Source organism: Xenopus laevis, chromosome 7L, assembly GCF_017654675.1.
Source record: "Xenopus laevis strain J_2021 chromosome 7L, Xenopus_laevis_v10.1, whole genome shotgun sequence".
Classification (NCBI taxonomy): domain Eukaryota; kingdom Metazoa; phylum Chordata; class Amphibia; order Anura; family Pipidae; genus Xenopus; species Xenopus laevis.
Genome location: NC_054383.1, coordinates 122,390,794 through 122,462,882, shown reverse-complemented (window position 1 = coordinate 122,462,882; position 72,089 = coordinate 122,390,794). Strand labels below are relative to the sequence as shown.

The 72,089-nt window shown below is 40.4% G+C and overlaps 2 protein-coding genes across 2 annotated transcripts in view; both read right to left on the bottom strand.

Moving 5' to 3' along the window:
* The window catches only part of LOC108696779 (voltage-dependent calcium channel gamma-6 subunit), an 86,650-nt gene extending 85,123 nt beyond the window's left edge, over positions 1-1,527 (bottom strand). Inside the window, exon 1 of the mRNA XM_018226417.2 lies at positions 480-1,527. Coding sequence (XP_018081906.1) covers positions 480-798 — 319 coding nt within the window. The 5' untranslated portion in view covers positions 799-1,527. The remainder of the gene's footprint in view (positions 1-479) is intronic.
* Positions 1,528-23,675: 22,148 nt separating this feature from the next.
* Positions 23,676-71,566, bottom strand: cacng8.L (calcium channel, voltage-dependent, gamma subunit 8 L homeolog). The gene is made up of 5 exons (XM_018226416.2): positions 70,720-71,566; positions 40,908-41,472; positions 36,909-36,992; positions 27,180-27,320; positions 23,676-25,748 (listed from the first exon to the last, which is right to left on the bottom strand). Exons 2-5 carry the CDS (start codon positions 41,128-41,130, stop codon positions 25,168-25,170), a joined length of 1,029 nt encoding a protein of 342 aa, XP_018081905.1. The 5' UTR covers positions 41,131-41,472; positions 70,720-71,566; the 3' UTR covers positions 23,676-25,167.
* Between the last annotated feature and the right edge of the window lie 523 nt (positions 71,567-72,089).

Below are 72,089 nucleotides of genomic sequence, written 5' to 3'. Positions count from 1 at the left end.
TACCTCCTCCCATCCCAAAATCATTTAAATCAATATACATTTTACGTAGTTTTACACTGCGCATTGATTTCAGTTGCAAATATAATGTTTATTCTGTCTTCGGCGCCCCCTTAAATAAATATATTATAGTTTAAAAACAAAAGATAACGCATGGGGCAACTATACAGCTACGTTTCTTATGCTCTACAGCATCTACCAATGTGCTGCTTTAAAAATGTTTACGCTTTCATTAAAAAACTAAACCCAAGAGCAATTATTAGATTTGCTAACAATTCCAACCTCTGTTCTAAGAGCCTAAAAAGCTTTTTATCATTAAGGCTTAAATCCCATGTCCCTAAAGCATTTAATGGAAAGTCAAGCTGTTCAGTGTCCCCCAAGGCATCTGCACCTCTCATTTCTGAACTTAGCCATATCCTGTAGCAAATCTAGCGGCTTGTGCATAAACATCACACCTACAGCACATGAATCAATCCCCCTACCTCCAGGAAGCTCCGCGGGGCCACAGGTTGCTCGGTATTCATTCACATCCACTATCCACAATTTCTTTTGGCAGAACTTCCACAGCCCGAAATGGGCGGCTTCGCACGTCAAGCTGTGGTTTTGCTTGTATGTGTTGACCTCCACCCAAAACTCCGTCCCAACTGCCAGCACTGTAAGAGTCACCCCAACCAGGGCCACAAAAAATGCCAGCTTGATCTTGCCCTCCTGGGCATCAGTTAGACCCTTTCCACGTTGGCCTCTACCTCTTCCTGAGAAACGTTGCTCCTCCTCTTGCATGAAAAAATTAGGCCACATCATTTGTGTGATTACAGATTTTTTGCCCCTTAAAATAAGAGGGACGGCGAAAAAAAAAAGAAAAAAAAAAGATCAACAAAATCTGTTGGATCTCACAAGGTTTTTTTTCCTTCGGTGTCCGCTCTACCTTCCTTCTTTTCTCCCAGTATTAAGGTTGCTGAAAAGGCAATCTGCTGTAAGTTTCTCAGGCTACAGAGACGCAGCAGGGACATCAATGTGCTCTCCCTCTTTCTGCTTTTTCGCTCTCCCCCTGTTGCTGCTACACACAGACGCACACACATAGACTGGAAATAATCTCTGCACCTGTTACATCCATCAGATCTCCCAGGCAGTGCTGTTATTTTAAGGTTCCCTTAAAGGCACTTGCCTCATGTCCAGGCGACAGAGAGCAGAATCAGGCAGAAAGCAAGTTAACTTATTCCCAGTTCAGCCCTCGCTAATGGTGCACCTGCTTTGGCTTCTGCTACATCCTATCTGTATCTACACTGCATGTTCATAAGCTCTTGGATCTGGGCTGCTTTTTATCATGCACTGCTTTCAGCGACTCACTCTTCTCCTTCCCTCAAATCCCACAGCCACTTAAGCGTTTCTGCCAGACTGAAAGGAGCAGCTTCTGTAGGGTTCGGTTGGGCCTAATTGTGTCCAGATTTCCGCTCTGCTTGGGCCTGGCTATTAATTAGGCTTTCATCTACTTACGCTTTAAACTAATAAGCAACAGGCAATGAAAAAATCTACTAAAGCAGCCCTCCCCCTCTCCACTCAAAATAAAATGCACAAGGAATTATCTTGGTTCAGTGCTTCCAAGATGTCTCCCAGCAAATAATTTATTGATCTGGGAGAAAACACGTGCCAAATGCTTTACAGGAAAACAAATCTACAGGGAAATCCTTCGGCTGGAAGAAAGAAATGGATTTCAATGTGTTTGTGCTCGGCAGTGGTCTACTGTCTCAGGCACAAATGCCTCCAGCTCTGCCAAGACTAACTGATATGTATACAGCAAACTGCATTTTTATGAGGTTTTTTTCAGTTGATGTATAGATCTCTCTGTAATACATTATTTATTGGGACACGGAATCGTATGGTAGTAAGACTCTTCTCAACTTAGATAAATTATTTCACTTTATTTTCACTTAGGTAAGTGAAAATAAAGTGAAATAATTGATCTAAGTTGAGAAGAGTCTTACTGCCATACGATTCAGTGCGAATATTCAAATTACTGCTCCCTTGAAACTATCACTTAAAAGAGTTTTGCAGAGTTCGGAAGACGCTTACAGACTGGAACCGTTTGAGACAGGGATCCACAAGGATGGAATTCCAACCGGGAAAAAGAAACCCAGCAACCTTCAAACCAGTGCTGGTTGCAGAGAAAACCGCCGGACATGGAGACCATCATACGACCAGTATATGCGATCTTGAAGTACAATCCAGATGAGGGGCTTCCACAGTACTTCACCATATAAAGTTTTCGTTCGGCAGGTATAACCCTGAGGAGGATTCCGTCCCAACACATTTACATTAGGCATGCACCGAATCCACTATTTTGGAATCGGCCGAATCCCCAATCCTTCATGAAAGATTCGGCCGAATACCGAACCAAATCCGAACATTTTTTACTTCCTTGTTTTTTGACAAAAAGTCACATGATTTCCCTCCCCACCCCTAATTTACATATTCAAATTAGGATTCGGATTCGGTTCGGCTAGGCAGAAGGATTCGGCCGAGTCCGAATCCTGCTGAAAAAGGCCGAATCCCGAACCGAATCTTGGATTCGGCACATCCCTAATTTACATAAGCGCTAACTATCACTTGATACACCGGTCACTTATTAAAAAGATAACACACTATCAGTACACTGTTTTCTTTGTAGGCACCCACGAAGCCTTAGAAGTTCTCCGCTACCACTTACCATTTACTTTAACTTAGGGACAAGTGGATCCCGGAACATAAGCTGGTGCTGCTGCTAAGCTATTCCCTGCATTAAGCGTGGAGTTCACCTATACTGTACTAACATATTGCAATTAATGCAATGCTCGGACCTGGGGTTTTCCACATAACAGATCTTTATACTTTGGGGGTTATTTGAGTTTCGACAATTAGAGTTTTCGAGTTTTGAGTTTTTTCAATTTGGGTTATGAGTAGGGATGTAGCGAACTGCCGATTTGGTGTTCGCGAACACCGGCAAAAAATGCGAACGTTCGCGAACAGTTCGCGAACTTCGAACACCCGCTAAAATCGAACGATCGAAGGATTTTAATCGTTCGATCGAAGGATTTTCATTCGAATCGAACGATCGAAGCCAATGCTTTTCATTGGATCGAATGCTTACAATCGTTCGAACGAATGGAAATCGTTCGATTTTTAGCGGTCGAAGGAATTCGAATGGTCGAATGGTCGAACGATCGAACGCGAACTCAAACTGCGAACGTTCCCAAACGTTCGCGAACATTCGGCGGACGCGAACGGTCGAAGTTCGCGCGAACTAGTTCGCGGGCGAACAGTTCGCTACATCCCTAGTTATGAGCTTATTTGAGTTTATGCGAGCTATAAAAAAAACTCTAACATTCAACCTCTGATAAATAACCCCTCTTAAGTCTACTAGAAAAATCATGCAACTATTAAATGAACATAATAGGCTGGTTTTGCTTCCAATAAGGATTAATTATATCTTAGTTGGGCTCAAGTACAAGGGGCTGTTTTATTATTACAGAGAAAAAGGGAAATCATTTTTAAAAATTTGGATTATTTGGATAAAATGAATGAGTCTATGGGAGATGGCCTTTCTATAATTCGGAGCTTTCTGGATAACAGGTTTCTGGATAACAGATCCCATACCTGTATATTTCTATATACATGTACAGAAATTAAAAGATTTCATAGAGATATGTAACCCTAGGATATTTTGAATTTTACCCACACACTTCTAGGCTCAGTAACAAAGACAAGGTGCAAACATTTTGGGTCAAAGCAGCATATTGTTTGCCCTATGTAATTTGCCCCCATGGAATTTGCCAGTTAGTGCTCCTAGAGGGGTGTTGAGGCAGTAGGGCTGTAGATGGCATATGGTCAGTTCATGGAACTCCCCTATTTTTCATGTTGTTTAGAATCTGGGGAGAGATAGGGGATTGAAAGTTCTAGGGAACAAGTTCTTAAAGCCTCCTCATGACTTAAATAGAGGGCTCCCGTATGCCTGACAGTACTGTACAATGACTTTTGTGCCAGATGTTTTATAATGGTGAGGGTGTACGGTGCAGATGTAGCGATGGGCGAATTTGTCCCATTTCACTTTGGTGAAATCCTCGAAATGGTAGAAAGTTAGCAGAATGTGAATTTTGATTTTGTGATACTCACGTCAATTTTGCCAGCGGTTTTAAAGTCAATGGGGGTCCGAATAATGTTGACGTACTCCGGTTTTGACGCAAGCATCTTTTCCAACGTGCGTTCAAAACTTTTTGGTGCAGTAGACTTTTCGCTGTGAATTCGTGCCTGGCGAATTTATTCACCCAACACTATGCAGAAGCAGTGCTTAAATGCTAATAATGAGTCAATCAAGTGCAATCCTTAGCACTCCTATATTTATGCCAAGCTCTTTTTAAATGAGTCCGACACTGTACCCCACTTGTAGGCCCCCCATGACCAGTTTGAATGTTGAACTTACCATAGGATCTGAATACATGTTCCTCACAATAGGGGATCCAGGTTTCTAGATACACATTCATCAAAGAGGGCATCCAAGCTACAGATTCCACCCCAACCCGTAGTGCAGCAATTCACTGCCTAGAGCAATAGCTGGGGGGCCCAGACTGAAGGCCATCTAAAAGGTTATTTGATATGAGATTTGGGGTAAATGTTTATCTGATGCCTTAATTGTTCTTGAAATTATGGCTGAATGACAACAAAGTTCTTTTTAAAATGTATTTAACCTTGTTATACGCTAAGGGGAGCACTAAACAAATGATAGACCTCAAAGAGGGGCTTGAATGAAGAAAGACTGTAAATCTTTTCCCTAGCGGAAGTCAACTGTTATAGGACTATAACCCACCTACAGGACGTGACATACCACCTGATAGGGTTTCTTTGGGTATTTCCACCTGAAAACCAACATACAGGGAAGGAGGGTGAGACTTGTGTTTGGCGAGGCCATCAATAAAAGGTTTCCATTGGACAAATTATAATTACATACAGTAATTAGATATATTTGGTTTCTTTTTGGGCAGACAGATCCTCCCTATATTTTAAAGATTCACCTCGTATGCCTGAATTGTATTTGTAAGCTGTACAGATAGGTTCCTAGCCCCTGTGCAACCCTACAAAACACATTTTCACATCATCATGTATAGCCCAAGGTGGTTCAGAACATTTATGCAGGTATGCAGGCAAGCAGCATGAATGCCCCCTATGTATACAGATAATGTTCAGTAATGATTACTAAAAAATAGTTGTAAGTATCAAGATTAATTCTGGTGTTGCTGACACTGAGAGCTCTCGCTGGAGGCATGCAAACGGGGGAGTTGAGTTTCAAGTGTCACTGTGCAAATAAATAGCTCCGAGTGAGTGCCATTCTAAAAATCAGTACAGGGTGAGAGGTTATGAATTATCACAAGTTAGGGTATTCAAATGACATAATGACTTCATTAGAGAGAAAAAGTTGGCTCCTGGCCCCAGTCGTGAATACGGGAATAAGGGAATGGAGGGAGTGAAGAGTGTGAAGTTGAAGAACACCTCTATTATTCATCCAGACCCTATTGATATACCAGTCCCTATTTCTGTGGGGTAAATACATTAAGAGGAGGCAGTAAATCCTTTCAACACCGTCTCCTTGCCTCTGTCCCTATATATTTGGCACCTATCTGCAGCTACCAGCCTCTGTTCCTACAATGAAAAGAAAGCAAAGGAGCCAGTTACCCTTTGCCTTCTTTGTTTTTGGAAAAAAAATGTATTTCTCCTGTTCCCTGTTCTGTAGGGAAAATAAAAACAGAGGAGCCACAAAACCTTCCAACAAATTCCCCTTGTCTCAGTTGCTTTCACTTTGATATTTCCCATGTGCTACATACAGGAATGGGACCTGTTATCCAGAATTCCTGGGTTTTCTGGATAAGTGGTGTTTCCGTGATTTGGATCTCCATACCTTCTCTACTTAAGTCTACTTAAAAATCATTTAAACATTAATTATGCCCAATAGTATTACTTTACCTCCAGCAAAGATTAACCGTATGTTAGTTGGGATCAAGTAGAAGGCGCTGTTCTATTATTACAGAGAAAAAGGAAAAAGAAAAATTATAAGATTAAAATGGAGTCTATGGCAGATGACCATCCAGTAATTCTGAGCTTTCTGCTTAATGGGTTTCTGGATGACAGATCCCGTACCTGTATATTGTTCTTTCCCCTGTCACTATCATATCATGGCAAATGAGTCATATAAAATCTAAAACCATATCATGAATCTGTTCTGTTCAGTTATGGTATATGTGCATGCACGAAGGCTTTGTGGGATATACAGTATATTGCTGCTGTGGACAAATATTTTCAGCTATATTAACAGAGATCTGCACCCAATATACTTCCAATTTACAGCTAAATGCCTTCAGTTTAAAGCAATAGTAAAGTAAGGGTATGGATCTACTTATTAAACTGGTCCTATATTTTTATTATTGAAAATATGAGAACTAATTCCATGAGATGGACGCACTCCCCCCCCCCCCCCACACACACACATACAACAGGTGCCCCATTTATGGTGTTCCAGAAACTATAAACTGCAAAGCAGACAAGAAGTCTCTCCCGGCTTTGAGTGGTAAAACAGCAGGGAGCTGCCTGACAAGACACGAGAGATATTGAAACTACTTGTAATGATGGGGCACTTAGATATGGTTGACAAGCATCACCTACTTTCATTATAATGTGAAAAGTACTAACATGTCCTCTTTGTAAATCATACCGATATCTGTCATTCTACTTCTACACATTGTCCTCGTATTCAGGCTCAGCTCTCTTCATTATAGAAGAAGTGTTCTTCAAAGATTGATACTAGTGGAATGGGCTTTCAAGAGATTCCACCATTCATCAGTTAAGTTAAGTATCTAAACAGCTGTAGCCTTATCTCATTCATTTATATTGTATTGGTATTGTGTAGGTATGGGCTTATCGCTCTCATGTGGCTAATATGCTCTTGCTTATTCCAGTATCCATGTAGAAGAGTAGCAAGTATGTCTAGCAACTGGTTTAATAGTCATAGGTCCATCCTCCCTACGTCTCATAAGGCAGTACCCTGTCAAATTCTCCCCTTATATTGTAGTCTTTTGAAATGGTGCCAAGAGTAGACCTTAATCAGGAATGGGGAAGAAGAAGTGCTGCCTTAATGAGTACTAAGGGGAGTCCTCTTACATGTCTTCCCCTGGCTGTTGTAAATGACCAAATTAAAAATGGCAAGCATTCTCAGATCCCACAAATTGCAGGCAATTACGCAGAAAAAAGGAAAAGACTCCAGCGTTTTTTGAACTTTGATGCATTTTTGGCTCACAGGATATGATGTAAGTGACAGAAGATTGAGGAAGATCTAGCTGCTTTATAGCACTTTGCCTGGTCTGAGGTGGTGAAGGCAACTCTGGTGAAAGAGTTAAAATTCGAATTTTTGTGAATTTGCGGAGCAACGTCCATTCACCAGAGCAAAAATTCGCCTGGTGATGGAGTACGAATGACCCCTAGTGACGGTCTGTTTCACTAGCGAATTTGTGCCTGCGTCTGTTAGTAAATTGGTGATGTCCCAGCGGGTGGCAATGGTGGCGAAAAGTCGCTAGCGTTAGCCACTTTGCTCTTTAGTATATCTGCCCCTAGATGTATCAAAAAGGTGATAGATCTTCCCAAAACACTAGCATTCCAAGATTATCCTGTGGTTTGGAACCATTGAAGGCTGCAATAAATAACTGGGAGTCAGTAGTATGTCCCTAGTAAGTGGTAAGCTAGCAAAGGTAGTGACTCAGCTGCACTTTTACATATGCAAATATTTGACAGCTGGCTATATTTTGTAAGAGCAAAATACCCTGGACTAATTAGTAGTGCATAAAAATGAAAAAAAAAAAAAGGTTCTGCCACCTGTTACTATTCTATCAGATGCACAGATCTGCTTTGGCTCAATTAACTATTTTGTCAGCAGTTACAATTACCATGTTGACTTTCACCACTGGATACATTATCTGAGCTTGTAAATGAACTGCTGAGTAGGGCCAATTTGCATGTATTGCAAAACTGAAACTGGTATGTTATCTCATGCAATGCCTCCTACACAATGGCTAGTGACTGATTAGCAGTGGTGCAAATGAAGATGGCGACCTGGTGGCATAGAAGTTGATTTGCATTTATATTCATGCAAATTAGGGAATGTTACTGATGTTCTGATTGGTAGCAATACACATCTTTGGTTTGATTGCACTTCACATAATTGCCAGGCCAACGGTCATATCATAATTCCCATCAGTGGAGAACAGCATCAATGAGCTCTTCTCCTCATAGGTATCTGGCTGATCATTGGCCAGATAACTATCAGGAGAGGAGTTCATTGATAGGTATCTGGCCAAGGATCAGCCAGATAACTAACAGGAAGGAACTTATTGATAAGCATCTGGTCATGGTTTAGTCAGACACCTAACAGAAGATGAGCTTATTGATAAGTATCTGTCCAAGGATCAGTCAGATTACAAAATTTAGAAGAGTTTATTGACCATCTGTCCAAGGATTAGCCACACCCCTAACAGGAGATGAGTTCTTTAATAAGTATCTCGACAAGGATCAGCCAGGTACCTAACTGGAAAGAGCTCATTTGAAAGTATCTAGCCAAAGATCACCCAGATACCTAACTGGAGAGGAGCTTATTAACAAGTATCTAGCCAAAGATCAGCCAGATACCTAACTGGAAAGGAGCTCATTAATAAGTATCTAGCCAAAGATCAGCCGTATACCTAACCAGAGAGGAGCTTATTAAGAAGTATCTAGCCAAAGATCAGCCAGATACCTAACCGGAGAGAAGCTCATTAATAAGTATCTAGCCAAAGATCACCCAGATACCTAACCGGAGAGAAGCTCATTAATAAGTATCTAGCCAAAGATCAGCCAGATACCTAACTGGAGAGGATCTCATTAATAAGTATCTAGCCAAAGATCAGCCATATACCTAACCGGAGAGGATCTCATTAATAAGTATCTAGCCAAAGATCAGCCAGATACCTAACCGGAGAGGCTCTCATTAATAAGTATCTAGCCAAAGATCAGCCAGATACCTAACCGGAGAGAAGCTCATTAATAAGTATCTAGCCAAAGATCAGCCAGATACCTAACCAGAGAGGAGCTCATTGATAGATATCTGGCCAAGCTAGATCTGGATCTGGATCAGCCAGATACCTAACTGGAAAGCAGCTCATTGATAGATATCTAGCCAAGGATGAGCCACATACCTAACAAGAAAGGAGCTCATTAATAGGTATCTGGTCAAGGATCAGCCAAATACCTAACTGGAGAGGAAATCATTGATAGGTATCTGTCTAATCCTTGGACAGATATCCAGGCCACCAGTTCAGCCTAATGCACAGTCCAATAAGCTACTGAATCACCAGGGTGCCATGTCAGCAGCAACGTTTGTACCACAAGTGGCCAACATTAGACCTGTATAGGGATAAATTATATTGCAATCATCTAACAACAATTTACCCCTATATCTGAATTATTAAGTGGATCTGAACCTCCTGCAGAACTAAACTGTGAGAACTACTACATCCGTGCCAAATAAGTTAAGGACCTGTTGCCATGACAACCCAATTAGAAAGAGATCCTTTTTATGCTGTAGTTATTACAAGAACATTGTATAAATGGCTTCCTGTTTGTAACTGCCATGCTTTTATTTATTTATGTATATATATAATTATTTAGTAGGCTTTTTACTTGCTTTTAAATTGCCATTAACTTTAGTATATATTAGAATAAAGCTCTCGACTGAAGCAATATTACTCTGCTCGTTTGTGGCTTCCTATAAATATTTTCCCTGTATGTTCTTTCCCAGCCGGTACTGCAGTTCTGGAAATGCTACCCACTCCTCCTTCGTCTGCAGCTCTTTCCTTGCTAGATGTTCGTCATTACAGTATCTGCCTTTAAAATAGACTGGGATGGGATATGGCTAACTCATTGTAATAACATCTTCCCTTGCTTTTAATGGCATGGCTGTTTAGAACACCTAAAGCAACTTACAACACTGCAGTAAAGTGTGCAGACTGAATTACTGTATAAGGCAGGTGTGTTAAAGCAGTTTACCACAACATTCATTAAAACCAGAATTTTGTTCTCAATGGTTTAATCTGCAAATCTGAACAGAATAACATGAAAAGACAAACGTTAGAGCAAGAGAAACTCTGATTTACAGAAACTGGTCCCTGTCTACTGATTATGACACTGAAATTAAGACATTTTGGTATATTGCTCCATGGTGTGGTAGTGTTCATTTTATATGAAGAAATCAGCAAACTAATGCTTTTTTATTACAAGTATGGGGTCTATTATCCTGAAACTCATTATCAGTGCTCACAAAAACATCTCATTCCCCATAGAAGTTCCTCCCACGCAGTGCTGGATTTACTGTTCTAAAAGGCTAGGCCAATACAGGCAACAAGGTTGCCCAGCTGACAGTGTGACCAGTTGCTGGGGGAACCATTAGGAAACCAGTTCAGTGTGCATGATGCATATGATTAAGGGCAGAAGAGTCCAATATGAGCAAAGTCCTGTTTATTTCTGCTGAGCGAATAAATACTGATTTTATAGGAAGATCATACTGCTGTCCAACGTTCTATGATAAATATCTCCATCAATGCTAAATATCTAACAGTCCTTGGGTTGTGTGATGAAACAGTTGACTTTACTATAGCTCACACAGCTGCTGCCAGTCTAGACCAGTGATCCCCAACCATTGGCTCGTGAGCAGCATATTGCTCACCAACCCCTTGGATGTTGTTCCCAATGTCCTCAAAGCAAGTGCTTACTTTTGAATTCCAGGCTTGGAGACAAGTTCACTGCATGCAACTAGCTGTACTGCCAAGTATAGTCTTCTGTAGGCTGCGGGTCTACAAAGGGGCTACCAAATAGCCAATCACAACTCTTATTTGGCACCCCAGGGACTTTTTTTCATGCTTGTGTTGCTCCCCAACTATTTTTATGTTTTAATGTGTTCACAGGTAAAAAAAAAAAAGGCTGGGGAGCCCCGTAGACTGTCCCCAGGAACATCACAGGGGAAATAAAGATTAACTGAATGGAACAGAGTCAAACTGGGCTGACGGGGCACTGGGAAAAACCCTGTGTCACCCACCAGCCCAGACCCACTCCTTACGGCTGGCAGAGCTGCTTCTTATCTAAGCTCCTTCCTAGCCTCCACCTTGCCCGATCATATTTGAAGTACCCTGGTGTTCCATGACTAATGTAGAGCATGAGTTCTGCAGTAACATCTAATTGTACTAATTGTCACCAATGACATTACTTACCACCCACTATAAGAGTGTATATATAAGAATATACAGGATTTTCCAGGTTGTTTGTCTTGAGTATAATGCCAGTACACAGTCTATTCTTTGATAGTAGTCTCCTGTTATCCATGCAATGATTTCTTCTTGATTTTCCTCAAAACAGCGAGTCCATTCTGGCCATTAATGCAGTGTTAATACTACTAGAAATCAAATTACACTTTCTGGTGACGCAGTGATATTCAAAAAATAATAGATATATAATAGAAGACATCTTCTTACAGAAGAAATTGACACTATTATTCTTTTCATAATACTTTATTTTAAAGAAGGACTCCAGTAAAAATTCATGCATCGATTTTTTTTTCAATTGTTTCTCTTTTTTTTTGTCAACTATTCACCAGTAGTACAACAGGGGTACATCTGAAATGAGATTTATACAGAAAATGGAATGAACAGAGCTAGGGCATTATAACACCCATAGATTTGTGCACTTGAAGCTTAGAAATAAGAACAGCCTCTTTATAAAGAAGAATTGACAGTAGCAGCCAATGGGAACGCTGCAGAGATAAATTCCTGGAAGCCGGACTTTTGCCATCAAAGAACAGGAGTGTCCCCTGAGATACAACTTATCATCTTTATTCCATCTGGTTTATCATGATGTGCAAAACTTATTCTATTACAAAAAGAACACGTTCTCTCTTGTCATTCAGGGCTTGTTGTGTTTCTTTCAACTTGATCCAGTTTCCTCTGCCGGTGTGATTGGCCAGTAGAGTTTTCTTGGCATTATAAAACAATGTTGGCTTAAAACAAGCTATGCTTATGGTCAATGGAGTCATAGCTTTGTTATCAGTGTGTGAAAATATTTTTATGGACAGGTTTATATAGAACTTTCTTTAAAGGTGTAAACAGAGACTCTTCAGCAGCACATATATAGTAGCTATGGGACATCAGTTATAGTAGAGGGAGAAGTAGATTAAGAAGTTGACACAGTTTAGGGCTAATTTATCATGGGCAGGGGTACAAATTCTGGGGTACTAAGGGGCACCTATTAAATTCAGTAAGAACAGGTAGAAGGGAGCCCTGCATCTAAGAAGGCTGGGTTCTACAGTTGAATGAATATACTGTATGTTGGAAAGTTCTTCTCAGTCGACTACACGTTATAAAAGGAAAGGAAAGATCAGAGTGATTGCAATGGTTTATCTGCTTGATACGGCTCTGGAAATAGAACTTTGGAATAGGGTACTTCTCCAATGCAAGGGTTATTTAAATATGGTCTAGTTACATTGAATCAAACACGAAGGCATAAGGAGTTAAACATAAGCAGCATGGGTCAGCAGCAGGGACTGGCAACCAAGTGCAGAAATGAGTGTATCAGTCGGTGTTCATGTGAAAATCCCTATTGTGGGTGGTGTTTATGTAGACTATTAGAAGTAAAGTTGATGCTATAATGGTTGGTACCATTAATTCTTGTGTTTTTTAATTTCTATAAAACCACTGACAGCATTAATACTCAAAACTCAGCCAGATGCTTAGTCTGTGAAGCCTTTGAGAAGCTCGATACCTAAAAAAATATCTCCATGGCCTACTGATCTGATGCGTTTGATTGTTGTGTTTGATGGTAGTTACAAAATAAGGGTAATGTAACAACAAGCACAACGTTTGCTCCAGGTCTAGGGACCAATAGAAAGCAAGCTTTCTAATGCTGCGTTTTCATTTGTATAGGGTACTACAACTGGTGCAAAGTTTGCAATTGTTCACATTCCACCCTATTTCTGGTTTGATCACAGTGCAAGTTATTCTTCTACCATCCACAAATCCAAAGGATGATCAGGACAAATGTTCTCAAACATTTCATGAAAGTAACCTGTCCAACACCTTCAGGCGGTTGACCAAAGGCACCCAGTAGGTAATCAGAGAAAGATAGAGGTTGAAGTTTATGGGTAGTTTGGGCAATCAGTGGCTCGCTCATATGATAATTCCATCTGTGTTTAGACCTGAGGCACTGGCCTAACCATGCTCTGCTCATAAATCCATTGTATGTGTCATATGTAGTTTTGCAGCTCAAAACAGTAACAGGAGGCACCACCTATCAACCTCCTTATGATTGACAGAAAAAATCCTACATTACACTGTATGCCTGTGTTTGGTCATGTCTTTTCTCAAGCCTGTAGGAACTTTGTTAGGAATGTGATAGGCAGTTTGGGTTGGCATTTAGTAAATCTGACTCTGTAAAACAATAGCAAAGCACTAACCCTTGTCAAGGCACATAACGTGACCCAACATGATGATGGTTATAGTTGACGTGTCAGATTGCAGGGTTAGGTCATGAAAGATGATCCTAGTGCATAATTTCCAGAGATAGGCTAAAGGGTACACAAAGTACCACTCAAAAATAAAAAAAGTTTATATTTCTGCAGTAAATGCAAAATTCAAGCCATATTGCAGCAACTGCAGTGATGAAAACTACAGGAATAATTAGACTTCAAGATCCAGTGCAAATACTAGTACTTTTTGTCTATATGATTAGGCTGTGGTGTGGGCCAAAGTAGATCAGATGACATAGGCCAAAAGGTAAACTTTATTGCTTTATTTATTGCTTTATTTGTCTTACTCTGTAATGGAAACATAATAGATCCCTTCCAAAGTCCATGTTGCCTCTGTCAGGGGTGATGGAGAATTTGATTTTCCCTAGTTATAAATATCTGAATTTGCAAAATGGTTGAAGTTTCCAGATATCACTTATTACTCCATCTTTGCACATAGACTGAAATATGATGAGTTTGAAGAAACTTCTACTATAGCTGTCACACATCTCCAAAATTGATTTGTTAACCTAATGAGACTTCATTTCTTCTAACTGATGCTTGTTAATTATTGAATTTTTGAATTTGTTTGTTTGGTTTTGATCGAAACAATGGACTTTCAATACAATTTTATTGATTGCAGCAGTCTAAAAATATCATTAATTTCAAGGGCATCTTCTTTATTTTTGCATTGACACAAGCTCAGCACTTTGCATTTAGGATTAGGAATCGTGCAAGCACCAATCCAGATCTCTTTCAATAAGATATAGTTTTGTGTATATAGTGGAGACAGGGGATTCAAATTAAAACCCTTTTTTAAAAAATACGTTTAGGATCTGTTCAGTTATGAGGCAAGAAGAAGCAATGATGTGGTATGTATTGCTTGATATGCTAAATACTGCAGGGCTTTATAGATTGATCTTCAACATCCAACAAATCCAGAATTTGGTTTGGGATTCAGACAAAACATCAGCACTATGCATTCAATAGAACTGACACCCAAACCTCAGCAGAAGATGATACTTTTTGAAACCAAACCCTCAACAGAGGTTGACACTTTTTGGTCACAGTTGATGCCATTTGTTGGTTGTGCTTACGTTTGAATATCGAAAATTGGCAAATTAGCATGGTATTTTGTTGAATTTTTTGAGAATTTGGACTGTGGCTGAATTCAAATATTGCAAACCCAACCATGAAAATGTATGTATTAGAAGGTAAATATATCTTCAACAACTTAGCTCCTCAGGTCCAGCTTCATGCAATGTGAATAGAAAGCTTCTATGAACCTTTGTTTTCCAGAAATTTTTTGTGATATGTGCAAAGTGATGGTGCAAAGTCTACTGAATTCCAATATAATCATCATAAGCAGTATGCCCTGGATCATATAAATTAGCATATTTCTCCAACTTTTAGCAATGTAATACTTTTTTTAAAACATTCAAGAATTATGTCTTGCGTTTTCCAGATTTTTTAAACAATTATTAAAAATGAGTGTTACTGATCAAGAATTTCATGAAAACACATTTGTGACAATTTCCTTACTACGGTAAGCCAATAAAATGAAATTTTAATTCTCAATCATTTCCTTATTTTTGGCACATTTGCAGAAGATACATCATCTCATTTCACAACCTACTTTAAAATCTCTATTAGTTCTATAAAATTTATTTGAATAAAGATTGGCACAGTGAGTTTTTTTTTTTTAAATACTTGGTCCAACTCAATCCAGTATCAGCCGTGCTTCAGAATCATTTATTAATCTAAACACAATTGCAGTCTTAGAAATATCCAAGTGATTTTATATTCCTAGGTGTGGTGTGAAGGTTTCATTTATTAGAAGAGGGGGGAGGGAATGCAGCTGAATGGCAGACAATTACAAAAGGGGAAAGGATTAGGAGGGGACTTTATGACAACAGTGCAAAAGTGCTATATTATTTTAATGTATAAACCACTGATTTTGCAAGTTTTTTTGTTCATTTTTGCTCTTTTTATCCTCATAGACATTGTAAGATACATCACCTGTACCAGACATTATAAGATAATCAGCATATCATCTATACCGTTCAGTTTGTTTTTATATAGAAGGTAATGAATAGTGATGGACGAATTTGCCATATTTAGAAAAATTTGCCAATTTTCCCAAGAAATTCCAAAAAATTGCAGGCAACAATTTGACGCGCACCGATTTTATCCAATTGGAAATGGTCACCAGCGTCAAAAAAATATTAATTTGCAGCAATATCACAAGTTTATTCGTCGGCAGCGAAGCACTGAAATTCGTTGCAAAGTCGCGCCTGGCGAATAAATTCGCCCATCACTAGTAATGAACAATCAAGTTAAAATAAAAAAACAAAAAAAACAAAATGAACAGTTGAAATAAAAATAGCGAGCTCATGTGATGTAGAACATCTGATTTTCTAAATTTTCTCCCACTCATTCACACATCGGCATACACACTCACAGTACTCATTCAACCACCGAATCACATCAGACTGACCAATGGCAGTGCCCTAAGTAGGGATGCACCGAATCCAGGATTCGGTTCGGGATTCGGCCAGGATTCGGCCTTTTTCAGCAGGATTCTGCCCAACCGAACCGAATCCTAATTTGCATATGCAAATTAGGGGCGGGAGGGAAAACGAGCGACTTTTTGTCAGAAAACAAGGAAGTAAAAAATGTTTTCCCCTTCCCACCCCTAATTAACATATGCAAATTAGGGTTCGGGTTCGGTATTTGGGCGAATCTTTTACGAAGGATTCGGGGGTTCGGACGTATCCAAAATAGTGGATTCGGTGCATCCCTAGCCCTAAGTAACTTCACAGTTTGCCAGGACAAATTCCAAAAGGACTCTAAATCTCCTTCGCTCTCTGGGAGGTTACCCAACCCAATGCAGTGCAAAGACTGATAATGCCTACCATTCCTCCCCAAGGATAAAATAAACTCAATAGTCATAGATTACTTCCTCTGAGTCACGAAGCATGAATTGGCTCTGTAAATAATACATTCAGATTTTGCCATTGGAAAGCATGCCGTTCACCAGCTCTCCTTGCTTATTTGAGAAGGTCCTCAACAACCGCAATATATGTCAAAATGCCAAATTTCGAAACGAATAGAATAGAAAAAGATTCTTTTTTTATCCAGATTAAAACATGCTGTGCTGTGAGCATAATAAAAAGAAATGAGCACAGCTTTTACAAGGCCACTACTTACTGAACCTTTCCTTGAAATGATTTACTGAAAATGCCACTGGAGAAGAATTAAATTTTTTTTAAAAATAATAGTAGAATAGTAACAATGTTTATGGTGTTGTGATAGCATGAGGTCACTAAGGGAACAATGGCCATAATTCACCAGGATGGTATGCTAAAGTGCGTACTGTGTTGTTAAAACTGAAAAGGCACTGACTTGTCCCTGTATCACCGTCTTGTCGCTGGTCCCTTATTATTCTCCTATAATTTGGATGTTTTTGATTCCAGAGATTCCAGAGGTATATCAGTAACGTTAACAAATGAGACATTGTTCCTAGCGTAATAGCTTGCCCTTTGATGAGCACTTGGAGATCCCTGACATATTTCCAAGAAGTTGGCTCATTCATGCTGTCATAAAGATTTTATTTTTGATATTTTTGTTTTGAGTTATTTCAATATAATTTTATCATACTAGTGATGTCCGACTCTTGGCTTTCCTCACTGTCTGTTAATATCGTCTTTATACTGTACAGGATATCCTTCATTTTGGGAAAACAATAACATCAAAACTATAGAACACTTGAACTGTATTCCTTCCTGTTGTAAGGCAAGTTAAATACACAAAAGGTGGGCAAGAAGGAAAGATGATCATTTCTGGCTACCCAAGGTTAAATTGCAGGTCTTACTATCAGTAGTGTTGTAATGTATGTACAGAAGTGGGATTAGAGTAAATCTGATTGAACTATATCTACTGAAGAACAACTGTTTTGTTTTATACATTGAAATATCATTATTCCAACTCTCAGAATTGCGTTTAGGAAGTCTAAAGTCACCAGAAAAACAGTTTTTAGGTTGGGTGAGTCAGGGGTTTGAAATTATAATATAGAGACATTATAGATAGAGACATCTGTGTCTCCATGGAGATAAAATCCTATCCAACCAACAACCCTTCAGAAGAGGAATTATTGTTGCTGAAGGGCAAAAGGTTGAACAGTCCTAAAAAGCCATGTTTACTTTCACCCTATTATGTCCATGTAGGCTGTAAACCAAGCTTTTCCTTCAAACCGCTAGACTATATCCAACTATTTTCATCATAACTTCACATTTATAGGTGTCCAAACAATTTATAAAACCAAAAGGAAACGTTTCAAATCACATGCACTAAAAAAACAGATATTTCTGTATCCCAAAATAGTTTACAGAATTTTTCTAGAGTTCAATTGTAATTCACAATTTTTACAGTTCTTTTAATAAAGTCATGTTTCATGTTGTAATAACTCATCTTTGGCCATTTTATGTGTTATGTTCTCTTGCAAAATGATATGGGACAATGGTCTTTGCTCTAATGATGGTTCTCCCCTTATAATAAGGAATAAATTCCTTTCTAAAGACAAGAACTTCTATGGCCTGCGCTATTTAAGAAATGGACACTAGGCATATACAACTGGTTGCAACTAATTAAATGTTGATCTGTATGCAAGGCATAGATATAAAGGACACATGTTATAAGCTACAACATTGGGTACTTTACAACTAAAATTCTTCATTAGTTTATTAGTGCACTTGAAGGAACATCTTTAACTTCTGAGACAGGGGCTGCAGGTGGTCAAGGTTCTCATCAGTATTGAGTGTCTCTAGAACTTTCATTAATGATAATACCCCTCTCCACACTATAAGAAGCCAAACTCCGATCTCCTACTTTACTTACTGGTACTTCCCTTTTCATAAACTGAATCCAAGCCAAGGTTCGACATGCTCCACACAACAGTTTGTTTTATATACAACTCACCCTCTGGGGTGTAGGGTTCTTAAAACCCTACTAGTGATTTAGGATTGGGGTCTCAACAAAGGTTCTTGGAGATTTTAAAAGCTTTGCTGTAGAAACTCCTTCTCAAAAAAGATAGTGACCTAAAAATGGCATTCCAATGTCATGTTTTGTGAAAGCAATTAGATTTTGAAGTTACCACTCCTGTCTCCTGTGCTTTCTCTTTCCTTCAGTTCTTTCTTGGAATGGAGAGGAAAGGGGGTATAAGGCCGTAACCACTTCTAAATGTTTAAAAATCCCTATTTTGGAGCAGACTTTGCTTGGATTTGAGAGAGGAGTGCTGATTTTGGGCTATTTCAGATACTGAGACATTGGTTAATGGGGATGTGCTGTCCCCTGAATGTCACCATACTGTGCATTCCTTTTCTTTCCACTAGACAAAAGGGTCTAAATATATAATGTCCTTCAGCTGAATTCGGTAATGTTTAGGCTACTAGCTCCTACTCTGGACTATCCTAATGCAGATGAAGGCTGCCATGCATATTTTTGAGTCTGCAATAGTGATGCGCGAATAAATTTGGCAGGTGCGAATTCACATCGAATTTCCACATTTCGCCACTGGCGAATAAGTTTGCGAAACTGCAAAAAAAATTTGGGCACGCGTGTGAAGTTGCACATATTGTCTTGCGTCAAAATTATTCAGATGCCCATTGACTTTAATGCATTTGGCCAAAATAGGTGCACGTATAATTGTCGCAAGCGAAGAAATTGACACGTTATGTTCCGGCAAAACATAAGAATGCTGCTATATTGTTCTGTTTCCATCACTATAACAAAAAGTAAGCCCAGTATTCTGCTACTAAGCAACCGTTTGGCCAGACTAAAAAATAGTCTGCAAATAATCTTATTTACTAACACAAGCACTAATCACCCTAATGGGTGCAAAATGTCATTCATCATTATGCAATGCACATAGCTCTTGCACCTATCACTAGCACCCAATAGCTGGATTCTGCATACTTGTGCCAACTGCACCTTTATCAGCCTATGGGTCTCCTTCCTTATACAGTATATCATGAATGAGGTGCAGGGAAGGGACGGGAATAGGACACAACTTACCCATGTGCCATCATTCTTGTAAACAGTTCTGGCAGACACATCTATTACTATATAGAGATAACGACATAGAATATACCATACAGCATGGGTTCTTACAAGGCAGTGACTAAATTGCAATACGCCTGTCATTGAATGACACATGGCATTTTAAACAGGAGCACCAGGACTTTAAAATACAAATGAGTCAAGCCATTTTCTATGAGTCACCTGCAATCAAAGCAGCGATCAATCTCTGCTGGGCCCACACAGAATGTGCCTTTCCACCATGGACGAGTACAAAAAGGCTTAAGGGGTAGAAACGACAACTGGGACTATCATTATGCCTAAATAAACTGTTTTAAAGCGCAGTTTGAGATGCATTTTCTTTCTGTCAAGAAGGCAAAAAAAAGCCTTTTGTGCAGTATCTCCTTCAAGAGATGTTAATAGGAGTCATACATATTCTGTCTGCTCTTTCCTCAGAGGACCTTGTAGAAAATGCCATCATAGACATTCTTTGTTTTTTATACTTCACTACTGTACTCTGAGTTGATTCTCACGTGTGTTCCGCATTTTGAGTTTGATCTCTAGGGATCAGAGTGATGTTCTCTGGCCTGTCATTTCCTAGAAGCTCACTATTACTCATGCCTCCTTTCTAGGTACCTGCTGCTGCTTCTGCTTGGGGATACGCCGCTGCATTTTGGTAAAGAGCTTTAGGAAGCGCACAATCTCAATCTATCTGAGTTTGTATTCCCAAAGTGTTACTTTAGCCTGGCATTGCAGATCGACGATTATGTTGCCAGTGAAATGAATGAGACACAGCTGGGGCTAGATTGGGCAAATCATCTTTCATGTCAATGCTGTAGGAACTCACTGAAGAGAATGTCTGTCAGCACAGCAGCAGTGAAAGAAGTCTGGGCCCCCCACGCCTGGCTTGATATGTAAACTTCTTAACTACCATCATTTTTCTTTATGCTCTAGGACCTTGTCTTTTTCTTCTGCAGTTAATTTTCAATGTGCATTGTGCCATCCATTGCAGAAGGAAAAGGCACCATGGTGGCCTCATAGTTCTAAAGGTGGTCATGAATTATTAGAGCTGATCATTTGGCGAGGTCACCAAATGAGAAGATCTTTCACCAATATGGCCACCTTGAGGTGGGAAAGAGCAGGCTGATCAGATTGTTTGGCCCCTGGGACAACAATCAGATCATAATTGCTGCTATGTCAGCAGTCGGATCGAGGACCCCATCAATGAGCAGATGTCAATTCATAGGTCTAAAGGTGGCAATACATTATAAGAGCCACTCGTTCAGCAAGCTCACCAAATGAGAAGATCTTTCACCAACATGCCCAACTATTTCCCCAAAGTGGGAAATAGCTAGATGATTAATTTGTTTGGCCCTTGGAACAATAATCAGTAGTGATGGGCGAATTTGCGCCGTTTCGCTTCGCGAAAAATTCACGAATTTCGCGAAACGGCGAAAAATTCACGAAACGGCGTCTCGTTTTTGACGCCGGCGCCCGTTTTTTCGACGCCGGCCCCCGTTTTTGACGCCGGCGAATTTTTATCGAGAATTTTCGCGGGCGTTTCGCGAATTTATTCGCTCGTCGCGAATCGCGCAAATTCGCCGCGAATTCGCGCCTGGCGAATAACTTCGCCCATCACTAATAATCAGGTCATAATTGCTGCTATGCCAGTGGTCAGATTGAGGACCTCATCAACCAGTTGATTTCAATTTTGATTTCAATGCTTGTTTAAATATCATTTCAGGACAGAAACTTACAAAGAATTGTGCAATGGATTTAGACTGCTGTTTATAATATGGGATCATTATTTTGTATTGCAGACTTCCTAGTCATGTGTCAGCTATTGCCTATCTGGTCATCTCAATATCAACAACCCAAGTGTCCCTACAGCTCCCTATAGCACTATATTGCTGATAGTCAAGTTAATTATCAACTTGGCTTTAGCCATTTAATTAATCTTTAGAACACTTGAAATCCTCATATCTGGTGCATGTTACTGAACAGGCAGATCACTAACCTATTTGGCTACAAACATAACTCGATACTAAAGTTTGCATGATATCAATCACCCTTTGTAAATAACACCAGTCATTATCAGGGAGGAGTGAATAGAGGTTTGCAAAGAAATTCAATTGCAAGTGGCAACATTTTGCAAATCTGCAATTAAATTTTGCCATGAATTTTTTTAATGCAGAAAGAAATTGCAGAAAAAACACAATTGACTCCAATGCTTTAGGGCAAGAAAATCCACCCATTGACTCCAATAAATTGGGCATGAGATAGAACAGAGGAAAAAATGCTCTAATTTGCAAATGTTTCCATGTAATTTTTTTGGTGAACTAGAGCAGTTGCACTCATCTCGAGCCATTGTCAAAAGCATGTTTTTTTTTCTTGTTTTACTTTAACTTTTTTGTAAATCTTGCATTATGGTTCATATTTGTACAGTAATCCTATACAAGCTGCTGCCTTAGACCCCAGACACCTACTGTTAGGGTAAGTGTTTCCAACGAGAGCACTAATATAGAAATAGATGATGGTTCAGGGCTATTCCACACGGGGAGATAGCGACGCGTTTGCGGTCGCCGCGACCGGCGCAGGCGACAGTTTTGTATGGGCGCCTATGTAAAAACGCCTGTGCTAACCACACGAGGCGATGCGCTTTTCAACAGTCGCCTGAAAATGCCTCGCCAGGCTTTTTCAGGCGACTGTTGAAAAGCGCATCGCCTCGTGTGGTTAGCACAGGCGTTTTTACATAGGCGCCCATACAAAACTGTCGCCTGCGCCGGTCGCGGCGACTGTCGCGGCGCTTTGTCGCCGCGACCGCAAACGCGTCGCTATCTCCCCGTGTGGACTAGCCCTCAATGTTTAAGACGCTGCTTTACTACATTTTTTCTTACAGAATGTGAAGTGCCATGTTGTTTTAGAATTAAAGAGACTTTGGGCGTCATTTATCGAATGCCTCTTATTGTGGGTGCAACTCAGCACTATTCTTACATTCCCATCATGCACCTGATGGCACTCCCTATCTTTTGTGTTTGCATGACACTTAAACCTAAGTCCCCCAGTCTGCCCCTCTTGAAAAAGAGAATAACATGGCAGTTTGTGTATATTTTTGTCTCACCAGAATCCTCATCTTTGTCTCATCAACCAACAAACAACTCCTAACATCAACAGCAAGGCAATGGGGCAGATTCCCTAAAGGGCGAAGTGACTAACGCTAGCAAAAATTTGCCAGCGAGACGCCATTTTAGAGTTCGCCAATTTCCTAACGGGCGCAGGCGTCACTTGCTAGAGAAGGAGATAGACGCCAGCATTGCTTTGTACTCTAATAGGGATGCACCGAATCGCCTATTTTTGTGAAATCCTTCACGAAAGGAATCCAAACCATATGCAAATTAGGGGTGGAAAGTGGAAAACATTTTTATTTCCTTGTTTTGTGACAAAAAGTCACACATTTTCCCTCCCCGCCCCTAATTTGCATATGCAAATTAGGATTCAGATTCGGTTCAGCCGGGCAGAAGGATTCGGACGAATCCGAATTCTGCTGAAAAAGGACGAATCCTGGCCGAATCTCGAACCGAATCCTGGATTTGGTGCATCCCTATACTCTAATGCCTATATACTCTAATTTTCGCTCTGGCGAACGGACGTAACTCCGCAAATTTACTAAGATGCAGATTTTATTGAACGTTACCTCATTCGCCAGACTTGCCTTCCCCACCTCAGACCAGGCGAAGTGCAATATGACTTCCTCAATTTTTAGTGCAAAATGTTTCTAAGTCCCAAAAAATACTGGTGTCTTTTTCTTTTTTCAGAGTGATAGTCTGCAAAGGTCCATAAATTTATTTTTGGGTAACCGGTTTCCCCCATACATTTTCTAACATATGGCACATAAACTATACACTGGGCTCATGTGTAGGGAATTATAACAACTTTATTTTATTTTATTTTATTAAGGTTCCCTGGACTTGTGTAGTGTAATGTATTTGCTGCAACATATCCGTCCATGTAACTTTATAATTTCCCGCAAATTAGGCAACGCTAGCCTTTTCTTTGCTGAAGTAACGCTAGTGAAAATTCGCCACCATTGCACTCTAGTGAATTGCCATTGTCCTAGCGAATTTACGCCTGGCGAAGTCTTGCAATGGCTGCAAATTTTCGCCGGCTAGGGAATTTGCCCCAATGACTCTAAAGATCCTGATCATTATCCCAATGAAACTTCTCATTTTCTAAGCAATTGTTCAGCTGGTCTTGATGCTTTCATACTGTGTATATATATATATATAGAGTAGTTATTATATATTTCCAACCTGCAACTACAAATGCTGTATGGTTGCCCGAGGGTCTCTAAAATAAAAACTCTTTGAAAATTCTCCCATCTTCTGACTTCCAAGCTACTGCTACCTTATTTTTTGGGTAACTAAGCCCTAGCAACTGACTGGCGGTTGAAATTGCAAGCCTGAGCGTTACAGAACAAAAAATAGAAATAGTTCAAAAACCTGAACCTGAGCCAAAAATTGAAAATGGAGATGAATTGCAAACTGCTAAGAAAACTGTTGTCTACATCAAACTGAAGGTCAAGCTGAATTTAGCCTTTAGCATTAGGCATAGAGCATTAACATCAGTTACATTGGAACGGTAGTGTAGCTCTAACACTCCTTAAAAGTGGTGGAAATAGAGGACTTTTTTTCTAACAACTTAAAAAAAAGGTCGTACCAAAACTCTGAAGGGTATGTTTTGCTTTAAGGCTGAAGTTAGTGCCTCCAGGGTCTCATAACACTAAGGTTTTTTTGGCTAATACAAATACTTGGGAATTGGGAACCTACATGGTGATGTCTAGGAATCTCTCTCGCATGCAGTTTTTTTCAGGGAGAGCCAGCCTGTGGGTCTTCACATGTTACTAGTCAAATCACATTATCCAAGCCAGTCCATTGGCTGGAGAACTGAAGAGACACAGATTGGCAATTGCAATCCCTGAGTTAATTTGTGCACTGCTTGCTCAATGGCCCTACTTTTCACACGATCTGACATGATTCTCATTACTGGTTTGCACAATATCGATTTTTTTTTTCACAGTTAACAAAATGAAACCGATTTGGTTATGCTATATATATATATTTTTTGCAAGAATCTTGTGAAAGAAAGAGAAATGTCTTAGCAGCAGTATAGATTTAAATCTGTCAAACATTGAATGGTTGGCCTGATTAGACATTTCCTATCTTAGCTTAGGAAAGAACAAATTATGAATTAAGGTTCTAAAGAGTTTTTTTTTCTATCAAAATTCTGTAATAGAGATTTCAGAACACGGACTTATTGGCCCGAGTCCCAGAATATGAATTTACTTTATACTGGTAAGAGAGGTGCTGACCCTGCATCTTACTTTATACCAGGAACTGGTAGATACATGGCAAAAAAAATGGCTCCTTCTTCCATCCCAAAACTCATACTTCATCTTTCACGCTCACTCACACTTACTAAGAAGACCTTTGCCTTGGGCCCACCTACACAGGTGTGGTTTTCCTGTTTAAAGTGTTGGTGTTGGAACCATCCTTGCCCAGGGTGCCTGTATTTGAGGCTGGTCCTGTGACGGTGACAGTGACCCCGGAATCCTTGGGAAAGCAGTTGTGAAGTTGTAGAAAACTGTGATCCCCACGCTCTGTGTTATACAGGCTGCTTACATTGGCCTTCGAGGTATCTCTTGACAGGGTGTACATGGAGATATCAGTTGAAGGTATCCCTTTAACTCCTACAGGAGAAGTGTCCCTTGACTGAGAAGGTTCAGTAGAGCGTGAACTAGATCTCGAGCGTCGGCGATATCGAAAACGATAGCTTGGTAGGCGTAGAATGGCCGAAGGGTTTTTGATCAACTCTGTGCGTGATTTACAATGAGCCTCTCTGTTCTTTTCAATGTAGATGTTAACTGCTAAGACACCAATCATCTCAGCGATGATAAAAGAAAGCCCCCCAAAGTAGAAAGACCAGCCATACGAGTAATGACTTTTCTTCTCATCATCCCTCCTTGTCCCAGGATCTCCCGCATTTGCAGATATGTAAACAATCACACCAATGATGTTGCTCAAACCTGCCATCAGAAACATGAAACAATGTTAAAAACAAATAATAAAAGTACAGTTATAGAAATATGAAAGTAAAAATGACAACTCTACGTGTATTTGCTATAGAGGTCAAAGATGCCTAGAGCAGAAGACTTGGCACAAAAACGTATGGGCTAATATCCAATCCATCACAGAGGTACAAAGTGCATTGTGGATCTCACCTTATTGACTGCTTTCTCAAGTTGTGCAGGAGAGCCAGTGGCACTCAGCACTTTGTACTGTAGGATGCCATTCAATGCCAACCTGATGCATGGACAGCTAGCAGTTAGGTCAACCTGACAGGGAACTGTGAAAGAACTGTGATTGGCTACTTACATCCAGTGTCAGACTGGGATGCCAGGGGTCCACCAGAAAACCTTAGACCATGGGCCCACTTTCCAAACTATTATTCCTCCTTTTCTCACTCAACCTCTTTATTCTCCTAGTCTTTTATATCTACTAACTATATTCTTCCATTATTATGGATTTTTTTTCCATAACGAAATAGGGAATGACCATGAAAGCAAGAGGCCCACTGACACCTGGGCCCACCGGGAGTTTTCCTGGTATCCTGGTGGGCCAGTCAGACATTGCCTACATCTTACTGTGCTTCTTGTAAAAGAGGGCTAGGACATGTCCACCACTTTTCAGTGATTTATTAAGAGCTCATCACTCTTATTATTAACATGTATTTATAGAGCACCAACATATGATGCTGCGCTGTCAGGTACAAGGGATTCTACCCTGACAAGAGATTGCACCTCCCTGACTGCATTCTCAAGCCAATGGCACACCCCTACCTTGTGGAGAGTCAGCACACGGGCAATCTGATGGGGGAAGAAATGTGATTGGCTACCTACATCCTACTGTGTATCTGGGAAAAGACTGCTATGACATACCCACCACTCACTCAATGTAATACTCATAACGAGCACTAAATAAGATCTATGTGGGCTCCAGTAAATATGTCATTTTAAAGAAAATGCTCCTTCTTAGCCAAAATGTATCTGGCTATTCAGCCACGAGCAAGTTTGATTGGCCTAAATGGAAGAGAAGACTGATGACACACTTCAGCATGGACATTGTATCAAAGACTGACCAAGAAATGGGTCACAAGTACTCAGTAATCATTCTGGGGTCCAGTTGCTTAAACAATGTATAACCAAACATTTGTCTTGTGTGTAGACATTTTTAAAGATGAACTGAAGTGTTTGAGAAATCCAGGAGTTGTGCAGATCCATGGCCCCACTCCATTATCACAACAACCAATTAACAGTTATTTAGTAGTTTAGTGCAGTTAGACTAATTAAAGCAAACATCTGAATGGCTTATGTGGGTAACCATTACTCATCAAACTACATTCTAGTGGTTCAGCTCATCATATAAAAGAAGCCAGAAACATGAATATATTCTCTTACCTGCAGCAACAAATAAGATGCCAGCCCCCAAGATAATGTTGCGCTTGGACTTGTAAACACGGCTGGCAGCAACGCAAAGGCCCCCGAGTAAGAGGAGCATGGCACTGAGGATTGGGAAGATGCTTGAAGCACGAACAACACCTGCCACACAGATAAAGAAGTGAGCATTTTAACTGTTTCACGCCAATTCCTCCAATGCTCATAGCGTGGAATTAGGCCCTAAATGTGTCATTCTTTGTGGAGTGAATCGCTTGCATTATGTGGCCTGTTCCTAGACAACATTAGAAAATCATCATCTATCATCTGTTATGAGGGCTAGAGTGGTGATCCGTTGAAACATACTGTTTATTGAATGCTTGTGCCTAACAGTTTGACTATACCTACCCTCAGAAATACATAGTGAAAAAGATATATAACATAGGTTGAAAAAAAGACACACCCATCGAGTTCAAACTTTTATGTATGAATGAAACATGCCTAACTGTTAGTTAATCCAGAGGAAGGCAAAAAAAAACCCTTCTGAAGCCTCAACAATTTGACTTGGGTGGGTGGAGGGTTCCTTTGTGACTCCAATATGGCAATCAGACCATTCCTTTGGTCACATTTGTGCTAAAACCTAAATCCTGTAGCCCTGTATTTTCTCACTTGCTAAAAATCTATCCAACCACTTTTTGAAGCTATCTGATGTGTGTGCCTGAATTACCACTTCAGTGATCGAATTCCACAACTTTATAGTCCTCACTGTAAAAAAACCCTTATGGAACTTTCTTCTAATTTGAATGGATGCCCTCCTGTCTCCTGGAAGGACCTACTGGTAAATAAAGCATTATATATTTATGATGCATAGTTATCATATCCCTCCTCTTCTTTATAACAAAGCCTTTCCATAACCGTTACCAGCCTAGTTTACCTTCTTTGGACTCTCTAATTCAGTGATCCCCGAACAGGGGCTCATGAGCAACATGTTGCTCACCAACCCCTTGGATGTAGCTCCCAGTGGCCTCAAAGCAGGTGCTTATTTTTTCCTTTCTGGTTTGGAGGCAAGTTTTGGTGCATAAAAACAGGTTTACTGTCTTGTAGGTGTCAGTCCACACAGAGGCTACCAAATGGTGAATCAGTGCACTTATGTTGTGCCACCCAGGAACATTTTTTATGCTTGTGTTGCTCTCAACCTCTTTTTACATCTGAATGTGGCTCATGGGTAAAAAAGTTTTGGAACCCCCGCTCCAATTCAATAATATCCCATCTGAGCACCGGAGACCAAAATTGTACAGCATATTCTAGATGTGACTTTACTTTATGTGATTTTGTACAGTGGAAGAATGCCACTCTCCTCCTGTAAAAATATAACCTTTTAATACAGCTCAAAGCCTTATTTTCCTTTTTAGCTGCTGACACCTGTTTTTATGCACCAAAACTTGCCTCCAAACCAGAAAGGAAAAAATAAGCACCTGCTTTGAGGCCACTGAGAGCAACATCCAAGGGGTTGGGGAGCAACATGTTGCTCATGAGCCCCTGTTCGGGGATCACTGAATTAGAGAGTCCAAAAAAGGTAAACTAGGCTGGTAACAGTTATGGAAAGGCTTTGTTATAAAGAAGAGGAGGGATATGATAACTATGCATCATAAATATATAATGGCACAATTCATTACTTGCCACTATAGAGATGAACTGATTAGTCTAAACTTGATTCCCACTGAACTATGGCTACTGATGACATGAAAATCCATCCATATTTTTATTTTTTGCAGTGATTTAAAATCAGATTGGGAATGTGTGGATCTAGTTTGTATGATTAGAATTGTGCCATAATTGAGGCCTGTCTGGCTAGCATTAGACCCGTTGAACATGGTACGTTTTAGCCGTGACCATCATTTTAATTTTTTCCAGCAATCAATAAAAGTCCTGACATAAGTGTAATTGCATTGCAAAATATTTTCTACTTGGCCCTTTATTTACTAATACATTTACAGTCAGTATTGCCTTATGTGATTCACTTTTCATCACTAGCTGTAATTTATTGAGTGCCTTCAGGTGAAATTACATTTACAGTGTTAACAATCACAAGAGCATAAATCATGTTCCTTATGTTAAAGGGATAGCAAGGCGATAAAGTAGGTATTGATTAACAGATTTATTTGAAATGTTTTGCTTGTGACACGGTAAGTAGCAAAGGAATAGATTTCTTGGGTCCCCAATGCAGTTGAAGGAAGCAGGGCTTGACAGGGTTAGGTGGACAGCTATTAATTTGTGATTGGTTGATTCATTTTTTCTGGGATGTTTCAGCCATTGCCAAGACGTACAGCCTCTAGCTTCACACTCTTCTACCCTATGAGGTTGGGGTGCAGTTTTTTTTCCTATTGAAGTTGGCAGGGAGTACCTTGACACTGAGTCCTAGGGGTAAGTTAAAGGGGTAATTTGACAAGGAGAGTTTGGTAGGCCTGGGGTCCTGTGGGGAAGGTAGTTAACTTCAGTTTGAATTGCAAAAGCAAGGCAGTAACAAGGCTTTACATTCTGGCTCAGGGGTCAGTCCTCATAGATAGTGATGGGTGAATCTGTGCCGTTTCACATCGCCAAATAAATTTACTGAAAAATTAATGAAATGGTGAAAATATTGCGAAACGCATTGAAGTCAACGGGCGTCAAAATAATTTTAATTTTGATTATAAATTTTATGTGCGGGACTATTCTGACGCAACCATTTTTTTGTCACGGCGGATTTTTTGCAGACAAATTTTCAACGCAGTATTTGCTGCCGGCGAAACTGCGGAAATGTGCCGCGAATTTGTGCACCGGCGAATTTATTCGCCCATCACTACTCATAGAGCAACGGTTCCCTAATTGTGCAAAACAATAGGCACCAAACAGGATATTCCTCTTAAATACATTGGGACATTGGGCAGCTATTTGGTAAAAGGTTCAACGTTTACTCAATGTTATGAATGTGGGTTTTGTGTTTGTATACAGCGTATAATATGAAAATCATAATGATAATAATTAAACTGGTAAAGCAATGAAATAATGAAGTTATGAGGGAATACCAAAAGATGGGGTTCAAGGGGACATTATAACTCTTTAGAGATATCTTAATAGGCTATTGTAGATAATTCTGTGAAATATTATTTCCCCACAAATGAACAAATAGAAAGCGACCATTCATAGTGCAAGCATGGATTGAGGGTATAGATAAGGAGGCCATTGTCTTCTCATCTAAGTCTTCATTTTATGCTTTCATCATATTGGATATAATATTGGATACCCTTCGTATAAAGGACAAATGAATGCTTTTGAATGTTGAGGATTTGAGCATGGGTATATACAGTACGCAAAGATGCATGAGCCCTTTCCTGTGGGTCCAAAAGGTACTGTGTTCAAGTTCACCTTCAATGTGCCGCCCACATCAGCTCTATTCTTTTAATGAGGCCAGAGTGGGTGCATAGTAGAGACACTAAATATACAGCAGCTGCTCCTAATGCACTTGAATGATGTGTCAGAGTACATTGGGTTCAGCTGCATTATCTTTAGTGCATTTATCATGTGCCCAAGTCCATCAAGCAAACAAAGAATAAATATTGTATACAATGAGCACACAATGAACCAACTTCTAAGTGATTGTGCGCTGAGATGGCATTCTTCTTCCCCCACCCTATATCATAGGGACCCCATAGAGAAAAGTACCCAGCAACAGAGATTTCCCTGTTGACAGTACAACATACAACTGCTTTCTAATGCCCTACTGTCCAAGTGATTTATGGCTGTTACAGACTGATATACTGTTAGGGACATAAAAATATGATTTTCCCAACTCTAAGCTTAATTTAGAAAGTGAGCACATCCGTTAAATTCAAATGAACTGTCGAGAAGCCGGAGCCTCCAATAAAGGGAAGCGAAATGCATCAACACTTACTCTGCCAGTTTATAAAGAGAAGCAATTTATTTGGCATATTTAAAGGTGCGTCTCAGCAGTTCCTTCTGTTTATAGACTATAAAACCAGCAACAAGACACTGGGGAAATGTATGGAACAGCATTAATGTCATGCACATTATCAGCTACTTATAATTACAATTCGGGGCCATTGGCAATACAGGTGGTAGGGCAAAGTAGTACATTTCCAATCGCCAGCCCTCCAGTTGTCTTGAACAATAATTTCTTGTTGCAGTTCAATAAAGAGTGTGAGACTGCATGATGGACATATCTGAAGGATAACTTAAATATTGACTAAATGATATGTCTGTATATTCATCTAAAATAATATCATTCAGTCCCTCCTTGCTCTTATATCAACAAAACAGTTCTCATAACCCTTTCCACCTTAAGCCGTCCATACCCTCCAAGAGATTGTTGTGTACCAGGCACATTGAACAGCCCCCCTTAATGTATTCATGAGCAGAAAAGAAAATCTATATATCAACAGCAAATGTAAGCAAGATGGCACTATAATAAATCAGAAAACTGGCAGTTTCCTTGGATTTTTATTTTAGTTTCCCCTTTTAACAAGAGCTCATTGTTGGCCCTGCATGTGGCTACAGGCTTAAAAGAAGAGGTGGATAATGCTCCATAAAACCCCAGAATTGTGAATGATCAAGAGATTTATGTACAAGGTCAATAGAGAAGTACAGCGTTATTCCTTTATAATACACAAAAGCCATGAATATCCTGTAAATTATATCCTTATAAACGGTGAGTTCTGATGTCATCAGTTATAAACGGTGAGTTCTGATGTCATTTCTGTCACATGACTCACTGAAACTTGTGTATTATAATAAATAAAGTACCCCCAGTTGTAAAATATGAGGATATTAGAAGTTACCTCGGAGTTCCATGACCTGTATAAAAACACTCGGCCTTCGGCCTCGTGTTTTTATATGGTCATGAAACTCCTCGGTAACTTATAATATCCTTATATTTTACAAGAGGGGGTACTTTATTCACTATATAAAGCTGAACAATAGCAAGCTGACTTAATAATTCTCTCTATATATATATATATATATATATCTGCCCAACACTATGGGCTATGGTGTGTTAACAAGTAAGAGGCATCTTTAAACGTTCAAAGACAATATTTCTCCTAGCTGCGTATGTGACGTGTTTGCTCATACAACTTTAAGCCGCTAGGATGGGTTTATCTTTGATCTGCGTAGTTGGAATCACACTGTATTATAACTTGCCTAATGCCACAATTGTGGGGGTGCTCCGAAAAAAATCAAAGAGTCTTACCGTATCCCTAGATCTGCTGAGTGGATGGAAAATGAATGAATTTAATGTAAACGGGGCGTCAGATTAAATCAATCTCCAGTTCTGCTATTTATTCTGTTCCATAGCCTATAATATTCTAATGCTGAAAGAAGTGTGGATAGTATTGCTCTAAACAGAAGCTTCCCTGATGAAGGCTGCTACATTCTGCCAACCCAATGTGGGGACTAGGAAGCCCATGTACTATCCACAGCAGCCAGGAATTACTTGTTAATCTCTAACTCAGTAAGGGGCACATTTAATTAGCTTGAGTGAAGGATTAGAATGAAAAATACTTCGAATTTCGAAGTATTTTTTTGGCTACTTCGACCATCGAATTGGCTACTTCGACCTTCGACTACGACTTCAAATCAAACGATTCCAACTTAAAATCGTTCGACTATTCGACCATTCGATAGTCGAAGTACTGTCTCTTTAAAAAAAACTTCGACTACCTACTTCGCCACCTAAAACCTACCAAGCACCAATTGTTAGCCTATGGGGAAGGTCCCCATAAGCTTTCTAAGCTTTTTTTGATCGAAGGAAAATCCTTCGATCGATGGATTAAAATCCTTCGAATCGTTCAATTTTTCCTTGGATCGTTCACTCGAATCATTTGCGGTAAATCCTTCAACTTCGATATTCGAAGTCGAAGGATTTTACTTAGAGGTTCGAATATCGAGGGTTAATTAACCCTCGATATTCAACCAATAGTAAATGTGCCCCCAAGTGCCTCTCTCTGTGAGTTAATATGTATTCACTGAGTGGTCCCTGACTGCCAAAAATTAGAATGACAGTAACAGCTCTCTAGCAACCCAGTAAGCCTCTAAACCCGTAGTTGATGCCAGCAACTATAGGAACAGTTTATACAGTCATTAAATCGGTGTTTGGGATGTATCTAGAGCACAACAGTTAAATATATCACAGCAGCCAGTGTTATCCACAGCAAGCACACAGTGAGCACTTAGCCTATCACAGGGGAGCAATATTTGTTATCTCTCCATTTAATGCTTGTGCCTTTGTTCAACTTGTATCTACTGTAAAAATTTCAACAAAACCAGATGGGACTTATCCTCCAATAGTATGGGCCCAATTATTTGCAAAATACACACATAATCGTATTAAGGAGTAAAGATAAAAGGCAATATTTATTTAACTACCATGCCACAGATACTTAAAACCATTTAAAATAAATAAAAAACAGCGCTGCGCTGGGTTCAGGGATCCCTTTAACCCCAAATAACCACTTATAAAGAGGACTCCTCTATGTAGGATTTGGTGGAAATTTGATTATGTCTAGGTGGCTCAACAGCCAGTATTCCAATCAAGCGTTAGTAGATACACATGTAAATCCAATTGTTCATGTGAGGGAACGAAAGTGCATCCTTATAATTCACATCCGCAAGATATTGCAGAGAAAAAAATCCTGGTTATATAACACTGAATAGCGTGCTGCAGCTTAGTGAAGGTTACTATCTCCCGCGGGTACAATAGTCCCCGTGATGGTTTGCGGTGCAAAGCCAGTATATCAGGTTTAATGTCTTTGCGGGTAACTGGATTTGCCAATGTCTACTGTCCCATCCATATATTTACAGCCGCCTATTGCTCTCAGTGGCCAGCTGAGAGGTTGCGGCTTCGTGATACTGCGATCACTGACAGTCACCGTATTGTGCCAGCCCAGGTGTAACAGTTATCCCGGCTATCACCAGACCCGAAAATAAAGGTATACAGACCACGTGTCTTTGAGAGTTTTTCACCCGATAATTTCCGCGTTCCATCAACTGGCAGGAGATCTTCTGTCTGCGCACTTAAGTTCCCAAAATAGGGGAGCAGGGTATCCCAAACGACTCAGTGTCAGCGCTGACACTGAGTCGTTTGGGATACCCTGCTCCCCTATTTTGGGAACTTAAGTGCGCAGACAGAAGATCTCCTGCCAGTTGATGGAACGCGGAAATTATCGGGTGAAAAACTCTCAAAGACACGTGGTCTGTATACCTTTATTTTCGGGTCTGGTGATAGCCGGGATAACTGTTACACCTGGGCTGGCACAATACGGTGACTGTCAGTGATCGCAGTATCACGAAGCCGCAACCTCTCAGCTGGCCACTGAGAGCAATAGGCGGCTGTAAATATATGGATGGGACAGTAGACATTGGCAAATCCAGTTACCCGCAAAGACATTAAACCTGATATACTGGCTTTGCACCGCAAACCATCACGGGGACTATTGTACCCGCGGGAGATAGTAACCTTCACTAAGCTGCAGCACGCTATTCAGTGTTATATAACCAGGATTTTTTTCTCTGCAATATCTTGCGGATGTGAATTATAAGGATGCACTTTCGTTCCCTCACATGAACAATTGGATTTACATGTGTATCTACTAACGCTTGATTGGAATACTGGCTGTTGAGCCACCTAGACATAATCAAATTTCCACCAAATCCTACATAGAGGAGTCCTCTTTATAAGTGGTTATTTGGGGTTAAAGGGATCCCTGAACCCAGCGCAGCGCTGTTTTTTATTTATTTTAAATGGTTTTAAGTATCTGTGGCATGGTAGTTAAATAAATATTGCCTTTTATCTTTACTCCTTAATACGATTATGTGTGTATTTTGCAAATAATTGGGCCCATACTATTGGAGGATAAGTCCCATCTGGTTTTGTTGAAATTTTGAAAAGTATATGTGGACACCTCCAATTAGGCCATTTCAAATTGGAGAGACACCTTGCGCAATCAATTTAAGTATATATTGTATCTACTGTATGTATTGTTGCTGTTCATTTTTTTTAAAACCAAGTATGCAACTCTAGGCTCAAGTTATTTGCGCTTTAGCAGAGATAAATGTACCTCCAAGGTTTCCAAGAAGGATGGGTTTCCCAATCTAATTAAAAAAATAATAATCCAGAAACTGTCCCTAGTCAGTGAGCTGCTGATTAATGTAATACAGGTATAGGACCTGATATCCAGAATGCTTGGGGCCTGGGGTTTTCCGGATAAGAGATATTTCTGTAATTTGGATCTCCATATCTCATCTATTAGAAAATCATTAAAACATTAATAAAGTAAATAGGCTGGTTTTGCCTTCGATATGGATTAATTATATCTTAGTTGGGATCAAGTACAAGCTACTGTTTTATTATTACAAAGAAAAAGGAAATCATTTTTACAAATTTGAATTATTTGGATAAAATGGAGTCTGTGGGAGATGGCCTTCCCATAATTTGGAGCTTTTGGCATAGTCTGTTTCCGTTAACCATGAAAAATAAGTCAATGGGAGCTGTCCTTCAATTGTAAAATCTTTGCTTTGAGCACCTCAAGAAATATTCAAAGGAATCTCCCCAGTGTGAACCAAATCGATGCTTTTTGCTGCCCAAAAATGTTGGTTTACCGGTTGAATATCCAGGATGTATAAACAGGTATTGGATCTGATATATGGAAACCAGTTATCCAGAAAGCCAGTGGCGTAACTAGATGTTGCTGGGCCCCACAGCAAATTAATTTTAAGGCCCCCAACATATCCAGAGGTTGTCCTGTTTTACCAATATATGTTCAAATTGCTCATCAATGAGAGCCTCATGGGGCCCCCTGTACCTCCTGGGCCCCCCTGCAGCCGCAGGGTCTGCTTCCTCTGTAGTTACGCCCCTGCAGAAAACCATCTTCCATAGACTCCATTTAAAGCAAAATAATTCTAATTGTTCAAAATTTTTTTATTATTATTCTAATTTTTCTCTGTAATAATAAAACAGTAGCTTGTACTTGATTCAAACTAATATATAATCAATCCTTATTGGAGGCAAAACAATCCTAGTGGGTTTATTTCATGTTTAAATTATTTTTTAAGTAGCCTTAAGGTATAGAGACCTCCAATATGGAAAAACCCAGGTCCGAGCATTCTTGATAACAGGTCCCAAAGCTGTACTAGGAAATTGGAATCCCTACCCAAGCCCACTAATGCTGCTCAATATCTTCAAATTGCCATTTATGTTTGAAACTCCTTTGAGATAATTTTCTCAATACAGAAAGAAGGTATAGGATGTTATTTAGTGTCACACTAGGGTTGAATATCAGTTGATTAGTGGGTAACAATAATACCAATAAATGTCACACATTCCTTACTGTACAGTATATTGTAGTATATCTCCCATCACTTGAAGAACACGATAAAGCATTGTGCAGGGTTTCAACTCTTTATGTAAATTGCAATGAGCATTTTTACATTTAAAGTAGAAAATAAATGGGAAGGATAAATGAGCCATTTGGTTTTTATCTCCTGTCAAATTGTATTTGCTTTGTTTTTTATTTCTGCATTACAGACGAATGAACCGATGAAACTAGAGCCATCCGAGGCCCAGACGCATATATTTCAGGACACATTTTTTTTATATAACATTATCTGCATGACTTCAAATTGCGATGATAATAACTGCAATACCAATCATAGTCAGTATCCTAGTTGGAAATTTGCATTGCTGCTCAGAAATGTACTTACGCAGAAGATATTCAGCACTGTCGTGATCATAGTCTGTGTCTTCTGGAAAGTGATTGATTTTGACACAAATGCCTCTCCTTTGGCCTTCACAAAAACAGAAATTGTATACAGGTTAAACAGAAATTATATATTTTTTTTTTTCTTAAAAATTGGGACAAACTGCCAGCAATGAATATTTTTCGGAAATATGTTAGTGAATCAGTCCCATCACCTGTGATAAGGACCATATGCAGTGAGTATAGTGGCTCAGTTGTTAGCCCTGCTGTCTAAAACAACCCCACCCAATGGGCTCCACTGACCCAGGCCCAATCCTCTCGGGGAACTGTGGGTGTTCTCCTCACTCCTCACTCTTGTTGTGGTGCAATATGTAAAAAGGGGGAATGGGTGGAGGAGCTTGCAAATGGGATGAGGTGGGAGTAGGATGCCCATGACTGGGGTAGAGTTGGCAGCCCTAGTCATCCCCAGATACATCCCAGTCTGACACTGGATAGGGACCTTAGATTGTAAGCTCCACTGGGACAGGGAATGATGCATAATCTTTGTAAAGTGCTGGGGAAATGTGTCGACGCTAGGGCCCCAGGATATAGTATACATCATCATCTGAATTTATTATATAGATGATATATATATATATATATGAAATAAACCTAAAATCCAAACCAATGATTCCTCAAATCAGTCATTACATGTGGTTCATCCAATAAGTCATGTTGGATTTTGGTTAATCATTTTACGTGTCAAAGGACAAAACAATTTTAAGTCTTACATTACATGACACCACTAGGGACACCATTCTTCTTGAGGAAGTGACTAGTTTGAGTCACGAAACGCGTCAAGCCATGCTCTCACCCTGCCTGCAACGTATTTGTGTTTGCACTACGTTTTTATTGCAACATTTTTGAATAAAATTTGAACTTTTAACCATTTCGGCTTATGGATCCCATGTCTACGGCAGCCTGTTTATGTGCCTTCTCGCTTTGTTTTTTAGGGACACCATTAGGCAGATACATGAGTGTCATTTCCTAAAAGTGCCAAAAAACCCCCAACTCTGCCAAGTTTTTTACACTTTGCATTCTGTCCTTCACTGGTGTGTCACCTAAAAGTAAGTACATTCCCCCATGAATACAGGGAAGGGGTATCTACATTTTATATAGGTTCTAATCATCTAATTAGTGATGGGCGAATTTGCGAAACGGTGAAAAATTCGCGAAATCGCGCCGGCGTCTCGTTTTTGACGCCAGCGCCCGTTTTTTCCGCCGCCGGTGCCCGTTTTTTGCGCCGGCGTCCGTTTTTTCAATAAAAAAATTTTTGACGCCGGCGAATTTTTGCCGCGAATTTTCGCGGGCGTTTCGCGAATTTATTCGCTGGAGGCGAATCGCGCAAATTCGCCTGCGAATTCGCGCCTGGCGAATAAATTCGCCCATCACTACATCTAATAATAAGTGAGACAAACAATGATGTATTTAAAATTGATTGGTTTTGACTTGTGCGGGAAGGGTTTGGTTTTGGAGCCTGTATAAACTGATACGTCTAAAACTTCCTCTATTGCCTATGATTGAGCACTTGGTAAGCATGAAATGCGTTAGGCTAATGATATTGGGTCAGTATAGATATTAAAAGCTATGTATTAGAAATGTTCATTTTTCATTTGGAACAAGAGTGTTAATTAACATGCAAATTTTATAAGGGAGTTTTGTAAATTTTTTAGAAATAGTATAATATTTTCATTATTTTTTATTATTATAAAGTGAGAAGCAGCAATGAAGAAGGACAAAGAGAAAATGATATTTTCCTTCTGTCCCTTTAAACCTTATACAAACCCTAAAATGAAGAGCATTATCCAAGATTTCATTTAAAATGAGTTAATTTACAGTATATTTTAATAAAACAGTATAGGGGAGGCCTAAATCTGGCTGCATATTTGTATCCCTAAAAAAGGGATCGGAAAAGCCTTCTCTTGCCCATTAAACAGTCATGTCAATAATTTGCCCTGTGAAGCCACAGGATAATAGGTTTTGAAAAACTCCCACTCATATACATAAATAGAAATATGCAGATTACTTGGTTAGACTCTGTGTATTCTATGCCACCGAAGGACCATATCTTTTGATTCATGTATTTAGGAAAATAAAGAGAAATGATTATAAATATGGAATGATGTACTTCTAATATTCAGTTTGACTTTAAAGAGTTGCCAGGAATATCCATAAATTTGTAAATGTACCAAAAATCATTCACACTCGATGTTATTAACTCATTCCTTCTGTCACAATATGTATCCACCTAAAAATTGCCTGGCAAGTGTTATTAACAAGAGTGAATGCCAATAGATGAGCGTTTTGCAAGGAAAGGCTCCTTCAGGATGGATTGCAGCCCAGCACACACCGCTTGTAAATCATTCCTGTGATACAAGCAATTTGAATTACGGATTTAAAGGCTGTTATCTGTCCAAGCAGGCTGCTAGAAGGTGGCTAGATCAACAAGAACACATATATTAAAGGGCATGTAGAGGCAAAAAAATATTTTTAATTTCTTTAATGAAAAAGAAACCTATCTCCAATATACTTTAATTAAAAAATGCGTACTGTTTTTATAAGAAACCTGACTGTATGCAGTGAAATTCTCCTTTCATTTACTGCTGTGGATAGAAATTGTCAGACGGTCCCTAACTGCTCTGCAGGGAAACAATCATACTTATGAACAGCAGGGGGAGCCCCCGCCTTACTTCCCAGCCATGCAGAACTCAAGCAGCTTTGTTTGTTTCCATGTTTTGATAATTAAAAAAGATCCCTAAGCAGCCCAGACCACATTGAGCATGTGCACAGTCTTGGTCTTGCAAAGATGTATAACAAAGAAACAAAATGGTGACCCCCTTGTGGCCAACTTTGAAAGCATAAATCATTTGTTTGATTAGGCTTGTGGTGCAGTAAGTTCATGTTTATGTTTAGTATACAAAATACACCATTTCTAGCCCTATTTTATTTTAGACTTTCCTTGTCCTTTAAAGGTCCATGCCGAGATTTGTCAAGTGAATATGCAAACCCATTGCGGGGCTGTAACAGTGGAATCTATAATATATATATATATATATATATATATATATATATATATATATATACTGTATATATATATTTTTTTTATATACAGGTATGGGATCCATTATCTGGAAACCCGTTATCCAAATTAAAGAATGGCCATCTCCCGTAGACTCCATTCTCCATTTTAATCAAATAATTCTAGTTTTTCAAAATTATTTCATTTTTCTCTGTAATAATAAAACAGTAGCTTGTACTTGATCCTGAATAAGACATAATTGATCCTTATTGGAGGCAAAACCAACCTATTGGGTTTATTCAATGTCTAAATTATTATTATCAATGGGGTAAATTACTAAACCTTAAATTTTTCTAGTCTGGCTTTTTGAGCGGTTTAGCACGATAATCCAATAAATCCAGGCAAAATCCCCCAAAAAATTGAGCAAATTAAAAAAAAAAAAAAAAAATAGTATGATTTAGGTTTTCGTTCGATTTAATCGTTTTTTTTCCTGATCTGATTTGTTTGAGTTAAGTTATTAATAAAATCTGGGATGGGAGTTTAATCAAGTTTAATCAAGCTTTTTGTATTTAAATTAGGAGATAAATTTGGATTTTACTAAACCAGCCCATATATATATATATATGATAAATCCACTCTTACAGCCCCACAGTGAGTTTGCATATTTCTGCATTGACTTAATGGGTTTCCTGATAACGGATCCCATACCTGTACCATGTTTTTTGGTTCCTTGTTTGTGTGAGGATTTTAATAAAAGTCTCACCATAAACTCAATATGCTAATAGATAAAATACTGACTGCTATCACTTATGTTAAGGTTATTTGTGTCTATTTAGTCTTTGTTTCCTTTGTTAAAGGAATCTAAAATCTGACGGTAAAGCTTTAACCTGGGGAGCAATGAACGTGAAGGGATATTTGGGTTATTTTATAAAACAGCACAATTACCTTCCAAGCAGCAGATCCTCCATAGGCCAGAATGAGTCAACCCTCCAGGATCCTTTTTATCCTTCTGTGGGGTTTCCTCACTAGAGATGTTAGTGGTATTGCAGATGAAGGCTCTGGCATAAAGCCAGTAATCTGTCCCTATGGCGATTGTCATAAGCCCAAAAGCAGCAAAAGCTCCCACTGTGGTCATAAGAATCTGGACTCCTTTCTCACACCACACCATTCTGCCCTCATTCCACCTCTTCCACGACTCCAGGGTGACAGGCTGGGTGGGTTCCAATACAAAGAAAATGTGTTTCTAGTAGAAGAAGCTCGATGACTTCTTCTTGGGGTCGTGGGGATTTGTTCTTTGGTTATCACCTTCTCCCGATGTTCTTTTTTCCTTTTCTTTTTGGCTTTGGATGTCACCAGCGACTCAGATGTTTTTGCCAAAGGACAAAGGGAGCCACTGACTCACCCAGGATTATCTTCTTAACAAGCCCTAGATTTTCTTCCATTGACTGTCTATAATCTGGTCCGTACTTCTCTGCATCAACTGGATGAAGATACAGTTAGCATCACAAACCTGAGAAAATCAAGAATTAGGATCAAACTGTCAGTTTCTAAATTCTTTCAGTAAAATTTTACATACATTTGAATTTTTAATTTTAAATACAATTTATAACTTATATAATACACAAGAGCCATGAATATCCTGTAAATGATATCAACAGTGTTTAGTGATGTCATCAATTATAATCGGAGTTTAGCAATGTCATTTCTGTCACTTGACTCAATGAAACTTGTGTATTATAATGAAGAAAAAACCCTCTGTTGCAAAGCATGAGCATCGGAGCTCCATGACCTTCAGCCTCGTGTTTTTATATGGTCATGGAACTCCTCCGTAACTTATAATATCCTTATATTTCAGAGGGGGTATGCAAAGTATATAAATGTTGTGATATGAGTAGGACAAGATGGCAACAGTAGTGCTACATTATTGTTGCCCAAACTGTGAGGGGCCATACAGTTGGTTGAAGAGTCATGATTTATGGAAGTATTTATATAGACAAACAAACATCTATAATCTAATAAATAGACCCAACTGCTACCATAAGACTATAGATACTATTTCTAGATGTCAGTGCAGCATCTTATTCATGTACAAATTGTCAGGGAGCCGGGAGCTCCCTCCAGGGAGGTTGTCAGGATCGAGGAGGAAGCCCTCTTGAGGGAGCAAAGTCGCGGTGTCCAAAGGGTTAATCCAAAGAGTAGTCAGAATCCAGGCAAGAGTTCAGGGGCAGGCAGATAACAACAAAGTCCAAAGTCCAGGCAAGGGTCAAGATAATAATCAGGAACAAGATTAGCAATATCAGCTCACAGGGAACCCAGGATACACTTAGGGAAAGTTTCCTATACTTGGGCGCCATTCTGGCGTCTAGGTAGCGTTTTTATTTTGAATTTGGCACCATTGTGACATCATTGGCGTCCTTGCGCCGACGTCGGCGCGCTGACATCATCGCGCCGGCGCCGCTACCCACGTGGCGGCCATGGGCGCCGCCATTTTGGGAGCGACGCCAGCAGGGGAGGACACGCCGCCCGGAGCTCCTGGAACTGCTCCGGGCGGCGATCGTGACACAAATATAGCTGGATATGATGGAAAAAGTCACAGAGAAAAACTAGAGAATTAAACTGCTTTCAAGATGTATATCCATTTAGCTGTATGAATGTAAATATTAGATTGCTAATTCATAATGGCTGTAGGACTGGAAGCAGTACATCTGAAACATTGAAGACCTGTGGTTTGGAGATTAAGGACACCAAAGAGTATACTGAGGGTGCCTGGGACTGTTTGAAGGAACAGTCAATGGTTTCCAAATCCTTCACACATTTATAGGCACCCTCATTACACACTTCTCATTACAAGGAGCTCATGTCTAGGGGTGATCATACAGGTAGGGTTCTTAAGCAGGACAGATGGTGGACCCTTTTACCAGTTATCAAATGAATTGCTAAAATGCTATATTTTGCCTTTGTATGGATGTGTTGTCACATTGTTAATTTGTTTTCTTGCTGAAGGTTTAATTTTCCAAAACTGTTATTGTCACAGCAGGTAGAGTTAAATTGGGTCCTTGCCATGGGTTAAATATAAGGGTCTCTTTAATCCCTTGCCCATCAATTATTGTTGGCTGCCATTGGTTGGTGTGTTTATGGACAATGTCGGAGATATGTTAGCTATATTCATGCCATTAAGGGACAAAGTCTATGGCCGACCTTTGCCCACAATGAAGGAGAAATAGAGTCTTGGCTCTTTATTCTCTGGTTGGGTAACAAGTATTCGGGCCTTCTTTCATACAGTCTGCTTTAAGTGTTTACATACCTAGCACAGACCAATTTGTCATAAAACATGATGATTCTAGAAGGTCACCATACTCAAATATAACAGTTTTTTTGTGCAATAAAATATTTATTGCGCTGTATTATTAAAGACTGGAAGCAATAAAAGCTTGTGGCCCTATACTGTTTGGCCTGGGCATTCTTTATAGCTTCCAATATTTTATCTAAAGTAGCTTTTTAAACATTGTCCCAAACAAATTCCCAACCTTAAAGCAGTGCCAGAAAAAAGGGTTTGGGCAAAATGCTTACTGGATATAAAAACAAAATGTGGCATTTGGCACATATGGCTGCTGTAAAATAATGGCAACTGAAGCCTGTTTAGACGAGACAGAACCAATCCTGTAGATCAGGAGGCTGACACTGGAGCATGTAGCATCTTCCAAGCACAATTCTGCTTTACTGTGCAGTGATAATAATCAAGGTACATTGGATTTCTAAAAAAGTGAAAACGTCGAGACACAGTTTTAACCATTGTTTTAAACGTGTTTATTTGAGTTAACAGCTCCAGATGGCAACTCTGTGTACTCAACAAGCAAATGTGCCTTACACACTTCTGCTACCTATGGAGGGCTCTAAAGAAGCAGATGTATTATTTGATTCTCAGAGTGGCTGTGCATTTCGATATGAAGTCTAAGGAATTTCACTACAATGCCTCACGCACAAACATGGTCACTTTCATTAACCATAATAGCTAATAATAATACATTTAATTTTAATTGTGTTGAATCAAAGGAAAGGCTTAGAAATATCCTTCTATAGGGCACGGCTATGGGCTGCAATATCGGTCATGTTGAAGAACTGTGATTAAAGGCTAGAATATAGACTTGAAGGCAATGTAAACATTATCAGTCTTATATTTTGATCACAAACCCAGTATAGATACCACCATAGCACATCGGTTGAGTTTCCTGCCTCGTAGTCGTGGGGTCTTGGATTAAATCTTGACCAGGATGCTCCCTTTGTTTTTTTTTCTAATTTAAAATTTTGTATTTGTTTTTTTCTTGCATATAAAAAGAAAAAAACGTCACAAGTATATCACATTGATATTCAGTATTACAGATTACAGTTCAGTTTAGATATTAACATATTGTAACGCTTTGAACCATAATATGTAAGTGAAGCCTGATTATAGAAACACATCTTATACCTATTACATTGCTCAACAGAGAGTTACATTATATTGCTTAAACAATTACCAAATTTGTAACCGGGAGAGGGAGAAAATTGCCCTTCAAGGGAGAAATCAGAAAATGCCATCTTGTTTTTTTTATGTTTGTTGGTCTGTATCACTGTGTGAGAGTGACTAGAAGTTATATAATTGTTCCAATTAGACCAGATCTTCTCCCAATTGTCTCTACGAACTCTAATATTTGCCATCATATATTCCATTTCCCTCATATCGTTCACTCTGTGTATTATATCTATTAATTTAGTGTAATGTATGCTTTTTCCACTGGGCAGTGATTGCTAATCTAGTTGCTGTTAAGATAAAATTCGTCAGTCTCTGTTCAGAAGTGGTGTTGGGCGAATTTATTAGGCAGGCGCAAATTCACGTCTCCAGCGACGGTTCCAACGCAGGCTCCAATTTTGACTTTAATGCGCACTGGCGTCAACTTTGACTCCAGCGCCCATTCGCCGGCATCCAAATTGGCGTTTCGTGAATTTTTCGGCAGTTTCTACTACACTAGTGGGAAAACCTATCCCAGAGAACACTACTTCTGAATAGTCATGGGGCGAATTTGTCCCGTTTCGCTTCGCCTTGAATTTAACAAATTTCCCGTGAAATTCTGGGATAGGTTTTCCCACTAGTGTAGTGTATATATCTAGGTGGATATCCCTCAGTAGAAATTGAGAAAGCATATCTTCTTCACCTTTCCATAGTGCTGTTATTATAGGGCATTCCCACATTATAGGTTCTCCTAAGGCCACAATTTCTCCAACACAGTGGGGAAGTGCTTGGGAAAATGCGGCTCAGTTTCACAGGGGTGTCATACTTTTATTCACATTTTCCCAGATATCTGCCCATTCTTCCATTGAGAAGGTTGTGGTAATCTCTTCACATTTTAACATATAGGGGTGTTTGGGAAATGATTCCTTAGGTAAGGTCGTGATATTTCTATACAATGTAGAAATCAAGGCTTTTTGAGCCTGGCACACAGATTCTTTCAAACGATGTTAGAGTGGGAGTGTTTAGGTCTCTGGGGGAGAGAGCTTAAAAAAACAAACATTTGCAATATGTAACTTTTTTTGGACTTCTGCAAATATCCACTGCTTAAGGTTTAGGAGATGGTATATTCCAAATAACCCCAGGGGGGCCCAGTGACTCTTAAACCCTTCTATCAAAAAAGGATGCTCCCTTTGTATGTTCTCATCTTTTTAACATGAAGCTTTCCTCTGTTTGCTCAGATTTCCTCTTACAGTAAATTGAAGCAATTTCTTTAGAGTCTCATGGATCTAAGGTCTGTTATAAAGACATTTAGCTGTATGACAATATTAAGCTCCTTACAAATTAGCATTTGCCTACAGATATCTTCCCTTGTCTTCTTATTGCACAACTGAGAGTGAGTATGTCTGAACCTGTCTTGTTGAAAGGCTTGAACAGTGATCCCCAGCCAGTGGCTCTTGAGCAACATGTTGCTCACCAACCTCTTGGATGTTGCTCCCAGTGTCTCCCAGTGACCATTTTTGAATTCCTGGCTTGGTTGCAAGGTTTGGTTAAAAAACTATATAAAAACTACAGCACTAGCAAACAAAGCCTCCTGTAAGCTGACAGTCTGCATAGAGGCTACTAAATAGCCAATACCATCCCATATTTGGCTCCCCCATGGACGTTTATGATTCTTTTGTTGCTTACTAAGTCCATTAAACTGAGACTCATGAGTAAGAAAGGTAAGGGACCCCTGGGCTAGAAGGAGCTCTGCACCTGTAGGCAATGAGGGGAGGAGCCTTGATCTTCCATTGAATAACTCTAGGTCTAATGATACAACATTTTATTGATCAGCTTGAGTTTCATACTGTATATAATGTCTTTATTACTATACCTACCTAATTGTATTATTTGTTATATCGGGTACAAAATGGTTGTAAAAGTATATATTTAAACTAAGCAATGCGAACAACATCTTAAATTTGTCTCACTACTTTATTCAAGAGACATTTATTATTCCTGATGTCAATATCAAGTTACCTAGCAACCAAGTAGGTAGTGCATGCACAATGCAGCACGAGGAATGCTCCCCGAGCCTACATGCAGTATTTACAGCAATTCAATAGAATAAGGTGAAATGCTAAGCAATATGAAGCTATAACAATGTAACTTCACACAAGAGTGAAGGACAATGTAATAGTATAAGGCTACATTAAGCTCCAAAAGACTTTCAGGTGATCATTTGGACAATGTGAATATTTGGTGCCAATCATTAACGCATATATTATCCTATTTTTTACATGCTGGAGATGGAATAAAGAAGTATTACTGGAATATGTCTTGTAATTAAATACCACATCTTTCCATAATTCAAGTCAACAAAGGTTGTTTGCAAGAAAGTGGCTTATTTTACTACTTATCTCTCTTATTCAGCTCATGAGAAGATGACCTTTTCAGACACATTGGATTGTTCTCTTCTACTGTAGCTGTTGGATAAACCTGCAAAACCCAGTGGATCATACGCACGAAGATGCCTAATGTCAATGCTCGTATTAATAAGTTGCTGCTCATCTCTTCTGCTGGAATTGCAGATCACATCAGCACTGATTTCCTCAAACCATAACCTTCTGGCACCTCAACGTATTTTTATATAAATAGAGGACCATATAAGGAAGAAATATTCACAGCAACGTTCCTTGCAATTGCCGAAAATAGCCCACACAGAGGCAGAATCCCTTCTACTCGTTACAGTCGATCAGTAGAATATACGACTGCACATAGGATTACATAATCACTAATTGATGCTAATTTCCAATTGCCATCCCACTTTATTTTAAAAACTGTCCAGGTAATTGCTGGTCCTGGTGTTTATTCAATGTATTCATAGCCACCCTGCCCAGTTCAACAAAATAGTCCTCTATATTTATGATGTATGCAGAACTCACTTGGTGATGTACTCAACTCCGGGACTGCATGGCAATGTCAGAAACCTCTGTACAGTCTATTTATGGTATATAATGATACCAGCTGAGATAGGGTAGGAAGAATCCATTAATTTAGTCAGCATGGATGATCTATTTGTAGATCTGTTGTAGGTTGGCAAACAATGGTCCCCCATATCCATCATTTTTCTATAGCCCATGAGGTCCTCCTCATGGGTATTTATTGTGTGGTCTCAAAATATAACAGAAACTCATTTAATCCATTTGTCATCATTATCTCCTGTAAGTGAAGACCATGGGACATGACCTTTATATTATTTTCAGGGGAAAGGGAATCATTTATATAACGCATTTCTCCTGTGGGACTCAAAGTGCTTTACAGCTAACAAGGCAGTCATTAAAGGCGCACTAAGTAGCCGGGACACCAAGAAATTAAGTAACTAGTGATGAGCGAAACTGTCTAGTTTTGATTCACCGAAAAATTCGTGAAACTACGAAAAAGTCTTTCAACTAGTACAAAATGAAGGCTAAAACATAAAGCAGGGGGTTTAAAATCTTGAGGAAGCCCTGAGGAAAAGGAGCAGAGATAGATGGACTAAAGGTGGCCATACATGATAAGAGATGCTTGTTTGGCGAGGTCTCCAAATGAGTGGATCTTTCCCAGATATGTCCACCAGCAGCAGGGCGATATCGGGTTAATCCGATAATCAACAGGTAGTAGGACCACATCACTGATGCCACCTGACATTGACGTGAATAGCAATTGCCTGGTAGAAACCTCCTAGTATTATGGTAAGATTCAGGGTGCAAGGGTGAACAATGGCTGATATCCTACATTTCTCTTTTAACCTTGTTATGAACTAAAGGTGGCCCTGCCCAAAGATTAGCCTTCCAAGGGCAGCTTTAACCAACCAATGGTGTAACCAAGGGCCTTATGGTTTTTAGATTCACTATGTAGGAAAGTTCATAGCAATTTGCTACAAAAACCAGTCACAGGTCATCTAATTGGTGTCTAAAGCAGATCATAGACCACCTATGCCTGTTTAGGACTTCCAATGTAGATGGTAACCATTTATGGATTCTTTATCTACTACATGGAAAGCCACATGGAAAGCCACATGAGGTGTCAAGTGTACGTACTAGTAATATTTTAAAAATGTGAAGGTCACATGAGCAGGACCGATTTCACAACCAAAAGCTGTGATTAAAACATCTTAATATTATCTTGCAACCATTCAGACATAATCAATAAATGAATAATGAAAATTTATCTTACTCTGGAATTGCATTTAGCAGACATTTAAAGGCAACTTAATTTGTTTCCTAATTAAAATTCATGAGTGAAAACGACTAAGCAGGATTTATTTAACTTAAGGCGGCAGATCTATTACCATTTATTGATTGAAAGAAAAAAATCTAAAAAAACTTTTTTAAAAAAACTCACTTTATTGTGGAAATGAGCCTTGCGTCTGAAAGTATCTCAACATTTCAATCCATTTCATAATTGATTCTTAGCAATCACTTTAACCCTTAGCAGATACTCATGCATGATCCAGTGACAACCCAATGGTTGATGTACAGGGCAAGAATGATAACTGCTGCTGCTTGGGGTATGAGTGTTTAAGATCTAAATGGGGCCAGTCTCTGACAGATTTGTGTTCTGTGTCACTGGAGATTTGAACTTTAGAAGAAGCTTTTCCTTCATTGTATCAGCCAGAAGTAATATTCTTTTTATGTCGATGAGAATATACTAAGCCCTTTCAGAACAAATGTATCCGCACTCAATTCCCTATTGAAATTTGGTGTGCTTGCCTCTATTCTATGTGAAATTACCAAGAACAACAATATTCCACAAAAACAAAGTACAGCAGCACTCCCAGCTCAATAAAATTACCTTTTTGTTTTTTACAATAGATGTTTAAACTACATTGGTCTGCTATAAAGCTGGCATCATGCCATCACTCAAGACCTTACCAGCAGATGTATTGATGACTTCTGTATTCATCCTCACAAGCCAGGCTCACTTACAGTTGGCCAACTCTGACTCTTGTAGAAGATCTCTAAGTTCTACATCCACCATCTCTGTGGCTTTGGTGGGTGTGAAGCTCCCACTGACAAGAGCTGGACTGTCCAACTAGAAGACCATGGGGCACATGTGGCCTTCTAAGACAATTTTATGGACCTCAGACCTGAACTGTTCCACAGACCTCATTAATGACATCATCATCATTTTATTATAAGCTGGCTTCTGAACATGTGGTATAGTGAATAACTGAAAATATAAGGGGGGTTTTGGGAGCACTCGAAGGCTAAGTAAAAATGTGTTTAAATACAATGGAAATGCAACTGATTTGTCCAATTAATCAATGCACATTCCCTGGTCCCCTGTTTCACAAGTAATTCACTATAAATGCAAGTGCATGTTTTTTTTTTATGATGGGAGTTTTAGCTTATTCTAAGACCATGTCAAAATATCTTAAAAAGTAGAGTAAAAAAATACCTTATGTCCCCATATGCAATAAAAAAACACTAAGGGTGTTATTTATCAAAGGTCAAAGTTTGTGAGGTTTGTGAGTTTTTTTCTACCTCGAATAAACTCACAACTCAAATTTGTGCTTATTTATAAAAAAAAAACTGAATGCAAAAAAACTTGAATCTATGGGGAAAAACTCCAATACTCGAATTAATCAAGGTATCTGCGAAAAAAGCCTGAATAGCTTGAATTGATTGAGTTTTCAGCCAAAGCGCCGATAAAAACCCAGAAAATCATGAAGACTACACAGATATTCAAAATGGCTCAAGGGACCTCTGCCTTTGACTTCTACATGACCTTGACATGCTTTAGCTGGAGTATTTTCAGATTTTTAGCTGTTTCGGGGCATAATTGTTCCTGAAAAATTTAAGTTTTTACTGAAACTACCCCTCAAAAAAAACCACAACTCGACCTTTGATGAATAACTTGATTGCAGGTGCAGTAAGCCACAGCAAACAAGAAGATGTTTGCTTTTAAACAGCTTTTAAATATCAACAAGTCCGGTTGTATGTGTCATAAGAGTAATGGTAAGAGCAATGTTGTGGGGGGGGGGTAGGTCTGTTTCTTCTATACAGGTGGTCCACAGTGGAGGGTGCATGCAGGTGATCCACAATTTTGACTTGCAATTTCTTGTACTGGTGGATGGGGCAGGAGGGGAATCCAGGATGGTCTTTTCACAAGGACTGGCAAAGTTACATCACTTATTTGTATATACTCTTGACTTTAGTGTAGTAACAATGGAGTGCTGTAATCCATAGCAACCAATGTGCAATTTACTCTTAGTTATCTAGTGTGTTAGAATAAAAAAACATTAGTCCATGTTAAAGCATAACACCCTGGGTTTTATAGTGATGTTACTATAGTTGCACTAGGGGGCCAATTTACTATTCAAATTTTATCTCTAAAAAGTCTAGATTTTGTTAATTTTGTTGTTAATAAATCGAGCTTTATTAAGTGTAAAACCATGAAAAATGCTAATACAAAGCTTCTCCAAGGAAAAGCAGTCGAGGTCCAATATAAATCAGTGGGAGCCATACAGACTTTAAGAGGTTTTTGGATTTTCATTCAAATAGGTTTTTGGATATCCGTAATTTTTTCTGCACTTCCTTCTGTCCATACTTTTTATATTTAGGATCTTTTAATAGCTTTCATGGCATTCGTGATTTTAGAGAAATAGGAGGTTATGTAATAAAAGGCACTAAGTTTTCCCAGGAGAATTAACCAATATCAAGCTGGGGCTTTCATCATACTGGAAACCCACTGAGTTAGAAATAAGACTCAGATAATCAAATCAGTGGAGAACACAAAGTAGTTACCTCTATACAACTGGCCACATCAGTACATCTCTTACCTTTTCTATATTCTAAATGCTTTTCCAAACCAGTAACCACCTACAGTGTTTACTGCTCATATACATTGAGCAAGATGGAGCCTTATCATCGATATGCCCAAAGAAGACATTCTAACCCAGCCAAACGCTCTTTATAACGGTGACAGAATGAGGGCAATTTGTAACAAAACAAAGATATCTGCCACACAGCGAGCTTCCATTCAGACTCTGTCACTGGATCCGATTCCTGCCTGTCACTTGCCTTACAGAACTCCACTTTATCTGATACTGGACTCAAGCCAACTGTGCCCCTAAGGATGGAGATATCTGAAAAGAAATGGGCTTTTCTCAAAAGCAAACCATAAATAGCATCTCAGACGTGGAACCCCCATGTCTTTGTGGACAGCAACCATTTAAATAATTTAATGTTTAAATAATTTTTTGTAGCTTTAGAGGGTTGTTTATTAAGGTCCGAGTTGAGTTATCCATGACAATTCAAGTTTTCGAGGTTATTTTTTTGGTCAAAACTCACATTATTCGGAAAAAAATTAGAATTTTTTGAGATTTATTATACCCCGACCCTGGAAATAGCTCGAATCCAAAAATACACCATCTAAAACCTATCAAGGTCATGTAAATTATTTAAATAATTTAATGTTTAAATAATTTTTTGTAGCTTAAGAGGGTTGTTTATTAAGGTCCGAGTTGAGTTTTCCATGACAATTCAAGTTTTCGAGGTTATTTTTTTGGTCAAAACTCACATTTTCGGGAAAAAAACTGAATTTTTCGAGATTTATTATACCCCGACCCTGGAAATAGCTCGAATCCAAAAATACACCATCTAAAACCCCTCGAGGTCATGTAGGAGTCAATGGCAGAGGCCCCTTGAATCATTTGAAGATGCAAATAGCCTTCATGATGTTTGGGATTATATTCAGATGGTTTTGTCCTAAAACTCAATCATTTTGAGCAATTCCAGTTTTTTTTCTGCTGAAAACTCTATTAATTTTCAGGTTTTGCAGAATCGAGTTTTTTTCCAATTGAGTTTTCTCTTAAATTAGAAACCATTGGAGTTGTGAGTTCATTCAAATTCATTTGAGGTATAAAAAGCTATAACATTCGGCCTTTGATAAATGTATGGTGATCCAAATTATGGAACGACCCCCCCTTATCTGGAAAAAACCCAGGTCCCGAGCATTCTGGATAACAGGTCCCATATCTGTATAAGGTATGCAAATATAATTTTTCATTTCTATTTTATATTTAAAAATGTATTTTTAACCTGGTATTTAAAATGAGCAAACTGACCCTTTTTAAATCAACAGAGCCTCCATCAGTAATCATGGGGCCCCATACTACCACGTTAGCAGGGTCCATCCTCCTGACTTTTGATATGCTGTTTCAGAACTAGAGCACAAAAGGGATAAAGAAATACTTTTTACCATTGAAATATCCTAGTATATATTTATTAGAAAGTTGCTAAGAACGGCATCTGTTTTCATCCAGTAATTGACATGAAATGCTCTTGATGGATGTCCTTAGGGACATTTCAAACTGGAAACCCTGTCCACCTTAATGCAGTTTAAAACCTAAAAGTATTGGCTTGTAAAGGTACATGGAGCATTTATTGGAGTATTTCTTAAGCATTTTCAGTTAATTAAAATGCAAGTCAATGGGTGTGACTTTGGGCCCTTTGGTAGTTCTTAAAGAGTGACCTTCCTAGTGCCCAAATGCTCCCCCGGAGTCATTACCTTAAAAGCTTAAAGCCATATTGGACACCAAATACAATAATAAATCAACATCCGCGTGTATCCAATCTATAACAGCATCTCCGTCAACTGAAGTGTCACTTATTGGCAAAAGTGTTCGACGTTCACCAGAGCCTTCAGGCAATGCGGCGTCATTATAATGTACACCGGGGGAATCAAGCAAATACAACTACTGGATATGACAACATACAGTGCTACATTGCAAAATATTCTAATTTGTGTCAGTAAATAGTTTGAAGCTACAAGTAAAACAGTTCCATAAATAATGTTCTTGTTCTACACTGTATAGATTTAAAGGGACAATATAGACCCATACTCAACTGCAGCCTAATAAATAGGGGTCTAGCAAGTGCTAGAGCAACTTTGCTCCCCCTAGAGCTCAGCACTTTGCAACCTGCCCTATACAGGATTGGAGTGGGTTTACAGGACACTGGGAGAAAACCCAATGGACCCCAGTATTCATGGGCCCCCGCCAACCCAGATCCACTCCCAGTGGATGCTGCTTGGCACGTTCCCCCACAGTTGCAAGTCAAGCAATCCAAAAGAGGTTAAAGGGTATGGGGCACAGTGCAAGCAGGGGAAGGGAGGCAGAAGCCGGGGGGCACTTGAGGTCACAAGGGGGTCCCTTGACATTGCAGCCTGAGTGGGCCCAGCACACCCCAGTCCGACACTGGCTCTGCACTTTGTAAACGACCGCCATTGAATACCAAAACCAAGCTCATCTTGTTATGCAAAATGCAGTGTTTTCCCCAGAATTAAATTTTGCTCAATAACTCAATGCTCAATGTTAATTTTCATAACAGTAAGGCCCCCAAACCTTCATCCATTTATCTGCTGGAAATTCCATGCACGTCCCTGCGACTGGTCGGATCCAGTTTTGCACTGGCAAGCGTCTTTTTCCTTTAAGGATTCCGATTCAATTATGCTGCATTAAAATCATTTGCAGTCACATGATTTGACTGACAGTTGCAGAATCGAGTCGACGACTGTTTGCAGCCAGGCAATTGCAGTAGCTGAGTAAATATCAATTTGGCAAATGTCTTGCATTACGTACAATATTGGTGAATGGATTCTCCGTCATTTGTACCTAGTCAAAAGCTTCTGCAAGCAGGGAGAAGAGAAGTGTTTCTTAGAAATTCAGCAATTTGCCTTCATATGTTCATGCTTAGCTTATATTACTTAGTATACAACTGAAAAAAAGTAATAGGTAGAAATTGGAAAACATTTGTACCCAGGGTCTGGTTGCCTGCTGCACCTAGCACCGAACAACTACATATACAGATGCAGAACACAGTGGGGCAAATTCACTAAGATGCGAAGTTGCGCCAGGCGCAACTTCGCCGCACTTTGCCGCACTTCGCCACACTTCGCCAGGCGTAGTTTCGCCAGGGCTCCGCAAATTCACTAAAATCCAAAGTTGCGCACAGGGGTAGCGTAAGGTTGCGAAGTTGCGCTAGCGTTGATTTGCTATATAAAGTGAAGTTACGCTAGCTAAGGCTAATTTGCATACGGCGGGAAATTCAAATTTCAATGGAGGAACACGTATCTGCACTACAAATGCCTACAAAACCTTCAAATCAGCAAATGTAGGGGGGAGGAAGGGGAGCCCCAAAAAATTTTCGATCTTTTTCAGCCTATCAGCCATCATGTAGAAAACAATCCAGCGTTTTTTTGGGACTTAGAAAAAAAATTGACTTTTTTTTTAAACAATCCCTATCTACTCTATTGCGCTTCGCCAGGTCTGAGGTGGCGAAGGAAGTCTAGCGTAAAAGGTAGCGTTCAGTACACTGCGCAAGTTAGTGAATTTGCGTAGTTTCGTCGCTAGCGAAAATTTGCCTGGCGTAAGGTTGCGAAGTAACACTAGCGAAACTACACCAGCGTTCATTAGTGAATTTGCGCAGTAGCGAAAATGCCAAACGCTAGCGAATTAACGCTAGCGTTCGGCGCTTCGCGGCTTAGTGAATTTGCCCCAGTGTCGGTGGGTCCTGTCCTTATCTCCTACCATGGGGCCATGATGGAGCACAGAGACCTTCTGAAATTCAGGGTCTAGAGACATACAGGTATTCAACTTCATAAATATAAAGCTTAAAATGTAATTAGGTGGTAATTAGGTGCTAACAGAGTGAGAACAACATTCTTCATTCCAAACACAAAATTGTATCAGGCTGATTTATTTGTTTTATTATAGGCCTATGTAACAATCAATTTTTGGCCTCATGCTGACAGCCTTACTACCAAAGCACCCTCCCCTATTCCATCCCTAAATGAGCCCTTTTATAGCTTTTTAAGTATTTTTACCGAATTCTGTTTTAGCAAAAGAATTTTATTAGCCTCTTTTATATCCCGGGGAATTCCCTACCAGTTCAGTTGATTTGGATGAGTGGTGAAAAACTCTAAGGGGCAAATTCCCTAACCGGCAAAAATTTGCCAGCGACGGCTTCGCAGTATCGCAACATTTCACCAGGCGTAAATTCGCTAGGGCAACGCTAATTCCCTAAAGTGAGAAGTTGCGTCCAGGGCGCAGAACGCTGGCGAATTTTCGCTAGCGTTACTTCGGCAATCAAAGTGAAGTTGCGCTAATTTGCATACACAGAAATTATAAAGTTGAATGGACAACAAATACATTACATTACACTACACAAGCCCAGGGAACCTAAATAAAATAGAGTTGTTATATTGCCCTACACATGAGCCCAGTGTATAGTTTATGTGCCATATGTTAGGAAATGGAGGGGGGAACCTGGTTACCCAAAAACATTTTTAAGGACCTTTGCAGACTATCACTCTGAAAAAGGAAAAGACGCCAGTGTTTTTTGGGACTTTTGCACTAAAAATTGAGGAAGTCCTATGCACTCCATTGCACTTCGACTGATCTGAGCTGGTGAAGGCAAGTCTGGCGAATGAGGTAACGTTCAGTAAAATCTACATCTTAGTGAATTGGCGGAGTTACGTCCGTTCACCAGAACAAAAATTCACCTGGAATTAGAGTGTGAAGCAACACTATGGTCTATCTCCTTCGTTAGAGAAGTGAAGCCTGCGCCCATTAAGGAATCAGCGAAGTTCCGAAATGACGTCACGCTAGCGAATGGTCAATTTGCCCTTTAGGGACATAATTCTACTAGATAGTGTATATCATGACCTGGATCAATGAGAATCTTCATAGATTTATTAGACACTAGTGATGGGCGAATCTGTCCCGTTTCGCTCTGGCAAAAATTTTACGAAACGGCATAAAAATTCTCAAAACTGCAAAAAATTTGCAAAACGCATTGAAGTCAATGGGCGTCTAAATTATTTTGACGCGTGCGACAATTTTTTATACGCACGGCTCTTTCATCCAAATGCATTAAAGAAAACGGGCGTCTGAATAATTTTGATGCAAGACGATTTTTATGCGCGCAACAATTTATTCATGGGAGGCAAAACCCAGAAATTTTCCGCGAATCCATGCCTGCCGAATTTATTTGCCCCTTAGTTATTAGACACTTTATCGATTAAACAAAGCTCAGGGTAGAGTACAAAGCTTCATGTTTCTAGTACTTTGCACCCTAAACCACTGGTTGCACCCTTAGGCGCAGGTCTATATGTTGGACTCTATTCATGGGAAGAGGGCTGGGAGTAACGTTGCCATCTGTCCAATTTTTAACTGGACAGCCTGATTTTTGAAAGGGCTGTCAAAACCATATTCCTCCCCAACTGGGTGACATGTGATGTCAAAGCCTCCAACCATGACTGCTCTATCCCAAACATCACTGGCCTGCACCCTGACATCACCAACAAGATCCTGACATCACTGGCCTGCCCCCTGACATCACCAACCAGACCCTGACATCACTGGCCTGCCCCCTGACATCACCAACAAGATCCTGACATCACTGGCCTGCCCCCTGACATCACCAACTAGACCCTGACATCACTGGCCTGCCCCATTTGCTTCTGACAAAAGTGACAACCCTAAATGGGGGGGGGGGTGGTACATGGACATTCTTTTTTAATTGCCCTGTCTTGAACATCATTCAGTATAAGCTAGGATGTGGTGCAAGATGCAGGAGAGACCTGTAATTCCCAGCCAGCGGCAGGTCCGTAATGAAATTACAGTGCTCCTTAAATGGGCACTAGTGATAAGATAATCTATCCTGTTTTGCTTCGCCAAGAAGACGGGGAAAAATTCATAAAACATAGTGAAGTTTTTTTTTTGCGTTCAACTTTTTTCTCTCTCTCCAAATGCCTTAAAGTACATTTTTCTTGGGGTGACCTTTTTGTCTTGGCGAATTTTTTTTGTCGTCGAGAATTTTTTCCGCAGCAAATTTTTTCAGCACTTTCATGAAAAAAAAAACCACAGATGGCAAAATGCAGAATTTCACTGCCAAATCCATGCCTGGCGAAAAAATTCGCTCATCGCTAGTGATGGGCGAATTTGCGGCGTTTCGCAAATTTTTCGCCATTTCGCGAATTTTGCGGGAAATTCGTTTTTTACACCGGCGTCCATTTTTTTCGAAGCCGCCGACAATTATTTTTGACGCCGGCAAATTTTTGCTAGCGAATTTTCGCTAATTCATGCCTGGCGAATAAATTCGCCCATCACTACTCATCGCTAATGGGGACCCTTAGGGCTGCAGCATTTGGGTCCATGAGATATGTAACGGAAGCCTTGTACTTTTCAATAGCTTCACTACTTTTCCAAAAATTGCCTTCCACTGTGTGAAAAGAATGCACCGTACATAACAAATGGCTGCCTTGCTGTACCTGCTTAAACAGAATTTTAAATAGATTTTATAAATAAATGAAAAAAAGCAACTTTTACTAAATGATGACAAACAGGGCAATTTACTTCCCGAGCTTCAAGTGGTTTAAGCTGAGCTCAGGCAATTGCAGATGATGGATTTTATTCTCACTCCCAGTCGTGGGCCTTAATTATACATTCCTCGTTCCTCTCCTCTACCCGAGCTGTGAATGAGCAACTAAAAGTGACCTCCCAGAGATTTCCCAAGCTGCTTTTACTTGCTAGCGAATCTGGATGATCTAGTGGTTTTAGAACAAAGTTCTTAAAAGGAAAAGTAGAACAGAAAAATCTAAATTCCCTTATTCCTAAGAAAGCTCCTTTTTCAATAGACCTTAAAGGGGAAATGTCACCTTTAAATATCACCGTAATGTAATGTAGATAGTGATAATCTGGGATCAGTCTTCAATATATTTTTTATTTTCCTTTAAATGGGGTATTTCCCCATTTCGTTAACTTTTAAAATGTTATAGAATGGCCAACTCTAAGCAACTTTTCAATAGGCCTTCATGTTTTTATTTTTTATAGTTTTTTTAACTCTTTCCAGTTTTCAAATGGGGTTAACTGACCCCATCTAAAAAACTGATGTTCTGTAAGGCTAATCTGTAAGGCTATTCAGGCCTCTCCTATTCATATTCCAGTCTCTTATTCAAATCAATGCATGGTTGGTAGGGCAATTTAGACCCTAGCAACCAGATTGCGTAAACTGCATATTGGAGAGAATTAAAAGCTAAATAACTCAAAAAACACACATGCCCAGGCCCCAGAAGAGTTGGTATTATCTTCAGCGACCCAAATCAATTCAAACTTTGGAATCCAACTTGGAACATCTAATTCTAATCTCGGATATCCCAGTGTGTATGCACAACACATTGTGGCCAAACAAAATAGCCTGAATTAACTAATAAAGTTATTGGCTAGGAATGAAAGAATTCCAACCCGCCGCTGGTGCAAGACTGACCATATCTTAGCCGCAGGAAGCTCCTGCCATATGTTCGCTATTTGTATACTACAGCGAAAATTAGGAAACGTTTCATTTACCCTTCCACGCTCTGCCTTCTTTACTTCCTCTTGGCAGAGATTATTTCTGAGTTTGGGTTTTCTACAGTTCTCTTGGGGGCCAGCAACATGAAAAGAAGGCAAAATATTGAGTAGATTGAGTATATTGTAAATGGATTTGTTATCAATGATTTGATATATAAATCAGAATTAGGGACTCAAAATTAAACTCCACCTTTACAATGGAGCAGAATTCTAAGAAGAGGAAATTAATAAAATTTGTAAGAGTGGTGGGGCATCATTGGTGGATTTCGTTACCCACTAGCTTGTCGCTAAGTAGACCCCAAGCTGCAATGCCAGGGACAGGTAAGGACTATTGCTCAGCCAGGTAGAAGGCTGAAAGCAAGGCTGTTTTTGAGTGTCCTCAGATACCAATACAATTTGTTTTTGCTGTTTCAATATGTCTATGCTGGTGGCAACAATGTCAACTCATATCTTTGTACAATGGATATTGGCAGGTTCTCTGATTGAACATGTTGGAAAACTGTCTTTGCTGATGGTCCATATCTGCCAGTGCATTGCCAATAATGAAGAGGAACGGTTTGGTGGGCCAACGGGACACTGGGAAAAAACCCGGGAGGCCCTGGCCCTTGTTAAACCAATCAAACCAGATCCACTAACACTAAATTATTGACCCCCATCGACCCCAAAAGTGGCCGAAAAAACAGAGGATAAGGTACATGCTGGGTTAGAGGGTGGCGGATGGAGGTTGCAGCACAGGGTGGACCTCACAGCTGGGGCAGAGGGCCTGGGTGTGTGTGTGGGGGCCCCCCAATTTGGCAGCCCCAGTGGGCCCTGAATCACCCAGTCCAACGCTGAACCCAGGGTTCATCCCCCTCCAGTCATGTGGCACCACTGGAGGGGGATGGCCACTTCAGGGGTTGTAGGGGTACCCACATAATTACAGTCTCTCCTATATAGAGATGTCGCGAACTGTTCGCCGGCGAACTTGTTCGCGCGAACATCGGGTGTTCGCGCTCGCCGGAAGTTCGCGAACGTCGCGCGACGTTCGCCATTTTGGGTTCGCCATTGTTGGCGCTTTTTTTTGCCCTCTCACCCCAGACCAGCAGGTACATGGCAGCCAATCAGGAAGCTCTCCCCTGGACCACTCCCCTTCCCTATAAAAACCGAAGCCCTGCAGCGTTTTTTCACTCTGCCTGTGTGTGCTGAAGAGATAGTGTAGGGAGAGAGCTGCTGCCTGTTAGTGATTTCAGGGACAGTTGAAAGTTTGCTGGCTAGTAATCGTTTTGATACTGCTCTGTTATTGGAGGGACAGAAGTCTGCAGGGGTTTGAGGGACATTTAAGCTTAGGTAGCTTTGCTGGCTAGTAATCTACCTTCTACTGCAGTGCTCTGTATGTAGCTGCAGTGGGCAGCTGTCCTGCTTCTGATCTCATCTGCTGACTGCTGCAATAACAGTAGTCCTTGTAAGGACTGCTTTTATTTATTTTTTTGTTGTTTTACTACTACTACTACTACTACTACTATAAGAGCCCAGTGCTATTAGTCTAGCAGTGTTGGGGAGTGGGACTGGTGTGCTAATCTGCTGCTCCTAGTAGTTCAGCAGCACCAACTTTAATTTTTTTTTTTAATATTCATTTTTTTTTTATTTTACTACCGCTGTAGTAGTGTATAAGTTGACCTTTTAGGCATTATTTGCCCTGTAGGCATTATTTGCACACTGTTTTCTTCAACCCGCCATCGAGCTGTGTGACCTTGTTCACATTCTGTCTAAATATCCATAATATTACCGTCTCCAGAAAAAACACCGGAGTCACTTTTTTCAAGCAGCCATAATATATTTTACGTAATCCGTATCCACCGCTGTAGTAGTGTATACGTTGGCCTTGTAGGCATTATTTGCACACTGTTTTCTTCAACCCGCCATCGAGCTGTGTGACCTTGTTCCCATTCTGTCTAAATATCCATAATATTACCGTCTCCAGAAAAAACACCGGAGTCACTTTTTTCAAGCAGCATTCATATATTTTACGTAATCCGTATCCACCGCTGTAGTAGTGTATACGTTGGCCTTGTAGGCATTATTTGCACACTGTTTTCTTCAACCCGCCATCGAGCTGTGTGACCTTGTTCACATTCTGTCTAAATATCCATAATATTACCGTCTCCAGAAAAAACACCGGAGTCACTTTTTTCAAGCAGCATTCATATATTTTACGTAATCCGTATCCACCGCTGTAGTAGTGTATACGTTGGCCTTGTAGGCATTATTTGCACAGTGTTTTCTTCAACCCGCCATCGAGCTGTGTGACCTTGTTCACATTTTGTCTAAATATTGATAATATTATCGTCTCTAGAAAAACCACTTGAGTTACTTTTTTTCAAGCAGCATTCATATATTTTACGTAATCCGTATCCACCGCTGTAGTAGTGTATACGTTGACCTTGTAGGCATTATTTGCACACTGTTTTCTTCAACCCGCCATCGAGCTGTGTGACCTTGTTCACATTTTGTCTAAATATTGATAATATTATCGTCTCTAGAAAAACCACTTGAGTTACTTTTTTTCAAGCAGCATTCATATATTTTACGTAATCCGTATCCACCGCTGTAGTAGTGTATACGTTGGCCTTGTAGGCATTATTTGCACAGTGTTTTCTTCAACCCGCCATCGAGCTGTGTGACCTTGTTCACATTTTGTCTAAATATTGATAATATTATCGTCTCTAGAAAAACCACTTGAGTTACTTTTTTTCAAGCAGCATTCATATATTTTACGTAATCCGTATCCACCGCTGTAGTAGTGTATACGTTGGCCTTGTAGGCATTATTTGCACACTGTTTTCTTCAACCCGCCATCGAGCTGTGTGACCTTGTTCACATTCTGTCTAAATATCCATAATATTACCGTCTCCAGAAAAACACCGGAGTCACTTTTTTCAAGCAGCATTCATATATTTTACGTAATCCGTATCCACCGCTGTAGTAGTGTATACGTTGGCCTTGTAGGCATTATTTGCACAGTGTTTTCTTCAACCCGCCATCGAGCTGTGTGACCTTGTTCACATTTTGTCTAAATATTGATAATATTATCGTCTCTAGAAAAACCACTTGAGTTACTTTTTTTCAAGCAGCATTCATATATTTTACGTAATCCGTATCCACCGCTGTAGTAGTGTATACGTTGACTTTGTAGGCATTATTTGCACAGTGTTTTCTTCAACCCGCCATCTAGCTGTGTGTATTATCGTTTCCAGAAAAACCAACTGAGTTTTTGTTGTTGTTGTTGTTTTTTTAAAAATAATGCCAGGCAAAGGCAGGCCGCCACGCAGAGGCCGTGCTAGGGGCCGTGCTGCTATGCAATCCTGTGGCCCTAGCAAATTGCCCAGTTTTAAAAAGCCAATGACCCTGAACTCCCAAAATGCTGAAGAGGTAGTTGACTGGCTTACACAGCACACCCCATCCTCTACCGTTTCTAACTTTACCACAACATCCTCCTCATCCTCCACTGCTATGGCCACCCCACGTAACACTTCCTCCACCACCGGTGCCCCTTCTTCACTGGGGTCAGAGGAGTTATTTTCCAATGAGTTTCTTGAACTGAGTAATGCGCAACCATTATTGCCAGAAGAAGATGAAGGAGATGAGGACCTTACACCAGATTTAATTCTGGCAGAGAACACGATAGAGATGGACATAATGAGTGATGAGGAGGAGGTCCCCGCTGCTGCTTCCTTCTGTGATGTGTCAGAAGAAATTGATGCATCTGAGGAGAATGATGATGAGGAGATTGATGTTTTGTGGGTGCCTAGTAGAAGAGAGCAAGAGGAGGGTAGTTCAGATGGAGAGACGGAGAGTCAGAGAGGCAGTAGGAGAATAAGACTTAGAAGAAGCAGGGAGGACAGCCCGCAGGGATCAGCAGGGCAACAACATGTATCGGCACCTGTGTTCAGCCGGCCAACGCACCCGCCATTGCCGCCAATACCGCCAACTCCGCCAACTTCTACTGTTACCGCCAGATCGCACACTTCCAAAAAGTCAGCAGTGTGGGATTTTTTTAATGTGTGTGCCTCTGACAAAAGCATTGTAATTTGCAATGAGTGCAGTCAGAAACTGAGCCTTGGTAAGCCCAACAGCCACATAGGTACAACTTCTATGCGAAGGCACATGAGCGGCAAGCACAAAGCACTTTGGGAGCAACACCTCAAAGGCAACAGGCAAACTAAAAGCCACACTCCTTCTGGTCCAGCATCTTACTGCTCTACCTCTGCTCTCCTTGACCCGTCTGAACCACCCTCCACTCCGCCTTCCACCTTGACCACCTGTTCCCATTCCCAGTCATCTGCCACCAGCCAAGTTTCTGTGAAGGCCATGTTTGAGCGTAAGAAGCCAATGTCTGACTGTCACCCCCTTGCCCGGCGTCTGACAGCTGGCTTGTCTGCACTCTTAGCCCGCCAGCTTTTACCATACCAGCTGGTGGACTCTGAGGCCTTCCGCAAATTTGTAGCAATTGGGACACCGCAGTGGAAGGTACCCAGCCGCAATTTTTTTTCTAAAAAGGGAATACCACACCTGTACCAACATGTGCAGAGCCAAGTTACCGCATCTCTGTCACTTAGTGTTGGGCCAAAGGTCCATATGACTACTGACGCATGGTCCTCCAAGCATGGTCAGGGCAGGTATGTCACCTACACTGCCCACTGGGTGAACTTGGTAATGGCTGGGAAGCAGGGAATGGGTAGCTCAACAACAACAGTGGAGTTGGTGTCACCGCCACGGATTGCACGCGGTTCTGCCACCACCTCTACTCCTCCATCGCTCTCTACCTCGTCTTCTTCTTCTTCTTACTCTGCTGCTGGGTCCTCCTTCTCCTCCTCCACACCTGTGCACCCCCAGCTCCCCCTAGGCTATTCGACGTGCCAGGTACGCCGTTGTCACGCTGTCTTGGGGATGACGTGCCTGGAAAGCAAAAACCATACCGGATCTGTACTCCTGTCATCTCTGCAGTCACAGGCCGATCGGTGGCTGACCCCACACCAACTGCAGATCGGAAAAGTGGTGTGTGACAATGGAAGCAATCTGTTGGCAGCGTTGAGACTAGGCAATTTAACACATGTGCCCTGCATGGCACATGTGTTAAATTTAATAGTCCAACGTTTTGTCTCCAAGTACCCAGGATTCCAGGACGTTCTCACCCAGTCCAGAAAGGTGTCGGCCCATTTCAGACGTTCCTACACAGCCATGGCACGCCTTGCTGACATTCAGCAGCGCTACAACATGCCAGTCAGGCGTTTGATTTCTGACAGCCAGACTCGCTGGAATTCAACGCTCCTTATGTTGGAACGTCTGCTGCAACAACAAAGGGCCGTCAACGAGTACCTTTTTGAACTGGGTGGTAGGACTGGATCTGCACAGCTGGGGATTTTTTTCCCCCGTTACTGGGTGCTTATGCGCGATGCCTGCAGGCTCATGCGACCTTTTGAAGAGGTGACAAATATGGTCAGTCGCACCGAAGGCACCATCAGCGACCTAATACCCTTCGCTTTCTTCCTGGAGCGTGCCGTGCGACGAGTGACAGATGAGGCTGTAGACCAGCGTGACGAGGAGCTGGAAGCGCACGATTTCTGGTCGGAATCACCAGAACGAACCCAGGCACCTGCTGCAACGCAGGGAGAGGTGCCAGAAGTGGAGTCAGAGGAGGAAGGTGGCTTTGTGGAGGAGGAGGAGGAGGAGGACCAACAGGAGCAGGCTTCCCAGGGGGCTAGTGGTGACCTTTTGGGGACCCCTGGTCTTGTACGTGGCTGGGGGGAGGAGACCGTGGATGATGCAGTCCTTGATAATGAGGAAGCGGAGATGGATAGCTCTGCATCCAACCTTGTGAGAATGGGGTCTTTCATGCTGTCATGCCTGTTGAAGGACCCCCGTATCAAGAGGCTTAAGGAGAAGGACCTGTACTGGGTCGCAACGCTACTAGACCCTCGGTACAAGCATAAAGTGTCAGAAATGTTACCAACATACCACAAGTCCGAAAAGATGCGGCATTTACAAACCAGCCTGCAAAACATGTTGTACAATGCTTTTAAGGGTGATGTCACTTCAGGAACTCATCAACATTCCAGGGGCAGAGGTGCCAGTAATCCTGCCACGAGCACACCTGCAAGGACAAAGCCCTTTGGCCAGTCTGTAACGTCAGACATGCAAATGTTTTTCTGTCCAAGGCAGCGCCACAACCCTTCTGGATCCACCCTCAAAGAACGCCTCGACCGGCAGGTAGCGGACTACCTGGCATTAACTGCAGATATCGACACTCTGAGGAGCGATGAACCCCTGGACTACTGGGTGCGCAGGCTTGATCTGTGGCCAGAGCTGTCACAATTTGCCATGAACCTCTTGTCTTGCCCAGCCTCAAGTGTGCTCTCAGAAAGGACCTTCAGTGCAGCAGGAGGGATTGTAACTGAGAAGAGAACTCGCCTAGGTCACAAAAGTGTCGATTACCTGACCTTTATTAAAATGAATGAGGGGTGGATCTCGGAGGGTTACTGCACGCCGGAAGACTTGTTCTGACTTCTATGCAGCTGTCCTTCTCTTCAAGCCTCATGACTCCACACACAGCTGTCCTTTAGCGTCCTCCTCCTCCCTCCGCCACCGTTACAAACTAGGGTGCAAACCCTACTGGTTTAATTTTTTCTGGCCTCTGTGCTTCAGTGGCTGCAACCAAAAAAACTGGGCAAACAATGTCTACAAGGTCAACGTATGGCAAAAAATGACTATTTTCAGCATTTATATGGCATATTTTTTCTGGCAACTGTGCTTCAGTGGCTGCATCCAAAAAAATGCATATTTTCTGCATTTATATGGCATAATTTTTCTGGCCTCTGTGCTTCAGTGGCTGCAACCAAAAAAATGCATATTTTCTGCATTTATATGGCATAATTTTTCTGGCCTCTGTGCTTCAGTGGCTGCAACCAAAAAAATTTATATTTTCAGCATTTATATGGCATAATTTTTCTGGCAACTGTGCTTCAGTGGCTGTGACCAAAAAAATGACTATTTTCAGCATTTATATGGCATATTTTTTCTGGCCTCTGTGCTTCAGTGGCTGCGGCCAAAAAAACTGGGCAAACAATGCCTACAAGGTCAACGACGTTGACCTTGTAGGCATTGTTTGCCCAGTTTTTTTGGCCGCAGCCACTGAAGCACAGAGGCCAGAAAAAATATGCCATATAAATGCTGAAAATAGTCATTTTTTGCCATACGTTGACTCAACGTATATGGCAAAAAATGACTATTTTCAGCATTTATATGGCATATTTTTTCTGGCAACTGTGCTTCAGTGGCTGCGACCAAAAAAATGCATATTTTCTGCATTTATATGGCATAATTTTTCTGGCCTCTGTGCTTCAGTGGCTGCAACCAAAAAAATTTATATTTTCTGCATTTATATGGCATAATTTTTCTGTCAACTGTGCTTCAGTGGCTGCGACCAAAAAAATGCATGTTTTCTGCATTTATATGGCATAATTTTTCTGGCCTCTGTGCTTCAGTGGCTGCAACCAAAAAAGTTTATATTTTCAGCATTTATATGGCATAATTTTTCTGTCAACTGTGCTTCAGTGGCTGCGACCAAATAAATGCATATTTTCTGCATTTATATGGCATAATTTTTCTGGCCTCTGTGCTTCAGTGGCTGCAACCAAAAAAATTTATATTTTCAGCATTTATATGGCATAATTTTTCTGGCAACTGTGCTTCAGTGGCTGCGTCCAAAAAAACTGGGCAAACAATGTCTACAAGGTCAACGTATGGCGAAAAATGACTATTTTCAGCATTTATATGGCATATTTTTTCTGGCAACTGTGCTTCAGTGGCTGCGTCCAAAAAAACTGGGCAAACAATGCCTACAAGGTCAACGTATGGCAGTTGTTTAAAGAGAACAGTAGATTACTAGCCAGCAAAGCTACCTAAGCTAAAATGTCCCTCAAATCCCTGCAGACTTCTGTCCCTCCAATACAGAGCAGTATCAAGCAGATTACTAGCCAGCAAACTTACTATCATCTGTCCCTGAAATCACTAACAGCTCTCCCCCTACACTATCTCTTCCAAGCACACACAGGCAGATTTTTCAGATACATTTTTGCCCTTGATCCCCCTCTGGCATGCCACTGTCCAGGTCGTTGCACCCTTTAAACAACTTTAAAATCATTTTTCTGGCCAGAAATGTCTTTTCTAGATGTTAAAGTTCGCCTTCCCATTGAAGTCTATGGGGTTCGCGAACCGTTCGCGAACCGCTCGCGTTTTTGCGCAAGTTCGCGAATATGTTCGCGAACTTTTTTTCCGACGTTCGCTACATCCCTACTCCTATATACATATATTAAGATCAGCATACATCCTATAATGTCACAGTATCCTATCCTGCAGCCAAGCAATTTAAAGTAGCCTAAAACATGGCACAAGGTTGCAGACACTGTCTACGTGGTGCTGTGATATCAATAAAGCTGGCCATAGACTCAAAGATCCGCTCGTTTGGCGACATCGCCAAACGAGCGGATCTTTCCCGATATGCCACTAACGGCATGGCTATATCGGGGGTAATTCGAACGTTCGGCCATATGGCCAAACGATCAAATTACGATACGCCAAGGAAGCCCCCATCGGCAGCTTTATCTGCCCGTGTATGGCCACCATAAATCTAAGGGGAGTTGTTTTGGGTGCGTTGGTGCCCTCTGTGCCATTACCCTTACAGTGAGAAGGAACTGGGAAAATGCAGGAATGGATCATTATCTCCCTAAAGACATGGGATTAGTTGGCTTCTCCTAGTTTTGTGATGTTGCAGCTACACCATTCATTCGAGAGACTGAGGAGTAGCAATGAGGAGTAAGGCCTGGTGCTAATCATATATAATCCTCATGCTGTTCCTCTGTGCATGGCTTTTATTTCTCTGACCTGTAAGTATCAACCGTGAAATTCCCAAGAAATCTCACGGCAATTGTGGGTCTGGCTGGGATATTAGATCATTATTATTCAATCCCTATATTTCAGCATCAGATTTAAAGAGGGAGCTTAGTCTCTTTGCGAACAGCTTTAGAATGGGAAAAACCACCAATGGGATACAGGTATATTAACTCTTTCATAGCCTTGAGATATGGTAGGGTAGAAATCACAATCAGCCTGTTCCATTGGATTCCCGCTGATTTTCCATTTGAGCTCTAAATAATACAAACTCTAGGTCCCAATCGAGATGTCGTCTTTAATGTCGATGAATGGCAAGCAAGAATGCAGACATGAAATAGTTAAGCTGTATAATTACTCAGTGATTCAGGAAGCAATGTAGATTGAGGCTGGACAGTAAGCCCAACGCGGCTATTTAGGAGGAATACTTGTGTGAGTTGTATTGCTTAAATAAATTAACCTGCAACAATTTTAACAGAGCTATTAATAATGCACTGGCCTGGGAAGTCCTCTCCTATCAGAGACAAAATGGTATTGGCCTTTGGTATTGGCAAGTCCCTGGGGAAAACTGGGCTTTGTGAGCCTCGTAATTTATATAAAGAAGGACTGTCCAACACAGAGCTTCAGATGTTATTATATTACAACTCCCAGCACCCCTGGTAGCGTTAATCTGTCTATAGGTGTTGGGAGGTGTACTTTAGCATCAGCTACTGTACATAGATACAGATACAGAATGCTATGTTTTATTATTTCATTTTCCTACACTGCCCTAACCAACAGTCACACTCCCTTCCCAGAGACTATTATCCCACTGTTACTATAGACACCATCTCTCCCTACTATACCTGCTATCCCACAGTCACACTCCCTTCCCAGAGACTATTATCCACTGTTACTATAGGCACCATCTCTCCCTACTATACCTGCTATCCCACAGTCACACTCCCTTCCCAGAGACTATTATCCACTGTTACTATAGGCACCATCTCTCCCTACTATACCTGCTATCCCACAGTCACACTCCCTTCCCAGAGACTATTATCGCACTGTTACTATAGGCACCATCTCTCCCTACTATACCTGCTATCCCACAGTCACACTCCCTTCCCAGAGACTATTATCCACTGTTACTATAGACACCATCTCTCCCTACTATACCTGCTATCCCACAGTCACACTCCCTTCCCAGAGACTATTATCCCACTGTTACTATAGACACCATCTCTTCCTACTGTACCTGCTATCCCACAGTCACACTCCCTTCCCAGAGACTATTATCCACTGTTACTATAGGTACAATCTCTCCCTAGAGTGATCCTTATCACTACTACAGATGCAGTTGTAGTGCCTGTAGCATAAGAGGTACATCAGTGGTACATTTTAAAGCTTTCCCACATTTGTCCTACCTACAAGTGCTGTTCTGCCTGACCCTACAATGTGAGGGGCCCAGCTCTGTCTCCCCTCTTTTTACCTGTTATAGGCAGCTCTGCATTTAATTATACATTTAGTTACATCACATAGCACAATCACAAAGTGATCTTATTTCTGATGAAGATTAACATAATAGTTCCTTGCAATTGCCAGTAATTTATAATGCTCAGTTAGTGATACTATACTACCATACAAACACAGTTTGAAACAATTCTCCTACTGTGGAACTGTGTGTGTGTATATATATATATATAATGAAACAGTGAGGTGGAAGGACAGAGAAAACTGAAGCAATATATATGTATATACTTCTCATATACTTCTCACATACATATATATATTCTGAGACAGCATTTTGGTGACCCTGTCTGTCTTTCTTTACATGCATTAGTGTCTACATACATACAGCATGATTTTATATATATATATATATATATATATATATATATATATATATATATATATATATATATTACATTGAAATGGTTTAGAGAAGAATCATATCAAGAATATTCCAGGAAAAAGGTAAGAAAAGGCAGAAAGAGAGAAGTCTGCTCACCTATAGCCTTCCGCCCTTATCTCCTAATCCCCCAGCCTCTTCCTTCCAGACTGATGACCACCTGTCCGGCGCAACATTCATGGCTCCTTAAGGCACCTCACATGTACATTTTATCGAATGATAAAGATCATGTCAGTATTTCAAACGCTACCGGTGGGGAGGAGGCAAAAGGACAACGGAAATAAAACAAAGCTGCTTCCTGAACCTTTTTCCCTTTTGCAATGAGACGTGCACATCTCAGTAACAATTGTCTGTACAAGGGATCAATACTGAGGCATGCCCATTCCAGATGGACAGTTAAAATATCTGTTGCCCCATTACTAACACTCCGCATGGACTACTGGCAATAAAAGCAGAGCTGCTCCCCATGCAGATGCCCACTTAGCCATGTTGTTACCCTTTAGAAAACTGGATAAAGTGTTCTTAAAAGAGACAGAAAAAATGCAAAACCCCCCATATATACTGTATAAGCAACCATACGACCATCATCTACAACAGAATAAGTAATTCAATAAATATAAGTAAACAGTCAATTTTGATGAAAAAAATAATATCTATTTATCTAGTTACAGTCAAACCTCTAGAAAACATGACATTTTGTTCCATTTGTTGGTATCCAGCCATTCCCCCCTTGTAGGTTCACAAGACGCAAATTTTTAAAGGTGCGACTAAGTATCTGTTGCATTTATAAGACAAATCCTATTCCCACTCATTGGATAAAGAGGAAAACCCTTTGTTTGCCATGGAAAAGGACTTAGACACTCACTAGATGTAGAAGAATATCATATATATATATATATATATATATATATATATATATATATATATATATATATATATATATATTGAGCATGAGGGCATCTGGCTGTAATTCAGGTATAAAAATTCCGGTAAATAGATCCATGGCAGGTCACAACAGCCTGGCTGGAAATAAGCGCATTCGCTCACTAGCACAATATTGAAACGAGAAGCTTACCTTTTGTTAAAACGTGTGCTTTGAAGAGGATATATGTCTGTACGTATGTATGATCAGAAGATGCCTGCCAATTCCCCGGGTACTTAAGCTTCTCTTTCCCCCATACCCTGGAAGATTCTGTGAAATGGCGTTTATTTTAAGAGGGGATATTTTGCAGAAAAGGAGAAAGATTTCAGCATCCTGTTATTATGTCACTGGGAGAAACCACTGTGAAAAAAAGTACCGGAGAGAGAGAGAGAGAGAAAAAAAAAAGGGGGAGAGACGGAGAGAAGCAGAGAGCATGTACACAGTGCTGGGATTGGGAGGGGGATGGGAAGAAAGGCTAGAGAAAAGAGTGGGAGAAAGGGAGAGATATGAAAGGCCAAGAACAGGAAAGGGGATTTATTATGAAAATGAGGAGGATACATCATGGGTTCTACCTACTCCTTCCTCTGAGAAAGAAGGGTTAAATAAAAAAAGAGATAAGGTTCCACCTTAAAGTGGAATGCTCTGGGTACCAAATGACAATGGCAGGGAAAAAAATGAAGATGAATAGAGAAGAAATGTGCAAACATCTGCATGGCGAGCTGGGCTCTTAGGCACCGAGGAAATGGCTCATTGAGAGCAGGTAATGAGGATGAAGACCTGAAATATTTGGTAGGATGAGGAGGATGCAGGAGAAGACAATACTACCTGTGCATTCCAAAGGGGAAGAAAAGGGAGGAGGAAAGTAAGGGTTAATGGCACCTATACAAGTGTGTAGTGATGGAATAGCACCCATCCTGCACTAATGAGGATAGAGGGGAGTAGGTGACAGAGCTGATGTGTCCTGCTTTCAGTTTATTGCAGAAGCTCCAGTCTGCGCGTCTAGGTTGGTGTTTATGAGGGGGGCACATGTTTAGGCATTGACAGATACATTTAAGGGCTTTAATCAGATCTGCTGAGATATAAAGATGTTTATTCACCCTGCCGTTCTTTTCTTTTTCTTTTTTTTTTTTAAATAATTATTCCGGCTCTTATGGTTTCCATGACAACATCAGATGCTCATCTCTAGGAGTCTTCTGATGAAAGGATTAAGTGTTTCCCCTCCTGATGTTGGCAAACCTCTCTCTAAACACAGAAGGCAGGCTACCATTGAAACACAAGCACCCGTCCAGTAGATGAGGAAGAAAAAAAAGGGGGTCCCTCACACTATGGGGAGCTGCATACCTGCAGTTGGTCTGTTATCAGTACCATGTTATTCTGCACTGGTGAAATGAAATGCATGGGTAATAATGACCTTTGTGCATAATGATGTGGACATGGGTTCATGGAAATCAAAACAATTTACTCCCAAAAGCTTATAATTTTGGATTGGCCGGCTCAATGTCTATGGGTTCCAAGTTGGCAAA

Coding starts and splice junctions, on each gene's coding strand:
- cacng8.L (XM_018226416.2), bottom strand. CDS start 41,130: ATGGTGTGGTGTGAGAAAGGAGTCCAGATTCTTATGACCACAGTGGGA. Junction 27,321..36,908: donor CAGTGCTGAATATCTTCTGC/GTAAGTACATTT, acceptor TCTGTGTGGCAG/GTGTTGTTCGTGCTTCAAGC. Junction 25,749..27,179: donor CATCTTATTTGTTGCTGCAG/GTAAGAGAATAT, acceptor TTCTGATGGCAG/GTTTGAGCAACATCATTGGT.